The 66,705-nt window shown below is 38.7% G+C and overlaps 1 protein-coding gene across 5 annotated transcripts; it reads left to right on the forward strand.

The window, feature by feature from the left end:
* The first annotated feature begins 18,505 nt into the window (after positions 1-18,505).
* On the forward strand, positions 18,506-51,820 carry zmp:0000000846 (tenascin). Of its 5 annotated transcripts, none has more exons than XM_041970770.1 (23): positions 18,506-18,739; positions 25,518-26,073; positions 26,527-27,840; positions 28,186-28,449; positions 28,542-28,657; positions 30,406-30,559; positions 32,712-32,981; positions 34,437-34,622; positions 34,730-34,819; positions 35,037-35,300; positions 40,208-40,483; positions 45,093-45,365; positions 45,648-45,770; positions 46,877-47,020; positions 47,113-47,232; positions 47,314-47,457; positions 47,562-47,692; positions 48,067-48,199; positions 48,506-48,657; positions 48,773-48,869; positions 48,951-49,112; positions 50,670-50,833; positions 51,174-51,820. In XM_041970770.1, exons 2-23 carry the CDS (start codon positions 25,599-25,601, stop codon positions 51,279-51,281), a joined length of 5,160 nt encoding a protein of 1,719 aa, XP_041826704.1. In that variant the 5' UTR covers positions 18,506-18,739; positions 25,518-25,598; the 3' UTR covers positions 51,282-51,820. The 5 variants fall into 5 exon arrangements, with proteins under 5 accessions (XP_041826704.1, XP_041826703.1, XP_041826705.1 ...); XM_041970769.1 differs by lacking the exon at positions 18,506-18,739 and adding an exon at positions 19,719-19,799; XM_041970771.1 differs by lacking the exons at positions 18,506-18,739; positions 40,208-40,483 and adding an exon at positions 19,719-19,799.
* The last annotated feature ends 14,885 nt before the right edge of the window (positions 51,821-66,705 follow it).

Below are 66,705 nucleotides of genomic sequence, written 5' to 3' on the forward strand. Positions count from 1 at the left end.
AAACTTAAAACCAGAGGTGACCAAGTTTTTTCATTGCTGGCACCCAAACTGTGGAACAAGCTGCCCCCCACACTGGAAACTTTTAAACCACATCTTAAAACACATTTTTACTTTTAACACAGCATGAGAGTTGTGTGTCTCTGTTGATCTTTTAAGGTATTTTAGCCTTTTAAATGTTTTAGTTATGTCTTAGTCTTTTAAAGGGATTTTAGCCCTGTAATTATGTTTTAAAATGTACAGCACATTGGTAACCCTGTGTTTTTTAAAATGTATTACATAAAGTGGATTAGATTGGATAAAACTGTGGCATAGCAGCGTATGCTGTGTGTGTGTTTGTGTGTCTATATGAGGAGTAGTATTTTTTTTTTTTTTTCTGTCACAATAGGGGAAAAACTAAGTTATCTTGTATCATATTTAACTGCATAAAACACAGAAAAAGGACCTACATCATGTAGCACAAACCTTACTATAATGTGGTTGTGACTGCTGTGCATTTAAAAAGTTTATGTTCTCTGATATGTGTGAGGCATTTATTTGTCACAGATATTGGTGTCTGATCTTTTGATAGCATTTTTGAAACAGAACATTTCTGGGCAGTTTGGATGCATGCTCCTCCAAGATACATGAAATTAAATGTGGTATGCCTCAGGTTTTAGTTTTAGGCCCTGTTCTTTTCAATTTGTATATGCTATCTCTTGGTGGCATCATCGGGAGACATGGATTTAACTTCCACAGTTATGCTGATGACACAACTTTAAATCTCCATGTCTCTTGATGATACCAGACCAATGGATGTCCTTTTTAACTGCACTTCAGATATCGAACCCTGGATGGCAGAACTTTTTCCTGCTTAACCAGGACAAAGCTGAAGCCTTAGTCATCAGCCCTAAGGCCCTGAGAAAGAAAAATGTTTCTAAACTAGAGGTATTTTCCCTAAATCCATCTTTGCAAGTGAAAAACCTGGCTGTCATTTTTAGTTTTATCCCACATATTAAGAATACAACAAAAATAGTTTTGAATCATCTCAAAGTTTGCCCTACTGTCTGTTGTAGAAAAAAATTACCAAGAGTCTGGAATGAGTAAAAGTATAAAAAAAAAAAGTTTATTACAGGAGAATTATTGAATACAGACGTAGTTGTAAACAATGAGAGTGGTCATCCTGACTCGCGTGAAGTTGAGAGAGACTCTGGGGAGGCAAGAGGAAAAACAATAGATATACATTTCTGTAGAAAGAATCCTCCTTCCTGAAGACCTTGGGTGCACAAACAATTTCAAGAGCTGGCGTCAAAACAACCTTGCATAGTTGTGTCTCCACCAGAACCAGTCTGACTAGGGGTCTGGGGCAGGACCAGATAAAGGTCATCTTACCCTCGTAGTGAACTTTTAACAGAGCATGTATTTGAAGAGAATAAACCTTAAAAGTGAATAAAAGCATGATGAGTAAAAATGTACAATGTAAAAAGTGTAAATGAATATAGTAAAAGAAGTAATTATATGTGTGATTATAATATTATACATAGAGCATAATAAGTAAAATTTCTTCCACATCTCTTTCAGGGCAACACGGAGACAATAATGGATGCTTTTATCACTAGGTCTTTCATAAAGTGTATTTTGGCTCTTCAATTACTACAAAATTCAGCAACACGTGTGCTGATAAAGACCAGAAGGCGGGGCCACATTACACCTGTGTAAAAGTCACTGCCATTTATAAATGCCTTAATGGTTCTGGGCCTTTTTATCTTTCAGACCTGCTTTTACCTTATAAACCCTTATGGACCCTGAGATCCTCTGCCACTGGTTTTCTAATCCTTTCTAAAGTCAGGACACATATCCATTATCATACCTTTTATCATATCTTACCAAAGTGGTAAAACATTTCCTCTGTGCATGGCGAAATGTATGAAAGGAGGTTGGGATTACAGCTCTCAGCTGCTATTGAATCACGGAGTAAATGATCTTGGTCAAGTCATGGAGACACTAGATTTTACACCATGACCAATAAGTGTAAAAATGTTCAGCTCTAAAACTTACATCCAAGTCCAGACCGCTTTACCCAGACGAGCATGTCGGCTCTAATCCCCCGCTGTCTGGAAGCACTGACCTCCTTTGTTCAGTTGATGGCTTATTACCAGTATTGATTTTGGCTTCTTTATATTACAGACTTCCTGCAGGGAGCCAGATGACCCATGCACATATCAGCTACTGTAGGCCACAGAGAACACCAACAAATATAATCAATTCAACCTGCGCAAAATGAACTCAGTTATTCATTTACATTCTCTTTAAAAATGGAAGGACGAGCACTTAATTGAAGGCAGAGCTGGATTAAACGTCCTTTCATTGTGATGCTCATGGATCTTTTGGCTTTTTGGCTTTTTTCATCGTTGAGCTGAAGGAAGTTTCTTCAAAAGGACTTCATTTCATCTGTGGTGGTTGGATTTGAGCTTTTTGTGGCTGAAAAATCATGTAAGTCTTCAGTTTTAAGTGTTTATAAATTTATAAATACATGGTCTTTTAAAAAAAATAAAAAAATCTGAGATAAAACTGCACAAATACCAGTTTTCAACCCCTTCTGGTGCATCTTTGGTATTTAAGAAAAGTTGATTGTAGATACACTTGGCTGTGCACATTTCTTGAGTTTATTTGAAATATTTTATGTCTGAACTTGGAGCATTTATGTACAGTGTTATTATTGCAGAACACAACCATTTTGTAAACGTATCTGACATGGTGTTCTGTGTCATTAATCATTGAAAGAAACTCACAGCTGTACTGCAGCTTTAGCTGTTTTTGTGTAGCTGAAATAGCAGCTGGCTTATTTGTCAGCACATCTGCTTCAGACGATCAAACTATACAGTCAAGGCTTCTTGCATCCAACCCCCCCACCCCGAACTGAGATGTTTGTGTTTTCCTCACCATGGTTTTAGTGACAGTTGCATTCTCCTGGAGATGGATGTCCGTTTGAGGTAAACAGAAACTGATATTAAATACAATCCTTAAAGAGTGTCAGAGGGTCACGTCCAAAAAGTCTCCTGGGAACCAGCGGCAGGAATCTTATCAAAGTAGAAAGTAGCTTGTTATGACAAACGGGATGATGACTCATACGGGGAACATGTGGAGTTCTGACCTTGTTTAAAATCAGTAACCATATTCTACCAGTTAAATGGTTTCTACAGTAGTTATTTTTTCTACAAATATCTAATCCATCAAGCAGCTGTTGTAATGTCTGCAGCATTTCTCAAAGTTGTCTTGTGTGTACATCATCTGTAAGGTTTACAGAAATATTTCACCTCTGACAGTTGGCATGTTTTAGCTTTGAACATAATTTACAGGTGAAAAAATTTTGTTTAAATCGGGCAAATAAATAAATAAATAAAAATAATACAGTGGCAGTCATTGAGGCCTTTACATGTCAAAGCACAAGTATAATTTATGACATATTTGTTTTTTGTTTTTTTACTGATTTTCTTTTAATTATAATGTATTTAAAAGGGCAGAATGACTTGCTGGTGGTTTAAAGATAAGCTCTCTGCAGCTTAGAATATATCGGGGATGTTAGGGACAAGTTGTAGAACAAAATATGTTTGCTCAGTTTCATGTTATTCAAGACATAAATTACAAATGAATTCCTCAAAAATGCTTCCATTGATTAAATGCAGACTTCTAACATGTCAAATTAAAACCTAGATTGTCTTTTTTATGTTAACGGTTTTCTGGGCATATCCCACTGGGAGGAGGCCCCGGTAAGACCCAGGACTCACTGGAGGGACTCCATCTGTTGTCCTGGGACTGCCTCTGGATTCTCCTGGGGGAGACTACAAGTATTTATACAGACATACATCTTGTTTATTAAACTATAACAGAGCCATCTTACATAATTCAACAATATTTGTGACACTGAGGTGGAGTGGAATTGCTTATTTTGCTGCTTAAAAAACATACTGAGTGAGCAAAGCTCAGAGAAAATGCTTTTAAATGTAAAACTAGCATTAGCATACAAGCTGAGTATTCTGTGTTTGATCCTGATGGGTTTGAAGCCTCCTGCATGTAGATGTAAGTGACTCATCAGCCTATGACGGTGTTTTTATAACAGACAAGTCTGAGATATAAATTTCCTCCACAAGGATTTCAAACGTCTGAATGTGACTTCATACTTGAATGAGCTTCATTTGTGTCCCGCAGGAAGACGGGGTGTCCTCTAGCCACAGTCTCTTGTGTGTCTGGTGTGTGTGTGTGTGTGTGTGTGTGTGTGTGTGTGTGGTGGACTGTTTCCTTCATTGCAGCAGTACCAAGCTTGAATGGTACTGTCAAATGTATAAACTAGAACATCCGAGTTTTGATTCACGCAATTTTTCTCAGTACAGGATTTACCAGAACTACAACCAAACGAGTTCAAAACCAAACAAAAAAAAATAATAAAAAAAGTAAAAAAATCATGAACTCTGTTGCATTTCATCTTGCGGAAGAATAAACACCCTGCCAGCCCACACTGTGTTAAATCTGAGTAGATTGTTAATGGATTTCTGTGCAGACTTTTTCCTGAGTTAACCAGATGTCACCTGTATGTTTCGGGGGGGGGGGGGGGGGGGGGGGTTATAACCAAAGTCATCATGTTTCATCTCTCGGGGATCTTATTTTGGAGCAAATTCCATTATATCATCATGGGGGATTGAAATGAGAGCAGAGGATAGATCACTAAATTCTTCATGACCTATCCTCAATTCTCATTTTATCTAGTCATTGTTATTTTAGTTAAGCACCAACAATTCCTGTAGCTTTTTATATCTAGAGTGAATGTGTGATAAACTTCAACTCTGAAAGCTTCATGTTAACTTCAATTACAGCTCTGGCGTCCAGGCGGAATTTTATTTGTTTTGTTTATTTTTGGGATTTGATGCAGGCTTATTTGTAGTTATGCAGAAACAGCAGTCCATCAATTTGTCCAAAAGTTTGAATGAACTGGAGATGACATGCTCATACTTCTCACTTGTCTATGCCGGCGAGGTAACGGGCGAGTCTGCAGATTTGTTATCTGTGCTACAAAAAATGAAGGAAAGTAAAAAAAACATGAGCGTGCTAGCTTAAAGTAATTTATACAAAGTAAAAGTTCATATTAGGACTGTGCTGGATAAGGCAAGCTAAAACTGAGTCTCACACAGAGAAGAAAGTTTGAATTCAGATGCATCAGTGCAGTTTTCAGCCTATTTGGGTTAAAAAAAAAAACAAAAAAAAAAACATGCTTGAATATTCAAATTCTCAATTTTCAGCTTCAGTTTCATCTTAACATGATTTTATAAAAAGAAAATGCTAGTCCTTTTTATGTTTTGTTCTAACAGATTGTGACTGTGATAAATGACGTACTTTATGCTCCTTGTGTTCCTTCTAAAGCATGTCCGACAAACACAACTGCAGGTTTACATGTTCGTGTAAACTGAGATCAGGTCCTGAGATCCGGTTTGAAGAATGTTAAGTACATTTACAAATACTTTAAATATACAATGTATATGGATTTAGATGCATATTATTGACAGTCAAATTTAGTTTTAATCTTTAACACTTAACACCGAACCAGGAACAGGACAGAACTCCTAACGAACACCCTGACAGATCTGAAACATCTAAATGGCAGCAAAGTGATTTAATCTGTTTTTCTGATTACATTCCATTTACTTTCCAGTAATTAATCCTACTGATGGACACTTGGTACAGTGAAGTTTATCTTAACACAGACTGTTTACCCAGTAGCTTGAGCTGAACCAGTTGTTCAAGTAGCCCTTTAAACACGACATCTTCAGCTCTTCTCCGCTGTGTACACAGCAGCTGTTTCTTTACAAGTTTCTTGGATGTTTTATTTAAGCTGACTTGTAGTTATCCCTCTGAAACCAGCTATCTTTCTCTCAAATTAATCAAATGTCTTCTTCAAAAAGACCTTCGCTGCAAAACCGACATTATGAAGCTGAAACAGTAACACTAAAGTAGTTAAGTGTCCCATTTGGTGTGAATATGAATGATAAAAGTACTGTTTTATAAATCCCAGCTGAATGTTTTAGGGTGACGTTCCATCGTTCCTTTCTGATGACGTCAACCACGTTCCTCCTGGTGTCTGCTATGAAGGTAAACATTTGAAAATATGACATGTGAAGCTGTATGCACGAGGCTGTGCTGCTGACTCACTCTTACAATGGAAAGGACTTGTTTGGTTAAGGTTTCCAATTATATCACTAGAAAAAATGCTCAAATGCTTGGTGTGACTGCTATGCTGACGTTTGGGGAGAGTGAGTGTAAAAGATCCTGCATAAAAAGCTAATCGAGCACCTTATTCCAAGAAATACTGAATCATTGCATTTTATTGTTGCCTGCATGGCAATGGAAACTAAAAGCTGAGGAAATGCTGATCCTAATCTGGTCTTGTGGGATGTTACAGTAAAAATGTAAATGAGTACACTGTAAACTGACAGTAGAGGCTTTACTAGAGTAGAATAACTTTAGTGGGTTTTTCTGTGGAAGACAGCTGTGCTGATAACAAATTAGATGGTGATGATATTGCATGATAAAGGATTTGGGGCAGTGCACTTCATTCATGTGTTAGAAATTAGTTTCATGTTGTTCATACATGAGCTACTACAATGATAAAGAAATTATGCTAAACGTTAAAGTGATGAGATCCGTTTACTTGCTCAGTTGCCATACACGCAAACATTTTTATCCAGAAGGATGTCTGCCTGACTGAGTCACTTAATTTGACTCAAGAATGTGGACTTAATGGGATTGTGGGGATGGGTGACATGCTTTTAATGTGTATTTCCAGGACTGGCAACTTATGAAACTGAACTTCTGATACCCTGACACCTGGAAATGATGGGGATAATTATGCAGCTGTTTTATTAAGTGAATTTATCATCTAATAGGCGGTGATCTTCTTATGCTTGACAAAAGACTAGATCAATGGTGGGGAACCCTGGTCCTCAAGGGCTGCATTCCTTCACGTTTCCAATGTGTCCTTCTCTAACACACCCGAATCAAATCAAGTGGATCCAACAGCCAATCAAGTTCTTCAGGGTGACTCATTAATTTGAATCATGTGTGTTGGAGCAGGGACACATACATGCAGGATGAGGGTCAAGGCTTCTCACCACTGGATTAGATGGACCTAGAATTTACTTGTTCCCCTTCCTCGCTGCTTGATGACACCATTTGGCCCAGCTTTGCAAGTATCCACAACAGATAACCCATTGAGACTCAGTATGCATGCTTTATTTGTTTTTATAATTTCTCAGATGGTTCACTAAAAATAAATATGGAATTTGTATGCAAAGGCTTCAATTTCTTGCTCCAAATGATGGGGTGGCCAATTTGAGTAGACTGCAGTTTGATTAGTGCGTGTCAGAGAAGACAAGAAGCAACTTAATGGATGACATAGATGTGAGTGTGAAGGATTAGTCTTTCCAGGGCATGAAGTAAGTCCTGTTATTGCTCTATACCTGCATTTGCACATTATAGCAATACTGTTAGTGATACTAGTGCAGATAAGTTCACTTTAGGTACAGAGGTTGCAACAAATTATCAGCATAAAATGTTTCTGACTGTTTACAGCCTTGCGTTTTAGTCTTAAAACATATGATTCAAATTGGTATTCTAAAGTATTTAATGCACCCCATCCCTGACAATGATTTATTAGATATAAAAGAATATTAGAAGGGAATGATAGGTTACAACCATGTATGTTTTACCTTGGTAAAATAGGATGGGTTGTCTTCTCTGTATGGGTTCTATGCTGGTTGAAACCAAACTGGCTGCAAACTTTGTACACTTTGTTTAACAGAGCTGGAGATGACGGCTCTTCTGTAAATCAGTCAGTGACAGACTGAATGTGGTGGGGGTTGTGCTGAAATTTGTGCTTCAACAAGGTTTTAAATTAGAAATAAATGTTTAGAAGATTTAGTTATTGCTTATAAATTTGTGCAAGAATATTTGGTGCGGTTAATCTTTTTGTTCTTTCTAGGTGTTGCTCTGAATTTTACAAATAATCCTCACTTGAAGTTTAATCTCACACTTACGTTATAGTGTAAGTAAATATAAAGTAAATTAAAGGTAAATGTTGGAACTTTAGCATAGAGACTTGAGACTATTTCCTATACATCTTTAAAAAAAACTCAAGCCCTTGCTGCTGAAGATGTTGCTGAAATGAGAACAATCAACTTCATGCTCCCACGCATTTTTCCATATGTCCCCCTCCAAGGGGAGACTGCAGAGATCCTGCAGCTGTGCGAATAAAGTCACTGAGTAACTGCGAACAAAGGCCAGACTGAGTAACCTCTGTGAAGACTGGCCATTTCCCACAGTGGGAAGATGTCAGCTGGATGGAATGAGGCAAACCTGGAAACCAGGGAGGCCCTGCTGGAAGCACAGCTCGGCAGAGAGCTGCTGATATAACTTATCCCAGACTGTTTCTGACTGAAAGCTTCGAATATGACAAACAACTTGTGCACAATATGAGTCGCTATGATGAGACTCAGAATGGGAATAACTGAAATGAGGATTTAAAGACCAGTGTACTTTTATTCATGCTTAAGATAATACTTTGTGTGGTTTTATGAGTCACTATTAGTATATGTGGTTTCTTTCAAGATCCTTTCAGGTTTGGAACAAGTTCCTAATTTTAAAGGCAAATACAGACGACAGAAACAAGTTTCAAAGATCATATTTTAGTTTTCCATCGTTAGTTTCCTGCATATTAGAACTAGCTCCTTTCGTCAATGCTATTTTTAAGGAAACACAATCCTCACATTTCTTCATGCCGACATTTTCAGGAAGTGAAACAAATTCAAGGATGTTGTTTTAATATTTTTGATTTGAAGAAAGATTTTAGTTACATAGTTTTAACCAAGATGTTAATTTACTATCCATCTAGCTATTGTCTTATTCTAATCCCATTGCTTCTAGGCAAGAGGCGAGGCACCATGGACAGGCCAGAAAGGGAAATCTTAGTCATATAAAGAGTGCTCAAGTCATTTTGACAGCATCATCGTAATTTTACTGTCTGCATTTGTGTAGAAGTTGTAATGATGTCACATGCAGTGTTGTTTGTGCAGCTGTTTGTTTTTGTCTAAGACAAATTCACCACCTTGCAGCTCAGACGTGATGGTTATTTATGCATCAGATGCTGCAGTGTTTGTAGAAATATTCTAAACGGAGCTCGGACTCGGCAGGACTGCAGCTGGCAATGAGCGAGAGAGAATTACAGTCTAATGCAGTGATTTAAACGCCATCAGAGACCTGGAACAAGTACTCAACACAAAATCTGAGCTGACACATTCACAGCTTTGGTCTGGGTGATTTTTGTCATTTGGGGGGTGTGCTGCTGGGCTTTGGGACAATGTGTGTTGCTGGTTGTGAAATCCTTTCAAATCTGTGTTGACAGGGGAAAAAAGGAAAGCTTCCACTGGCCTTTTGAGTTGGCAAGCTGCAGCTTTATTGTTGAAGTCTAATCCAGATTTGTCAGAAATGTCATAAAAGTTTAGGCTTTCTTTATTTTTTTCAATCATTGTTTGCAGCAAGACTGTTGAGGTTATTTATAAGTTCAGTAATCACTGTAGTCAGAGGTGAGGACTATTTTAAAATTCAGCTGATGAAAATATCTGAGTTTTCTTTTTGCAGAAAACTTTCTGTGCTTAGAGCCCCTGAAAATCTTGATCTGTACATCCCTGTGTGATTACTGAGGCATGCAACAGAGACAAAAGACAATCCCAGTGCGGCTGGTGCTTGTCTTGTATTTCTTTGTCTTGCTTTAATTGACAGTGATAATTCAGTAAAACCATTACCTCAGGAAGTAAACTTATCAGAAATGAGGATGAAGCGCCGCAGGGTAAATTGGATTGTGTCGTTTCAACACCAGACGAATGTGTACTTTCACTGGTTTTATTATTAATCACATTACTGCTGCTGGTCTATGGAGGACCAGGAAGGTCCTCGAAATTACAATACAGCATTTTGATGATTTATTTTTGCATGAATTGTTGAATTTGAAATTATATTTACCAATCTGTATTTTAATTCACAATTAATTACTCATCAAAATGCTGTATTGCTGATTCAGACCCTCCTGGTCCGCCATACATGTTAGTCCTGGTTCAGACTGAACCAAGGACTCAACTATAACAATGAAAGGATTGGGATTGACTTTGTTCTCAAATATTTGTAGATGTCAAGCTAATTTGATTTATTTCCATTGATTTTTTTCCTGCAAGTCAGAGAAGATCTGAGCAGGGTAGATCTGTTTCATGTAAAACGTTATATTTTAAACATTTACATGAATGAATTTGGGTTTAAAAATAAATTGAAGGTGCTGAAATGGAAAGATGGTGTTTAAGTACCCAAAAACTTTCAAACTACTCATTTTTGATAATGCACATTTTATTATTTCAGGCATGAAAAGGAAAATTAATTACCAAAACGGCTGATATTACAATCCATCTGTTTTTAAAGGGCTAACAACTTTTAACAAGGTTTATTTAACTTTTTTTGAATTCTGGATTTTGATGGTTTCTCTATATATTTGTTAAAATTTTTTGCCTTTGCTGATTTTATTGCGCCGTAAATGTGTAATCCAGCTATGTGACACATGTGGAGTCGTAGTTTAAGCCACCAGGATGCTTTGTGTTATGTTTCTACAATGACCAGAGTCTACACTGTGTAATGGGTAAAAGTCCACACAGACACACAGGCTAGATGAAGACTGTTGAAGCCATAGACCAGACCTGGTATGGATTTTTTACTTTTGTATGTGTCCAAAGGAGAATTTGGTGAGCTGCAGAGGATGAGGTTATGGCCGTATTTTATACAGATAAATACCAAAGATGCAAAGTTACATCTATGTCCGTTTTTATTGAACATATTGGTGAGTGGAAGTAATAGTCGGATTCCAAAAAGCAAAGTGGATCCAGAATCAGAATATAAGTTAAATGTGGCCATACTGAGTAGACAGAGCAGCTCAGGTTATAAACAAAATGGATCTGACTGCAGCTGGTTTACACTTATTGTACATTAACTTTGGAACATGCATGCATTACTATAAGTCGTCCAAAATTATCTGCAGCCGTATAACTCAAGTTATTAAAACAGAGGATTCATAAAGATCTAAACCAGTTTCCTTCAGGACTGCCACCATTAAAACAAGTCAAGAACCTAAACATGAATATCCATTCACTAAAGTCATAGAAAATCCTTCAGTAAGTCATCAAGAGTTCCTAGATAGTTTTTCCAAAGGATAGACTCAGGGTCAAGTTGAGAATGAGCAACTTTATGGGTATATTTGGGGGCTTCTTAAGGACCACTTACTCAGAGATCCAAATGATAAAATCTAAAGTGGAAAGATCACATTGAATCAGAAGAATTTTTAAGATTGTTTGCACACAACAAAAACTGCTGGTAAGACAAAATTGTGTCTTCAGATGTTAAAGTAATTTAAAAATCTCGCTTCCTTTTAGTTTAGGAACCAAATTAAAACACTTCTTCATCACCCTTGCATTAACTGTGGTGATGAATAATTGATCTTATAGAGGACATTGGGTCCTGTGCCAAACAGAGCTGTTTGCAGAAGGTCACATTCAGTACTGATCATTCACCAGAGTAATTCCAGTCTTTAAACTGCTGCCTCAACATGCACATTCCCTAATCTATAAAGAGCTCATGCTCATTAGGGCTGCCATGCTGTGACAACAAAGGGAAGGAGATCCTATGCAGTTTGTGGTTGTGGTGGAAGCTGCTCTCAGTTTCAATCAGAAACTCTCCACTGATGTGTTGGTAAGCGGCAGGAATTGAGATGCATTCAGAGCCTTATTAGTTCATGTTTGTGGTAGCTGTGACATCTCTGGTCTGGTTAGTGTCGGCAGATGGCCTGTGGCTGACTCAGACTGAAGATGTAAAGTGCCACATGACGATTCACGGCTCTTTCTTTGTGCCACAGCTGTTTAATGCTTCTTTTTTTAGGTTTCTGGGCACATCAGAGTCAATATTTTGTTATTTTAGAAAATTTGATTATTTCTATTGGAACTTCCTGTCATTATTTTATTTAGTGGGAAAACTTTTTATTCTGTTCTTTTCCAGCAGTGGACCAGCTGTAACCATTAAACAAACTAATGATAAGTGTCAGGACTTTGTAAGACTTATAGTGGGTCGTGAAAGCTAATGAGGTCATCTCAAAGTAAGCCTCTCTGTGTTACTGTTTACAGCTTACTGAGTGCTTGTTGATAACAAATCCAGTGGCCCCTCTGGAAAAACTTCAAATCAAATGTCTAGATAACTGGATAAGATTCCTTAGATTATTAAACTATGACTTAATTGTTATGTTAAGAAGTAAATACATTTTGAAGATGGCATTGATCTTAATTAAAGGGTCTCTGAGAAATATTTAAGCCTCTTGGGAGTAGTTTCTTTTACAACCCAAACTGGATTGTAAGGTGGTTGGATGTCTTTGTCCTCACAGACCCATAAAAATGAGCTCATCACGGCAGCACAGAGAAGATAAATAAAGAAGAAAACTTAACATAAAATAATCCCATCAAGTCCGGACAATAAATAAGCACCAGAATGGTCATCAACTGATCCCCCTGCGTGTCAGTATTCACGTTTTGCCAGATGCAGCTCGTTGTTGCATGCAGATTGTTTTCCGTGTTACACAGTGTCAAGGGACTGATATGAAAATCCACGAGACTAGAGACGAATCTTCTCTTATCACTGTGGTTGCCCCAAGAAACAGGAAAAATATGCCTTTACCATCAGTATTGTTTGGAGGTTGTATTTTCATATTTTTCTCCTTAACAAATTGGTTTTTGAACAAAAAGCAGGTGAAAACAAACATAAAACAAATACTTTTAATTTAATATTTAATTTTCAGCAACTTGGGTCAAATCCAGTAGCTGTAATTTTCCCATCTATTATAAAAAGAAGTTGATGTCTTAACTAAGTATTTGGACAAATCTAATTTTGATCTTCTCAGACAAGCTCATTTTTTTCCACTGAAGCGTGATGAATGAACAGGACGCCTGTGCAGAAGAGAGAACTGCAAACGATGCACATTAACAGTGCATCCAAGTCATGACATGAATCTTTGACCAGAAAAGTGAACACAGTACGTATAAGATACTTGTAAATAACACTAGTATTATTATGCAGTTAACTAAACATTAACTCTTAAATAACTATAAATAATGGCTAGAAGACCTTTCAGTCTTTATTTGTCCTTTAACAAAATGTTTTTTTAAAAAAAGAACAAATAAAATGAATTCCATGTGTGTCAAGATATTACTGTAAGAAATGTCAGAATTATTGTAGTGCAAAATGTATTCACCAGGGAGCAGAATATAAGTATCGGACTGCACAACTTGGTTTTTACAGATTTTACTATGTGGTAATGTGTGTATCAAAATTCATACATTAACCATCTGAAGGGTTAAACGGCTAGACATGTGTTTCCATATAGTCCGAGTCAAAACTCTTGTTTTACAGTTTCTAATAGTTAATTAAGATGAACTTAAATTAACTTGACCAGCAGGCTTCTGATTATTGTCCCATCCTAAAGTCAGACTGGAGAACTTGACTTTTCTTTATGATGCAAGTCACACATGACTTCATGTATTTAATGAATCAGCTGTGATTTATAGGAAGGAATGCTTCTGTACAAACTCCCAGTTTATTTTTAGAAAATTTCTTAACACTTTGGTACTTTTTGCTGCCTCTTGGCCAGGACTCACTTGCAAAACAGGTTTTTAATCTCTATGGGACTTTCCTGCTTAAATAAAGGTTAAATAAAAAATAAAATAAAAAACACAAAAAATTTAACTCCACAAAATAATCCCATGTAGTTTCTTTGTAAATGCAGTATCTCAAACATGGTTATTTAAATTTAATTAAATAGATGTAGAAATACTGTAAATAATGATATTTTTAAGTCAGTTTTGTCCAAACTCATCCAGAAACACAGTAATAATTACTTTTTGGTGACATTATATGAAGGAAAGTGGGTAGATTATAATGCTCTGTGTTTTGATGTCTTGACCTTTCCTTTAGAAAAGAATGATAACAATATGAAATGAGCTGCCATGTACTTTGGTACAGATGTTTATTCCTTTCAGGACAACCTGAGTTTGGCTATTCTTTGCTTTTCCTTTAAATATGTCCAAGACTGTTTTATGTCCTGAAATATACCTGCAAAAACATTTTCCTCCATCATAACCTAATATTTGTTTACAGTTGAGTAAAGCGTCTTATTTTAAGATGTTTAACAATGAAAACATCAGCCTGCACAATGTCAGGATACCTATGAGCAAGTTATGGCTGCAGTTCGAGTCTTAAGCCTGAAACATTTAAGTGTTATTTGCTCCATTAGTCACAGATATTCTTCACATGGTTGTTGGATTCGCAGTCGCCACTTTTTTTTATAGTGTCTGTGGCAACAGTTTGCAAACGTGGATTGATTTGTGTCTGAATCTTACAGGCTGTTTTGTAAATTGTAGAACATGTGAAACATGTGCATTTTTGAATAAAGCGTATCACGGTGTGACCCATTTACTTTGTTCCACACACGGTTTCTTCTTCCCTCTGGCTCCTCTTCAGACCACTTCCTGGAGTCTTGAGAGAAGATCCAGTTTGATGAATGCTGACAGATTTTACAACTCCTGGCAGAAATGATGAAATCGCCGCTATTGGTTCACCACAGTTAAAACAATATCACAAATATGCCACAGAACTAATTCACCATCTCAGCTCTTTGATCTTTCTAAAATGTGTTTAAAAAATTCTATTAATGAATTAATTAAAGTTTCTAATAAATAAATGATTTAAAAAAAACAATCATTATTCATAGTTTTGTTTCACCTGCTCTGGCTTTTCTGACAGCATGGACTTCACTAATTATAAAAACAACATTTTTCATCTCTCAAGTTCCAGCTTTCTTGTACAGCAGTTAAACAGATGTGTTACAGGATGAACCCTTGTTATGGACGCTTTTTTTCAAATTTCCGCCATTAATATGAACTCAGACCCAGACTGTTTGCTGGTCATGCCATTAAGCTGATGTTTTTCTTTAAGAGAAGTTTAAATGACCATAAGTCTTGTGGCAAGGTGCGTTAACATCTTGAAAAATTACTTCAGCATCACCATATTTACTTTTAATCAATGGAACAAGAAGTGTGAAATATTTTAATCTACCTCAACATTTGTAGAGCAGGGATCTCAAACTCTGGACCCATACCGGGTTTTCAGGTTTAGACTTTAAAATCTTAGTTACTTGCTCCAAAGCAAGCCTTGGAGTACCACTGTCTTCCAGATTTTAGGTGCTTCCCTTCTTCACTGGATACCATTAAATGGATCCAGCAGCTTGTTAAGTTTTGCACAATGACCCATTAGTTTGAGTCATGTGTTTGAAGCAGGAAAGTATCTCAAACCTGCAGGATTCTAGCTCTCAAGGACCAGAGCAAGATTCCTGCTGTAGAGACAATGACTGCCACCTCCTCTACTCTATTACGATCAGGGATTGTGGATTTTTTCTTTAGGCAGTCATGCAAGAATACAAAATATTCATGTTTTATTATATTAGTATTCTATTCTACAATTCTACAGTCATTAAGCAGATGCTTTAATCCAAAGCGACTTACATTTGAAAGTAAGAACAACACAAGCAAGAATTCAAACAAGATGGGACATCATCATTAAGTTGCAGTCAGACTGCTGAGAGTCCAGTTGGACCCAGGTGCTGTCATGTAGTTTTTTTTTCAAGTTATTTGTAGTTTTTGTAAGTTATTTTGTTTAAATACAAACATTACGATTTCATCAATATCAACTTGGGTATAAGTGCACGATTTCATCACACAATATCGTCTTGGGTATAAGTGCACGCAGCTTATTCAGTACTTGGTTGAACCAAAGAGCTAAACAAATCTTTCTAACTCATTCTGTTGAGTAGAAGAGTTAAGCTAAGTGTGGAAATGCTCCTTAAACAATTGAGGTTTTAGCTTGCTCTTAAAAGTGGATAAGGACTCTATGGATTGGACAGAGTTTGGTAGATTGTTCCACCACCGAGGTACAACAGAGGAGAAGAGTCTAGCTACTAATTTTGCAGCACGTTGTGGTGGGAGCACTAGGCGTCTTTCGCTGGCAGAGCGTAACTGTGGAGAGGGAGTGTAGCTCTGGAATAAGGAGTGAAAGTAGACAGGAGCTGTTTGGGTTATTGTTTTGTAAGCCAGGAGCAGAGCTTTGAATTTGAGGCGTGCTGCAACAGGAAGCCAGTGAAGAGCAATTAGCAGCGGAGTGACATGAGCTCTTTTGGGCTGGTTGAAGACCAGACATGCTGCGTTCTGGATCATCTGCAGAGGTTTAACTGAGCATGCAGGCAGGCCAGCCAGTAAGGAGTTGCAGTAGTCAATGCATGAAATGACCAGAGCCTGAACCAGGAGCTGGGCCGTGTATTCAGTCAGGTAGGGTCTGATCCTCCTGATTGCTGTAGAGAGCAAATTGGCAAGATCGAGCAACCGAGGCAACATGGTCCTTAAAGGTCAGCTGGTTGTCTTATCATGACACCAAGATTCCTGGTAGAAGATGGTACAAGTGTGATCTACTGTGGCGGTAAGGAAGGATTGGCTGGAAAGACAATAAGCTTTTTTTTCATTAAGTCATTTTCTGTACCACTTAATCCTTTTAAGGGTTGCAGGGATACACGGGGATAATATGCAAACTCCACATAGAAAGGTCACGTTCAAACCCTCCCCCCCCTGACCGACTGACCCACCGACTGACCGACCGACAGATTATTGGTTGAAAACCTCTGAATATCGATCATTGATATACATTCCTTATTTGTAAAAGTTTAAGACTTAAAAGAAAAATCAACTTGACTCAGAAGCAATTTAAATAATGGAGTTGAGTTTTGATATGTTCTTTTGTGGATGTGGAATTTCCTAATTAAATATAGAGATTGACATTATTGCATATTTTTTTGCCTTGAATTCAAAAGAAGTAATAATGTTCTTCCTTTTATGTTTATTTTATAAGTTGTTTGCACTTTGTTCTATACATATCTAAGTAGAAACACAGTGTATGACCAGAAAGTAAAGTCAACCTCAGCATTGCATTCTGGGTTAATTTTAACTTCTTGAAGGAGTTTTATCATCGTTTCCACTGTTGTCTCATGTTTCCTGTCAGATGCAACAGCTCGTTAACGTCAGCAAGTATCCTTTTAACTGCAGATTCATTTGCATTTTAAATGTGTGCAGATCTTTGTTTTGAAAATGTGAATTACATGGAGGTTTGATCATTATTTCTTCATCATTGAATAATTTTGTTTTACTTGATCTGGTGGGAAAAATGCTGAAAACTACGGCAATAATTGGCTGTAGAAGTTTGTCCTTTGTCTTCAGCAGGATCTTCTTCAGATAACAGTTAAACTCTGCTTTAAACGTGCACATACTGCAATTGCCTTGTATGTTGTAGTTTTAGTTTCAGTGAACAGGCTCCAACTTTCTGCAATGAATTAGATTAATAGATATATTAATCAGTCAGTCCATTGGTCTTGTGTGTTATGATTTTGTTTTAAAATATTACTTTGGGTTCAAATGATATTTAACCATGTAATCCTACTCTGAGACCTCTTTGGATTCAGGAACTCTAAACATAACACAAGTTACTGTACACTATTAAACTGTATTTCTGAACCACGGACTCACTTAAAAGATTTAACTGATGCTTGCCTCATCCTCTTCTAATCACATTAAGATTAAACTGTAGAGGCTGTCCATATGCTGCATGTTACCCTGACTAGTTTTGCAGCGTCGCATCACAATTTGGGAATGAAAGACTGCAGCTGATATCATGACCCCTGCGTTAATTTCAAGGTTAAAGATGGTTAAGAGGAGACAAATGAAGACTGTGTCCGTGTCAGCTTGTCAAATCTGTTAAAAGAAAATTATACTATATTTTAATGACCCAGAAACTGACTTAAGGAATTTTAAATGTGCTGCATATTAGGACATCTTTAATTTGAGCTGCTATGAAATACTTGGAGGAGGATTTTTAAGGAAGGTTTAGTGCCAGCAGGAGGTAAGTGGAGATGTAAACTGTCCTTACATATGACATGATAATTTAGAAAAAATCTGCTTCATTTTTGCAGCTTTAATTATGCAGGAGAAAATAATAAATCATGATGTTGAAGTTAGTCTGGTTGGAGGCAAATGTCTGCCTGCTGTCTAAGGTCTTACTTCACTTTCCTCTCATTGCCTGGCTTTTCCCTGTAATTTTTCTGCACAACCACAAGCACTGCGCTTTCTGTCATGACTCCCAGCAACAGTGGCATCTCATTTAAAGGCAGCAGCCTAGCTCTGCATCCATTAGTTACAGTAGAGGGAGGGCAGAAAGGGAGGGAGAATGACGGGCTTTTTAAGGGCTGGAGTTTAAAGCAATGGGTGTCTGACCTAAACTCTCCTCACGCTTTAAAAGACATTTCCTCCCACACACTCTCTCCCTCTGTCTCTGCTTTTTGATTCACTGAAAAGGAGCTGAGCTTCAGCCTGAGCTGTGAATGCTGAAGGAAGATAAGGAGCTGGCTGAGGAAGGGCTGACAGAGCTGCCACCTTGCTGGAGACGCTGCAAGTCGGAGCAGTGACGAAAGACAGCAAAGCATCCTTTAGTTGTGAGGAGTTGGAGGAGCACCACGTCCTACCTGCAGAAAGAAATCTGATTACTAGAGGTAAGAAGACAAATTCATGCCTAAGAGATTTTTCTGCTGATTGGAAGCAAAAGGGTCAATTTCTTTACTTTTATGGTTTTTTTTTTGTTTGTTTTGTTTTGTTTTTTTATTTATTCTCTTCAAAATTTGCATGAATGGCTTGTTTACTAGTTTATTAGAAGTACATTCTTGGTGTATAGTGCAACTTCTTCCTCATGCACACACAGCAGCCAATTCAGTGGTAATGACTCAGTGCTGAGGGACTGAACATGTGGAAGCGTTATCCCCAGCTTTGATCACCTCAGTGGAACGGCCAGCACGCCTCATGCCAAAAAGAAATCCTTTCAAACTTTATCAGGCTGTAGATCAATGCTGGAAACATGAAGATAAAAGCTGTCTATCCATGTGTCCATCCATGCACGGGGCCAAAAACATACACAAGGCGTTTGCTTGTTTTAGGATTTTGCAGCTTGATGATTCACCACATTACCTTAGGTGGTGCAATTCAGTTTTCACTGCGCATCAGTTTTCCATCATAAAGTCTAAATGAAGGGAAAAGAGAAGAAAATACTTCATCCATTCAGTCCATTAGCTGTGTTTAATTGGAGTCTAGCTGCAGTGGTTTCATCTTGTTTTATCCTTTGTGTGGAGAGTTTGAGTCATCAGCTGCACTCCCCGTTCAGCAGAATATCTCACCTGCAGAAGATTTTAAAAATACTCTACCTCTCGTGTACAGTTTCCTCCCTTCGTCCACACATTTCTCCAGCTCATATGGATCATGCCAGATGTTAAGGCCGGGACGTTTACAGCCGCTCTGCTGCAGTTAGTTCTGGATGTTCTGGGAAGCATGAGAGGTGTCTCTGTGAACACACCCCCATCAGACGGACATCTGGTTTGAGCTCCCTGAGGTGCTCGTCCTCCACAGTTTCCCCCAGCATGACCTGGTCACAAAGAGCCAGGGGTAGATCATAACTCAGTATCACACCCCTCGTTTTGTTCTGTCAGAGGTGTTGGATTATTTCTAGACTTCCAGCTAGAAGTGTCAGCTGAGTGACGGAGGTGCAGCCTGAAAGCGATGCAGGTTAGTGAGGGCTCTGCACCGTGTTGCTTCTGTAGATAAATCAAGCCATAATTCCTCTCTGTGTATTATGTAATTGCAGGTTTTTTTGTCACCATGTGACAGTTTTAGCTCCAAGTCTGTCTGAAATGTCTAATATCAGGTGTGGTAGTGATAAGTGGGACTGAGCACAGATGGCAGCTTGTTGGTGATGATTTACAAGTGGAGGAATGTCTTTATGTTCTTCACAATGATAATATAGACACGCTTAAATCAATTTATTAAGATGATTATTTAGTTAAAAGATTAGTGTATTGAAATTAAGGAAAAGTAGTGCCTTGCTGACATGTACAATGAATAAAATCAGCAAATATTAACATTTACGAGTACAGAGAGACTAAATAGCTGAAACTGAGGTTTGCCCACAGTTACAGCTCAACCAGGGAGGCATTTAAACTTTAAAGCACTCTTGAGGATGTCTACCATGCAGCAGTGGGATAATTTGCAATCTTTTGATGAGGTGCTGCAATTTCTGTCTACAGTAACTGCCTCAACTAACTTTCCTGAGATGATTTCCAGCTGTGCCAGATGCGAGGAGAATCAAGCTTCAGAATTTATGGAAACTAAAAATGCTTTCACAAAAAACAAACAGATGCACTAGTTTAGCGTTGACCACTGAGCAGATTCCCGACATGCTGCCATCGGCCGCAAATGTTTCCTAGAGGAGAATCCAGGCGTGCTGTGTCCGCTCTCTTCTCGTGTCATCACTAGAAGCAGCTCCTCAGTGGGCTGATCGCACAGATTGATCAGATCTCACGTGAAGGTGAAGCCTTCATAGTATCTGGACACAGAAGTCTCCTTTTTTTTTTTTTTTTTCTTTGACTAGGCAAAACAGATGTCATGAGTCCAGGGCCAACATTCTCAGTTTCTCTTTTCCACGTGGGAAAGTTCCCTTCTCGCTGCCAGCATGCGGGAAAAAATACTTAAGCTCCAGCAAATGGATTTTAACTTAGTGAACAGGTTATATTTGTTTCAGTTTCCTTTCCAAAGTGTCTTCCCATGTCCAACAGACAAATTAGATGTCCTTGGTTAACCCCAGTTCTCCTCTGAATCATGCATTTTTTACTTTTTTCTGAGAGAACTTTTGTATGTGTATATGATGTAGAAGCACTAAATTACCTTTGTATATACAGGATGTCTGCTTGTCTCTGAAAAGTGGTGGTTGCTTAAAAATAGTTCAAAGAAGCTCATAAAGGTTCCCTTTTCTTTTTCTATCTTACCCAATTTACTTGAAGCTGGAATATGTTCACCTGTAAATTAAGAAAAAAAAGAAAAAGAAATTACAACAGTGGAGATTTAGCTGTTTATTCCTTCTCAACCCACCACCACATTTCTACGTCGTGTCTGGAGGCAGCCAGATTGGGTCGTAAGCTTTGGGAGCTGCAGTAACTTGGCCAGCAGTGAAATAACACTTCATATACTACGCTCGTTATTTGTATGTTGCCTCATAAAAAATGTTTTAGTGTTTTATACACTTGAGAATCAAAATGCATCCCTCTGCCTTTGTTGCTTGTATAATTTTATTTTGCTGTCATAAAATACAAAAAAAACAGGCAGTATCTCAGGACAGAGGTAATTTATTTTACTACACTGTCAATCCATTTCATTTATTTTTTCTTACCCAGCCTTTCTTATCTTCTTGCTGATATTCTTTTCATTCTTCATTAGTAGATACACAAATTTAGCTGATGAACCATTCGGTTGTCATTTCTAAGTGTTATGAATACAATAAGGTTAGGAAAAATGGCATATTAGACTATGTCCATTATTTACTGGCAAAAACTAAGAATGACAGCTTAGTTTTTACCAACGACAACTAATGCAGAAGCAATGTGTGAAAAACTGAGTTCATTCTACTTGGAAGAAGTAACTTGAAGTTATGGCTTTCTGTATGATTCACATCATCATGGAGGAATTTTAGCCCACTCTTCTTTACACCGTTTCTTCAGTTCATTGAGGTTTGCTGCATTTGTTTGTGTACAGGTCTTTAAGGTTCCATCAAAGCATTTCAGCCTTCTTTCCTTTTTCATTCTGTTGGATATCTGCTGCTGTACTTTAGGATTATTGTCCTGTTGCATGAGTTAGTTTCATTCAAGCTTTAGCTGTCAGACAGATGGCGTCACATCTGACTCTAGAATACGTTTGTATACAGAGGAGTTTGCGGTCCACTCAATAACTGCACAGTGTCCAGATCCTGTGGCTGCAGAACAGGCTCAAATCATCAACCCAGCTGTCCTGAATGTTTTCCACTTGTGAATAATTTTTGTCCTCTAGAGTGATGGACTCCAAATAGTTAGAATTGTCCTCATAATCCTTTCCAGATTGATGGGAACTAGCTGTTGCTTCTCTAAGATCATTGCTGATGTCTGTCGTGATTGGCATTGTGTTAACACACCTGAACTTCTGCTTGTACAGCGCACACAGCGCAATGTCGTCTGCTTTTGCTCATCTGATATAATAGTTGATTTTAAGACCTAATAAGAATCAGATAGATTTAAATTAACTAGTTTGTCTTTACGTCACTCATTTAAAAATCCAACAGATGATAAAGGTGTGTGTAAAATGAAATGACTGACTCCTTAGTCTGTTGTCATTGTTTGCCAAAGTTTGTTCAATAATTATCAAGATTAATGAAGTGCTTCAAGAGGTTTTTTTTTAAATAATTTATGTTCTTAATAAATAAGAAAGATAAACTAATGCTTCTTATATCACCTCCATCCCTAAGAAAACTAGGAGTTATGATTCCACTGATCTTTATCATTAGATGAGTGTACAAAATAATTTAATAATATTCTTTGACCAGTCTCATTGTTGGGGAAAAAAGTTTTAAGCTAGTTTTTTTGTATTAAAAAGTCTAACAAATACTAAAACCTCAGTAAACCACATGTTTTGTTACCAGAAGCTGAGAAGTTTATGAGATTCATTCTTTACCCTGAGGACCACAAATTATCTGTGTTTCGTGACGTTTTCTTGAAGGAGATCAAAAACATATCGTAAGACCTCATTTTAAGATTTACAACTCCTGTCGTTACCTGCCTTTATTCGACCCCGCGCACCAGATGTGTGAGAACTTGTGAAACTTAAGCTTAGTTTTATTTCTGTACTTAACCAGGTAGGATGATGAGGCTCAGGATGAAAGGGAGGTCAGGTCAAAGGTGGGGGCAGTAAAAGAGGGAGAGGAGGACTGATGAGAGGCATCTGCCTCCTTACCTGTAGCTCAGTTTAAAGGCACCATGGTGACCATCAGAGAAAAGTTTTGTCATAGCCATCAGTTTGATTTAGGGATCACGCCATGCTTCCTGCCATCCAAACAATGCAATAAAAAAAGAAAAGAAATGGGGACAACATACAGTCATTGCAGTGTGCCTGGCTGCACTCGCTGGATGTAAAGACTCCTGGTATGAAACCCAGCTGTTCTTCTGCTTTATTAGTTTTCCCCAAATATAAATCTGGAATTCCACACAGGAATCTATTCAGGAAATTCTGCACAGTTTTTTTTTTACCTTTTGGACAATATATACTAATGTTTAACTATATTTTTAAAAGCAGTCCAGAAAATATCCAAAGTAACATCTACAAAATAAAATAAAAGGGTGAATTTTCTTTTATAACATAATGAGTGAAAGAATGTAGATTTATTTTGGACTGTGTCTACACCTGTTAGAAATACTTTGACTGTGAGGGTTTTAAATTGGCCTGAACCTGCTTAAATGTTGAACTTTACAGCATATGTTCTTCATTTTATGGGTTTTGTGCTAGTTTCTTTTTCAGGAAGATGAAATGGGCATAGGGAAGGCTGGAGGTTTTTATTTATATGCAGGTGCTTTTTTATTTTCGTATCTGGAGTATGACGTCCTCATAAATTCATGAAGAGCAACAGAAGAGCACAGTCAAGGTTACAAAGAGATGCAACAAACACTGAACCTTTTCAACATCTGATCAGCTATAAATGAGCATTGTCTCAATAGTTTCCAGAAGCCTTCATGAGAGCAAACCCAGGCGCACAACATGTCTTTTATTCCGAAAACTGCATGTAGTGGAAGTCATTTTTCAGGAGTTTGCATGTACAGGAGGCGACCGAGAAGAAGAAAAAAACTGACAAAATCCTTGTGCACCTTTTTACAGACCTGTATTTTGCCTCCAAGTCAAGGCAGCAGACAAGCATGCAGACCTGTGTGGATGGCATTTACAGGATGTTTGAGGATTAAAAGTTTACCCCAACATACTGAAGTTCAAAGTAAATTTAAAGTTACCTAAAGCAGGCAAACCCTTTCAATTGACACCTATATCATGGCTTTGATGTATCCTGAGACTCTGAGTGAAGAAGATTCCTGTAGGGACCAGTAAAATATTCTGTGTGCCTCAAGTGGTTTTCAGTCTCCTTACCTGGATCATTTTGGAAACTCATCACAAACTAATCCTAAAAAGGCTTCACACACTAAGGAAGAAGCTTGTTGCTTAAGTCCCTTAAATTTTAGTATTTTTAGTGTCCAGCTGATGAAGCCATGCAAATCATTTGTCAAAGAGTTCACACTGTTTTACACCACTATATGCATATGGTTCTGGAGAATCAAAACTGAAAGTTTTTTTGTGTGTCTACACGAGTTCTTTAAAAGAAGCTGATGAGCCAGAACAGCTGCAGATTCTTTATTGAGGTTTTTTTCTTGTGCAGCATTACATTCACAGGAAGGCATGACAGAAATCTGATAAAGTGATAAATCTCTGGCATGCTTTGCAAAACTTATGCTGCAAGCTAGCTATTCACTTCAATTCAGTGTTGTTTACACTGTGTAAAGCACCAAAACCATGATTTACTACAGGTCAGTTTAGGATAAGTTCATGAGCTTAAACTACATCAGGAACATCCCTTTGAGTAAGCTGCTGTGGATTTGAACCAGACTGCAGAACTGGTGTTTTTAATATCTGAAAATTATTATATTATTGGTGAAAATCACAAATTAGAGGAAAAAAAGAAAAGTAACAAACTTTAAAATGAAAGCAAGTAGATCCCAAAAATGTTAAAAATATTACAGAAAATAGAACAATTAACTTTACCATTATGTAGCTGAGAAAGTCTTCTGTTTCCTCACCGGCTTGTAGTAATCACCATGATCTTTATTTCTAACACGGCTCATGTGGTTCACTTTCTGGCTGAGACAAAGAAGTTCTTGCATGGCTTTAAATGAGCCACAAAAGTTTCCTTTGGTGCTCCCCTGTGTGGTCCTCCCATCAAACTCAAAATTAGATATTTTTAATGAAATCATAAATTGTTTCACTTTAAAATTTAATATGTTTCTACATTTAATAAAGCAATAGTTTAGTAGATTTCCAAATTATTTTATTCTGTTTGTAATTTACATTTTAAACTTTATTTTTTTTTTGTCAATCTCAGTATCAGTTTCTGAAAATTAGTGACCTTGGCCTTCATAAGAAAGCAGTCAAGCTCTTATCATTTCAGTTGCACACACAGACACTTAGACTAGTTGGCAGTTTCACACATGGGCTGCTTCATTTGCCAGACAATTCCCTGCCAGATCCTTGTAACACCACAACCGCTGGCTGGAAACTGGCTGAAAGCAGCTATTTTAAGTGGCTGCATCTGTACAATTTTATAGAATTAGGTTTTAGATCAGTTTGACATTAAATCTGTGGGATTTTTATGATGTCGTTCTGTCTTTTCAGAGCTTTCACTGTAACCAGAATTGGTCTTTAGACAAAGATCAAGACGGATTTATTTCACCAGTTCCACGTCCTACATCGAGCATGGGCACACAAGGCCTTCTGGGCTGCCTTCTTCTGATTGCGCTACTCAGCTTATCTAACGCTGGGTTAGTCAAGAAAATCCTGCGGCATCGACGGCAGGCTCTGTCACCCCTTAAAGATCACAATCTCACCCTGCCAGGTGCAGGCCATCCTGTGGTTTTCAGCCACGTCTATAACATCAATGTTCCTGCCAGTTCGCTGTGCTCAGTAGACCTGGACGCACCAGAGAGCACACAGCTCCTTCCCAAGGCCACCTCCTCCTCAGGCCACCACGTCACTGAACATACACTCGATGGGGAGAACCAGATCGTCTTCACACATCGCATCAACATACCTCGGCAGGCCTGTGGCTGCAGCGACGACCTGCCAGGCCTGAAGGAACTCATGAGCCGGCTGGAGATGCTTGAAGGCGAAGTTTCAACTTTGAGGGATCAGTGCAGCAGCGAAGGGGCCTGCTGCAGTGCTCAGGTCACAGGTTGGTGTCTGATGCAGTCAGTAAAGTAAACAAAAAAAAAAAAAAAAACAGTATTTATTTTTCTGCTTTTTAAAAAGTGCCTTACAAGTAATACTACGTGACACCATGAGTCTGCTTCAGTATGAGTCACATCTGCTCCAGTCATCAGGTTGGATTTCCTTTTGAATTTAGTGTAGGAGTGTAAATTTCTCTGTAGAATGGGTGCCAACAAGTCATCATTTAACTTTAAATGGGGTATTAATATCAATGAGATTATGAAGTCATGTTGCAGCTGAAATAAACATTAGACCATTTGATAATAAAGACGTTTTTCACTGTGGAAAATAAGCCGATAGTATTTTAAAAGCCAACATTTGACATTGTTGTGTAGGTGATGAGAAATTCTTCCAAACAAACATTTCTCTGGTAATTTTCTTCTTTATTTCTTCCTTTTTTTTTCTTTTTACTTTAAAGGTGATTTGGGAACGAAGCCTTTCTGCAACAGTCATGGAAACTACAGTACTGAAACCTGTGGTTGCATTTGTGAGCCTGGCTGGACTGGACCCAACTGCACTGAGCCAGAGTGTCCGGGCGGCTGCCAGGACCGTGGACGCTGCGTGGATGGAAAATGTGAGTGTTTCAAAGGCTTTGCCGGAGAAGACTGTACACTCGAGGTCTGCCCTGTGGACTGTGGAGCACAAGGCCACTGTGTGGGCAGTGTTTGCGTCTGTTCGGATGGGTTCTTTGGAGACGACTGCTCTCAGAGCCGGTGCCTGAATAACTGCCTGGGCCGAGGCCGCTGCGATGATGGATACTGTGTGTGTGATGAACCTTGGACTGGCTTTGACTGCTCTGAACTCATCTGCCCCAAAGACTGCTACGACCGCGGACGTTGTGTGAACGGCACCTGCTACTGTGATGAGGGCTTTAGTGGGGAGGACTGTGGAGAACAGACCTGTCCCAACAACTGCCGTGGCAATGGTTTCTGTGTTGATGGTAAATGCATCTGCACTGCTGGGTACAGTGGAGAAGACTGCTCTCAGCTTACCTGCCTGAATGACTGCAACGGCAGAGGCACCTGTTTCAATGGGATGTGCATCTGTGACTCAGGATATCAAGGGGAGGACTGCAGCCAGCTGGCATGTCTGAACAACTGCAACAACAGAGGCCAGTGCATAAATGGACAATGTTCTTGCGATGTTGGTTTCCAGGGAGATGACTGCTCTGAGCTGTCTTGTCCCAACAACTGCTTGCAGAGGGGACGCTGTGTTAACGGGCAGTGTGTGTGTGATGAAGGCTTCGCTGGTGAGGACTGCAGCATCCGAACCTGCCCATCAAACTGCTACGGCCGTGGCGAGTGCATTGGTGGTCGTTGTGTGTGCCACGCAGGCTTCGCGGGTGAGGACTGCAGTGAGCTGAGCTGCCCCAATAACTGCAGAAACCGTGGCCAGTGCATCGATGGGCAGTGTGTTTGCGAGGAAGGGTTCAGTGGAGAGGACTGCAGTCAGAAAGCTTGTCCTAATGACTGCCTGGGCCGGGGTTACTGTCTTGATGGCAAGTGCATCTGTCCGGAAGGCTACACGGGAGAAGACTGCTCTGTGCTCGCCTGTCCGGATAACTGCAACAACAGGGGACGCTGCATCAATGGGAGGTGCACATGTGAGGGTGGATATGAGGGAGAGAGCTGTGCAGAGCTGAGCTGCATCAACAACTGCCAGGACAAAGGCAGATGTGTAAACGGACAGTGTGTCTGTGATGAGGGATACATCGGAGAGGACTGCTCTGAAGGTAAGAAGCTCTCAGTGCAGACTGAAAAGGTTTGGCACTTTACAGTTCCATGTGTTAACTTGAAAAACTATAAAAGCAAATCCAGAATGATGTAGTTTCCTTCCATTATCAAAATTCACTCACCACTCATCTTGAGAAAAACTATTTTGGTGGATATAAAAGACGCCTTCGGCCTGTGTGCTGTCGGTTTTTGCTTTTTTGCCAGCTCTTCCCACCACAGTCAGATGTGGCTCTGGAGTTTGCATTAGTGCTACATGGTGGATATTCAGTGACTTAGTGAAACCATGTGAGAAAAACACCCTCAGCATCTTTTTTTTTTTTTTCTTCCTCCCCAAATTTTTCCAGTGTCTCCTCCAAAAGACCTAACAGTCGGCGAGGTCACTACCGACACTGTAGACCTGTCCTGGAACAATGAGATGCTGGTCACAGAGTACCTCGTCACATATGTGCCGACCAGTCCTGGGGGTCTTCTCCTGGAGTTCACTGTGCCTGGTGACAAAACTGCAGCCACTGTTAAAGAGCTGGAGCCTGGCATTGAGTACCTGATCAGTGTCTACGCTGTCCTGAGCAACAAGAAGAGCATCCCTGTCAGTGCAAGGGTGGCCACAGGTACATTACATGCGTTTTTGTGTTGGTTTATGCAGAGTAGCTTCAGAAAAAAAGTAGGAACTGATTATTTTTTTTTGTTTCCATTCCTGCAGATCTCCCACAGCCAGAGGGTTTAAGATTCAAATCAATAAGAGAAACCTCAGTAGAGGTCATGTGGGACCAACTGGACATCTCCTTTGATGGCTGGGAGATCTATTTCCGCAACACGGTCAGTCTGCCCTTCTCTGCTGAAGGCTTTCCCTCAATTTTACAATCAAGGAACCAGTGATCGGCTGTGAGCTGTGCCAGCTTATTGGAAGCTTTAGTAAAACATGGATTTATTTCTAGTGCTAAGCATTAAATTTGCTGTGACATATGGAAAACATGAGTGAGGGCAAGTCTGGATGTCACAGTGCTGCGACTAAATCGGCTGCTCGGAAAACGAAGCAGAATTGCTTTAAAAAAGAAAGGACTGTGCCAGCTGATAAGCTGGAGCCTTTTTATATGTTCTGGCCTCTGCTGGGGTTTTATTCAGCTTTCAATATGCTGTCATTTTCTAACTTCAAGTTTGTTTTGGTAGCTACACAGATGTTTGATCAGTTGATTACTTGAAATGTTTGACTAAAGTGTTAAGAGTCTGTCAAATAATTCCTGTAACAAATTTAAGCCAAGATGGGAAAACGATGTTCAGCCTACAAAATGGTTGCAGTTTTAAAAAGCTGTGGGGATGCAATCTTACTCCTGGTACAGGAGCCTGTGATTATAACAGAGGAGTGATTAAATCAGAAGATCACAAAGTCATGTTGGAGCTAAAAATAAATTTGACATGAAGGTGAAAATAAAAAAACCTTTTTTTTATTTGCCAATAAGTCCTGAGACAGGATCAAACCCACTGAGAGAAGCTATCATTGTTCCCTGAAGGTTCTGCAGTCAAATCACAAAGCAATGCTTAATAACTGTGCCTGTCTTTTTATTGCAATTACCTCTGACATTCAACTGAGACTTGATGATCCCCAAAACTGGCTAATTGACAGTAATTCTGCTCAAGACTGTATAATGTGCTGTAATTTCAGAAATGTTCAGTTTTAGCTGAGCTGGCAGGAGGAAACCGCTAGTGTGCTCATGTCCAAAAGTAAAAAGACCAGTTTACATTCTTTATGCTAAGATAACCTAGCCATCTTCTAATATCTAGCTTTGTATTTAACAGATGCTTGGCTGAAAATATACTTGCTTTTAATTACGCATACAGGTGTTTATCATGGCTGCTTTGCATATTTTGCATTTTTTAAAGCATCATTTGTGCACAACTGAAATTAAAATTTAAGAATACACAGTAGTAACCCTTATTGTAGTAGCCTCACATACCTACAGTACTGCCACTGTTGTTTTTTTTTTCTGCTGTAAACTAAAATATAAACTCATGTCACCTTGTTTATTTTGTTTTCCACCCTACAAATGTGGAAACTCTTAACAAGTCTGAGCTTTCTAATGTGCCTCCTAGAAGAAAAAGCAGCTTATTGTATTTGTATTGGTAGGACAATACAACAAAGTTATGTTAGTAATGGTCAGTCAAGCAGCAGAGATACAGTAGATAAGAAGCATCAAGTAAAAATATAAAAAAATGTAAATAAATAAAGCATATGGTTGTATTTTTCTTAAAAAAGGAAAGTAGAATCCTTCAGTAACAACCATAGTAACAAAAAGCATTTTGACAGTTGGCACGTTGAACCTTGTTTCAATTCAGTTGAAATCACTGAATTTGTTTCCAATGGACATAAAAGGGGGGGTGGGCATAAAAGAGGTTAGAAAACAATGATAAAAGAAAAAAGATGATAAAGTAGAGAAAAAAACTAAATCAACACACACTACAATAGCATAGATGGATCATGTGTAAAATGTTCTTACTGCTGACTTTGCTGTCTTCACACAGCTTTCCATGAATTCCTTCATCATTTTATATTTCACATGTCTCTGCAGAAAGAAGAAAATGGAAAAGTCGTGAGCACCCTTCCACCCTCTCAAACAGAGTTTCTCCAGTCTGGGCTTGGACCTGGGCAGGAGTATGAGGTCTCTATCAACATCATCAAAAATGACACCAGAGGACCCCAAACATCCAGGAAAGTCACGACCAGTGAGTTCCAAGCACACAGTGATGCAGTAACGTCTGTGCTGAAGTTTGATCTGCATTTGGTGGATTAGAAGCTGCATTCAGATTATTTTCCTGCTTATCTAGCTCCTGTTAAAATTTTGGTACCAAAACCTGTTACTTAAGCACATATTTATAAAAACACATTAATATCACAAAGTAAAATTCCATAGTGACAGGAAGGGATACGACAGGAATTCCCTGTCGACTCTGCATACTTCATCTAATAGAGATTAAAAATGGATAATAATTCAAATTAATTGAATCTTAGTCTAGCATGACCAAGTTATATTTGTTTTTATTTTAAAGCTAAATTATATTCATAGATCTTATCCTCTGCATGAACGTTTTATTGCAGGATGACCCGATAGATTACCTCATGAAATGTTTCCAAGATTCTTACGCAACTTCAGCACACCAGGCCAAACTTCCTCAGTTGTGTGTGGAAAAGTCGTTAAGCTTGCAGATCTGTGCTGTGGACTCCCAGGGTATCCCTCCATTTAATCCTGATGTCATTTATTTGTGTTGGCCAAAACTTTACTCGGCTCCCACAAGGGAATGATGGAAGAAAGGTTGGTTTTCTTCTTTTACCCCCAAAGGTTCCTGTAGGATGGATCCAAAACATGATAGAAAGATGTCTCCTTCACATTAAAACACAGGAGGTCTGTCAGGTAGTAAACACTGCGTCAGAGCTGAAGGGGAAAGCATCATATTTCATGATGGAATTTCCTGCAAAGTTACTCCTTTGTGTCTTCATAGAGCCAAGTTGAGTTTTACATGGATTGTTTGTGTGGACTTTCCTGGACATTTCTCATGTGCTGTTGTGTTTGGTTTAATTTTATAATATGGTGACCTCCAGTAGCAGTGCAGCTGCTTCTCAGCTACTATGTAGTGATAAAACCAGAGCTAAAAGCAATGTTGGGAAGACTGGATTCTTGCCAAGTTCAGAGGACACAGGAAGAGGTGTGCTCATAAACAGAAGAGAGGTTATTGGGCAGAATTGCTAACTAGACTAACAAGCAACCTCCTCTTCCAACACACTTTAGAGCAAACATCCAATCATTAGATAATAAGATGGACCTAATGTGTCTCCAACTGAGCAGTTTCAAAGAAATTCAGGATAAAATAGTAAATGGTCTGTATTTATATAGTGCTTCTACACAAAGAGCTTTATAATATACATCAAATTCACCCATTTACACACACATTCACACACTTAAAAAAAAAAAAAAACTCCACAGCAAGCGGTCAAACTTGGCAACCAAACACATTTTCTTGGAGACAGAAAAACAAAGAGATGTGCTCTGAAATGAAGCGGTGAAATGCTGATTTCCTTGCGGTTTGGAAAATATTCCAAAGGTCACAATGGATGGCGTTTCTACTGCATGTTCTTCAGGCCTGTACACACTTTACCAGATCATAAAACAAGAAACAACTTCTGCATCGCTGGTGGAGGTTTGAGTGTGTTCAGGGACATGGGTGGCCTCTGGGTGGTTCGGATTTTCATACTTCTTCACTGCCTCGGCCAGCTGTTCCTTAAAATGATCCCTTCAACCTTGTTGAACATATCACATCAGTGGAAAGCAGAAGGGACAAAATGTGACCAATTACACAAAAACTGTTCAGTAAAAGTTCTGCATAGATGAAGTGTCAAGAACAAGCTACCAGATGATGTCACTCTTGTCCTGCAGCCCTGAGATGGAACAAATTTCTCCATCCTTACAGAGGATGTTCTGGCCTTTACTGTCATAGCTGCATGCTGCCCATATGAGGAAATCCAAAAACTTTTAAATTCAAAACACATTGTATGGATTCATCATATAAAATCTATCCGTGTAATGCCCTACTATTAGTATCTTTATTGGGCATATGATTAATTGTACTCTTTTGTGTTGTAAACTTTAGTCTTTCAAGTCCTTTTACTTCCAGCTTTTGTTGGTCACTAATGAAGGATTGTAAAAGGCTTTTAAATTATTACAAATGAACTCTAACAGGCCTTTTTAAATGTATTTTTCTGCACTTCAAAATGTCATGTTTTTCTATTGTGACTCAGTCGTAGGCCTGCTGTCAGTTTTGACATGGTGTGTTTGACATATTGTTTGAAGCATCTTTTCAATCCTTTGATATCCCACTCCAGAGATTGATGCCCCCCAGCAGCTGGAGGTGAAGGATGTGACGGAGTCCTCAGCTCTGATCAGCTGGTCTCTGCCGGTGGCTCCCGTGGACAGGGTCACCATGTTTTACATGCCTAGTTCTGACCCCTCAGACGAAACCACGGTGGACGTTTCACCTCCTGACAAGCAGTACAGCATCGACAGTCTGAGACCGGACACTGAGTACACAGTTTCACTCATTTCCAGAAGCAGAGACGCCACCAGTGACCCCATCACCACCATGTTTACTACAGGTGGGATTTTAACAATAACTGCAAAGCTTCACTTTATATTTTTTCCTTCTAAGTTTAATGTTTGTTTAAAGTGTGATGCACATGCACAGATACTCAATGAGGAGGGATTCATAACTGATTTTCATTCTACTTTTATTAATAAATGTAGAATATTAGAAAAAAGGGTTGGCAGGGTTTTATCAAAGAGGTGCAATCATCAGTCAAATTTACAGTCCCAAGCTATTAAGCTTCTAGCAGGATGGGACTTCTGCCTGGCTGGCATCAGTAGATTTAATCTTTTGTTTTGTCCCTTTCATGTACTAATTAAGGCAAAAACGTCCACACATTTAGGGCAAAATGAAGTGTTGCATAAAATGGAGGCAGTGTTGCTGTGGATTATTTGAAAAAGCACGAATTCTGGCATCTGTATCTTTGTGTACAATAAACACACTCCTCAAAAATTACATTAATCAAACGTGTTTAGTTTGTTTAGAATATGATGAAACCTGGATTTTCGAAATCCAAACATGCAGGTCTTGAGTTTTTAGCTTTCCTCATTCTTCAAAAGCACAAGCTTTGTCTGACGTTGAGTTGAGTGAAGGTGTCAGAACCACAGTTTCCTTGCAACATGCTTCACTTGTGTTTGCAACACACGAACTCCGGATGCAGTTTTGCTGTTTTAGCTTCTTTAGAAATTTGTGCAAGTTCTTCATACTGTTACCGTTGGGCTTAAAACGATTATTTAGCCTCCTTGTATCTGACAAGTAAATTTATCCCCACTTGCAGCATTGCTTTGGAAGTTTGGAAGTTATATAAACAAAATACGCCAGAAGAGGCAGTCAGGGTACAAGGTCTGATATGACCTTTATCACCTGTCTGCTGGTTTCTGAAAAAAGCACCAGTGTGAACAGCAGTGCGTCATGGCCAAAATAAAAATGTGAACACACTTAAAGTGGGGTTTATAATTTCCAGTTCAGAACTGACGTTTTTGAATCCCCCAGTTTTTCACACATAGAACCATGATTGCTATTGTTGTCAAAGATGTGCTTCTTCATTTAGAGTCAGTTGATTTGGTGGCTTAGAGACAACATCCTGTTACATGAGTAGGAAAATACAGAGTGTTCTCTGCCTTGTTCCAAGTTCAGAGACAAGTAATCTGCACAGAACCGGTTATATATGCTGGTTATATTTAATTGCTGCAAAACGTTTTGCTACAAAACTTGGAAAGTTTGACAGTAAGATGTCTTTCTCTGGGCTATTAGCAGCTAACCTGATGTTTTTCTTTATGTTTGACTAAAATATTACACTACTGAAATCACAACATGCAGCAGACTGTGGCATGGTGGGGACACATTTAATCATATTTGTTTTCACACTGCTGACTGAAGAGACCCTCACTCCACTGCTGAATTTAAATTAATTAGCATCAGGCTAATGTCATTATGCTATTAATGGTAAAAACTGTATGTACATCAGCACTGGATCCCCCCACGAGTCTGCACACTGTGTCACAGACGGACAACAGCATCACTGTAGAGTGGACCAACAGTGAGGCTGATGTAGGCAGCTATCGAGTGAAATACAGCCCCATCTCTGGGGCCACTCACGGTGAAGAAGTGTTCCCACGGGGCCCAGGAGACACCACACAAGCTACCATCACTAGTAAGGGTCAAAAAGATCATTTATTAAAAGCAGTCACACACTCAGCCCCCAGAATTATATTTGTCTCCCTATACTGTAACATCATTCCCTTTCTTTTTAAACTGTAGGACTGAACCCGGGGACAGAGTACGGGATTGGAGTGACAGCTGTGAAGAATGAGCGGGAGAGCCTCCCTGCTACTACAAATGGAGCAACTGGTGAGAAATGCTGCCGAGCAGCTGTCTAAACAGATTTCCTTCACACTGCTTCATAAATACACAGACAGCTAAGTTTTGTTGATGCAAACTGAGTGATGAAATAAAACCGATGGAGGGGGCTCTAATTTATGATTTTGTGTCAAGTACATCATGACTCTGCTGTCAAAAAATGTTGTGCTTTTTTGTTATTTTAACTGCTTCATGTGCCTTCTGTCAGATCTCGATCCTCCCAGAGGTTTTGAAAAGGTCAAGTCTACAGAGACGTCTCTCACCATGGGGTGGCAAAAACCTCAAGCTAAAGTTGGTGGGTACAGGCTGGTGTACATGTCCAGAGATGGCCAGGCTGAAGAGGTGGAGATTCCCGCCTCAGCGACTACATATGTCCTGTCCAACCTGACGCCTGGAATGAGCTACACCATTACGTTGACTGCAGAGAGGGGACACAGGAAGAGCAGACCCGTCTCCTTACCCGCATCTACAGGTGGGTGGGGAACAGTTCTGCCAAAGCCTGATATACATTCATTTCTACATTTTTAAATTTCCCAGGTGAAAAGGACACTTTCAGCTGTTTGATGATTAAAATTGTTTCTATTCTTGAGATTCCTCACTTATAATTTAGATCTGTTTACAACATTCAACAACATGAGTTTGACTGGTTTTAGAGTAAATAATTACACTGGATGCTCATCGGTAGTTGGCTGTAGTATGAAAGTACACTTGCTTTTGCCATGGTTACCACAGCTGTGTTTGTAAATCAACAAATCAATCTTAAGAATTATAACGATAAGCTTTGGGGTTCACAGTTGCTTAAGTAAAGATACAACATCTCAAAATCACAATGTTTCCAAAAAAGGCATCTCTGCATGAGATGTGGAGAAAAACAGAATGTGAAGCTCTGCAAATCATTTTCATTCTGGATTAAATAAAAAAAATATTAAACGTTAGATGTTAATCATCATTTTAATCACACGATGAACATGTTTTCAAAAGTTGGGACGCAGGCAGCAACCTTAAAAAGATGTTAAAGAAAAAAGCGGTTTCTAGGGGTTGCAAGAGCAACTGCATATAAATGGTGAAAATGGCATCTATGAACCCTTTAATGCCGTATGTATCATATTTGAGACCTTTTGCATAATTTTATGGTAAAAACTTGTACACAATCTGATACTTATCTTCTGCCCCCTGGTGGATGGATAATAATTCAGAATGCACTACAATAATTTTTACATATCAAACGGTTACAAACATTAAATATACAATAATTTTTTGCTAAAAAATTTTTTTTTATATTTGGTTAAAAGACCAAATAAACAATTCATATAAAAAAAATACTTTTCTCCCCATTTCTTCTTGGGTTGGGCTTTAGAGCATAAAAGTAACACTAGATCATTTTTTTATTACTTTAAAACTTCATCCTTATGACTCGTTTTACTGACTTTCTGGAGCCATCATTGCCCTGTAGGGTAGAGGCTGAGAAACAACACTTGACAACTTTTTTCTCAGCCCAGAGGCATCTAGTGTCTCCTGCATTTTGCTTTTCATCCCCCAGCAAAACATGAAAGCAACTGGATATCAACACACGCTGTTTTGCACACACACTATGGCTGATTCAGAAACAAGAAACAAGATTAAAAAAACACAAGAGGACATTGTAAGAGAAAGTGAGGAAAAGAAAGGGACAGAGTAAGATATAAGACAAGAGTCAACATCAGATGGAGTTTTACTAGCTGGAGAGAGCTCAGAGAGAGACAGGATGCAAGATGCTGAATTAGCCGTCGTTAGGGGGCGCCTCACTGACAAATTCTGCTCAAATTCAGTAGCATAGCTTTAAGATACAAATTGTGATGTAAAAATGAGGAATTTTAGCCATAGCCATCATTCTTTCTATTCCTAACTGATTTTCATTTCTAACTTGAACCAAGCGAAGTCATTGCTGTGACACAATTTAGTCATAACATCCTGTTTTTATATGTAACAAAAGCAGTGTGCAAATTTGCATGCGTGAGGATGATAGTTGTGAGAATATTTTAGTCTTAACCAAACTTTACCCCCATCCCTAACAGGAAGTGACAAAAGTAGTAAAATGTTACATAAAAAATAAATGAATAAACAGCTGCATTATGATGGCCTTGAACTCAAATAGTCGTCAATCTCACACCAAACCACACAACCTGATGTTTACTGCAGTCTGGAAACGTTCATACAATTTGTGTTCCCTCCTCCTGCCTATGAAGGGCAGAAGTTAAATGGGTTGTGTTAGTGTGAACAGTTGGAGGACTTACTTGTCACGCAGTGTCACACAGACTGTTACTAGTATATATAATCATCTGTGTGGAGTAACACGTGCTGCCATTCAGACATCTTTGGCATCATAATCCTCATGTAATTCTGATATCAAATTCTGTCATTTTTGCAGCAGCTTGCTAATTCAATTAAAATGTTTCAGCCATTAAATTGAAGATTTTCATAAAAAGTGAGATTCTCTCGAGTCAGACGCTGTATTGTTACTGTTTCGTTTAAATTCATCACATTCTGTTTTGATTCACATTTCAAGCAGATTTTTAGCTTTCTTTGGGAACAGGGTTTTCAACATGCAGCCAAACACTGAAAAAAATGACATTTCCTGCTTTCTTCATTTGTGCCTCTTTGTTTTTTCTTGTAGCCTCTTTCACTTTTTATTTAGCTGACTCAGACGACCGTGAGCTAAGCACTCCTTCAGGCTCGGAGGACAATGTCATTAGCTTTGCGTATTTAGAGCCGTCTGAGTCCCAGTTTTCCGGGACAGGGCCTGAGGACGAGCATGGAGTGCTGACCATCTCAGGCATCACGCCTGACGGATTTGACCTCTCTTGGACACTAAAGGCTCAGGATGTGTATGATAATTTAGCAGTCGAATATAAAGACACTCAGGCTGGGACAGAGATCCAACTTCCTGGAGATGCTCGTGACTCTAGAATAAGTGGTCTGAAGGCTTCAACAGAGTATCAGATAAAACTTTATGGGATGAGGAGTAGTCAGCGGTCTGTGCTACTTGAAGCTGTTGCTGCCACAGGTATAAGCTTCTCATTTAGACTGAATGGTGTCTCACAGCTTCTCTCTTCAGTGGAAATCTCTCTTTCAAGGAGCAGTTGCATAGATTGTGATAAGATGTGCATGCTGGAATTTTTCACTTTTTTAATTGCAACTCTCATCTGGATTTCATTTGGCATGTTTTTACGAAGAAACTTATCTCACTTAATTAGCTTAATTAGCTGAACAAGGCTTCAGGGCTGAGGCACGATGTTGCTTTCCAAAAATTCAAATACAGGAAGAAATTTGCGATGGAAACGATGTTTGGGTTTTACTCAAGTAGTCACTTCGATTTTCTTCCTGCATTTGATCTTTTTAAATGCAAGCATTTTGCTCTCTTTAAAGCCTTGTTCAGCTAGTTCCATCCACATGATTAATCATCTACACTCCCATTCAGAGTTTTTTCATTCTCTCTCAGTTAGACAAAATAAGACCATTATCACCCGCATGTCATGGAAGTGACTCCATGGTCTTTATTTAGAACAAGTGGATCCAAATGGCTGTGCATGGCTTCATCATCCATTTGAAGACAACTGTGTACTTCCACTGCGGTGGACTACCCAGAGCCTTCAAGTAGTTAATGACACTGACTCAGGTGTCATTAACGCCTCAGCTGCTGCTGCTTGGCGATTTAGTTGTCCTGGTAAAACAAATCCAGAGAGAAACCATGAAACTGTGCAGAAGAATGTAACTGTTTTTATTTTAACTCAGCGTTTTCCTTCACAGGATCTTTTTGCAGCTTTCAGCAGAGCCAGTAAGAAATTCACTGTTTTACCTGCTTTCATTCACTGTAGCACCTAAGCCTACCTCTCCAGTTGCACTGAGTATCAAAGATGCCCCACAGTCTGAATCTGTTCTGGAGAATGAAAGACCAAATCACCTCCATCCTCTACATACATCTTCTGAAACTGTTGAGATGATTTCTGGGGCTGAGCCTGAAAGCTCTGGTATGGATCTACCAGGTGACCTAACAGTCAGTGTTAGCGCCACCAGCGTTAGCTTGGCTTGGATGTCACCTGACGAGGCATTCGACAGCTTTCTGGTGGAGGTCAGTGCTCCGTCAGAAACACAACCTAAAGTGACAACACTACCAGGAAGAGTGAGGAAGGCTGAAATAAAGGGTCTGACCCCCTCCACATACTATGGTATTACATTGCAAGGGATGGCGGAAGGGAAGCCATCGTTACCTCTCAAAGTTTTTGCTACTACAGGTACATGGAGCAAATATCTGTCGTCTTTGGCTTCATCACCACCTGTCATCCTCATCATCATATTATTATTATTATTTCATTTCTGTCCTTTAAATAGTTCAAGGTGGCTGCAAAGTAACCTTTCCTCCACAGATGGTTTTAAAAGACAAATTTCCTTCATTACAATTTCTCTGCTTTAATTCTGACTCATTACAGCTGAGTATTGCACCCAAAAACAAAGTTGTAAACCTTTGAGATTAACATCATTTAAGATATTTTATTATTTCTAAATTGGATGTTTTTTCTAATTAATTTATAATATACGTCAGGTTTGGTCCATTTAGTTTTAAGAAATATTACAAATCAAAGACTGTATGATTAATAAAGGGTACATTTAAAAAAAACATTGCATTATATTTAATTGTATAGGTCAGGATATTTTGGGGAAAAAATGGTTGTAATATTTCATATGAAGAAAAAAAAACTATTATATTTAGTTGTACATCATATTACATCATTAGTGAAGTACAGATATTAGTTTAAATATTTAATCTTGTAGTTATTACTCTTTGCTACTGTTCTTTTTTCCCAGCATGGACCTTTGTTTTTCAGGCATTGTAACTCCCCCAAACAAATTGGAAACTAAATTTTTGGAGGAATATTGACAGAAAAGCTGACATGAGTGGGCATGTGCTTAACTCATTAAAACAACTGGAAAGATGCAGTTAAATGCATTTCTTTATTTTAACAAAAACTCAATGAAGCAGGACCAAAGCAGTTTTGGTGGAGATAAATTATGACTCAAATTACGACGTTTGTGAAACCGCTAGAAAGTCATAAATTGTTTGATCAGCTGACTCTGGAGTGAATTAAAAAATATTAAAAACATCAAAAGTTTGTAAGCTTTACTGTTACTGTAACAGCAAGTTTGATTTTTTATAATCAACTTTCAAAAGTTTTTTAACTTTTTGAAAACTTTTCAGACAAGATTCTCAAATATCTGAAAGATTTTTTTCTCCTGGCCCCAATACTCAGCTGCTCTCTTTTTCCATGAATAATGTACCTTGAGATAAACTGATGAACTCGTCTTTGCATCTAGCTGACCCAGTCTGATTTGTCTATCTACCAGCGGAGCTGAAGCCAGCGGTGGTGAACCTCACCATCTCTGACATTACATGGGACGGCTTCACTGCCTCCTGGAGTCCCACAGGTGGGGACTTTGACAGCTTTGTCATTGAAGTAACAAACATGGAGAATTTCATGGAGAGCCAGAACCTCACTCTGTCCGGAGACGCTATGAGCCTGGGCATCTCTGGGCTGAATCCCAACACCAGCTACATGGTTGGCCTGTATGGGATGTATCAGAGCTCCTTCACTGAACCCCTGTACAGTGAAGCTACCACAGGTACCTGCAACTTGAAGCGTTGCAGCAAGACTTTCTATTAATATTCTAAATATTCTATTTCAGTCAACACCTGTGAAGCAATTATATGCATATTTCTGCTGTCCTACTCCAGTGGAGCGTCTTCATATTGCTGCATGAAACAAAAACAACATAACCCGGTTTCTGTTCTGCCATCACCGTCCAACCCCAGGGCCTCAGTGCACTGAGCTGCTTCATCTTAACCAACATTATCATTCTCCACCCTCCAGCCACTGTTTCTGTCTCACTGAGAGAGAGCAGGGTAATGGGTGCTGCATCACCGAGCCAAACGTTCATCCCCACCCCCCTCATCCCAGTTACCAACGTGCATGAAGCCCCCCTCCCCCTACCATCCCTGCATCATGGTCAGGTCTGACGCTGATGTGCTGCAATGATTGCAAAAGCAAACCAATAACCCTCCCCCATCATACTGTGACAGCGTCACCATCTCATTTCATCTCATCAGTCTTCATTCAGTGTGTAATTGATTAACCTTGAGAGATCATTTGCCTGTGGGTGTCTAAAGAGCTCACGGCATGCGTGAGTGTCCATGTCTCTTTAGTTCTGTGAGTTTGTGTGAGTGACACTGAGATGGTAGTTTATTTTCGCCAATCATTAAAGTGAATGTCCTCATTTTCTTTTGAACTACTAGGTGGCAAATGATTAAATCTTCTTGTCATCAAGGTAAAAAGCTAATGATATAATCTGAGGTTAACAGTAACGTCACCTTATTTTATATCAGATGCATGTTTGCATGGAACTAATAAATCTTACAGCATGTAAAACAATAGCTTTATTTGTTAAACTTGTAATGCAATGCAAAGTCATTTTCTCAAAATTAACCAATCAGCATGACAAATGCATGAAACCTTCCTTTATACTCACAATTTCACATTTATTTGGATAATTTAAACACATTTTAATTTTCAGCTTTTTACATCAAAGCTTTGTCGTTTCTCTCATTGGCATTCAGTTTTGCTTATCATTAATATTAAAAGGAAAAAAAGGAATTGTTGCTTTTAAGTTCAAGCCACATTTTAACCTTTAGTGCAGGATGTTTAATTTGCATTTTAATGCAGAACTGCGTGCATGTATTTAATTCTTTATTAAGCTGTTCAGGCTGTCAGGAATTGCTGTTGGTGATGGTGAGTCTCCAATAATGGTACACATTTAATGATAAGTCAGTTTAACCAACCACCAATAATAATGAAAAAATTTAGATGTTATTTGGACATATTTGCTCTGAAGGATGGCTTTGATAAATTTCTAATCATGGTTTCTTTCTTCAGTGAATCATCCAGTGGTTGGCAAACTATATATCTCAAACTTGACGTCAGAGAGCTTTTCACTTCTCTGGAATGGCACTGAAGAACAATTTGATGGTTTTATACTGGAGATAATTGACTCTGATTGGCTGATGGAGCCAAAGGAATATAACATGTCCCATAATGTCAGGTCCCACGACGTCACAGGGCTCAGGCCCAGCACTGATTACATAGCCTACCTCTATGGGACGTACAAGGGCTCTCGAACAATTGCTGTCAGTACTGTTGCATCAACAGGTATTTTGAATTTAAAATTCAGTTATTAAAATTGGGTCATTTGTTTAAGCTTGGAAATATTTTTAGTAATTTAATCTGTAAAGTTGACTTTACATTGGAATTTTCAAATAAATAAAAGACAAATACTTGCTTCTTACTCCAAGTAATGAATATAAACTATATTTTTCTCTCCTCTTGTAGCTGAAGAGCCTGATTTGTCCAAGCTAGTTGTTTCTAACATTACCTCAGACAGATTCTCTCTGTCGTGGCGGACAGGAGAGAAGCAATTTGATAAGTTTATAGTAGAAGTCAGAGAGTCTGCTTTGCCCTCGCAGGCGATGGGGCGTGCTCTGCCTGGAGATGTGCGCTCCACAGTAATGGCCGGGCTCAAAGCGAGCACAAGCTACAACATAAAGCTTTATGCCAGTGATGGTGACGGCCAGAGCACACAGCCTCTGTTTGCTGTAGCAACAACAGGTATCACATTACGGGCTTTTCTTTCTTGAAGCTGCATGCTCCGGCTACATCGTCTACTCAAGTCAACGTAACTGAAAAGTCATCTTCTGTTTTTTTTATTCAGAGGATGTCCCACAGTTGGGGCCCATAACTGCTTCATCTCCGAGTCCACATAACCTCAGCTTGTCCTGGAGCACAGTGTCAGGCCACTTTGATGGCTTTGTTATCCGGATCAGTGACTCTGAGCAGCAGTCTGATGCACTGGAGTTCAGACTGCCTGGTGAAGCTTGTAACGTAACGATCCCGAACTTGATGGATGATACAGGCTATGACATTGAAATGTATGGTATTTCTCATGGGCGCCGCACTCCTTCTGTGGTAACCCATGCTGTCACAGGTACTATGTATTTAACTCGTATCATTTACATAAATAATTTGAAGTGAAAATGTCAATGGATGTACATTTTTAAAAGGATTAAGCCAACAAACATGTCTAGATCTGAAGTCCAAAATGCACCAGGAGCAAAGTTGACATGCATCATAAAGAGATTCTGTCAATAAAATGGCATTTTTGGTCATTCAAGCTTTTCATTTACTAATTCCAAAGATCCTTAAACATGATCTGTCTTATATTTGAGAGAAACCAGACAGAATCAACCTGAAATTTTGACTTAATTTATTGTATCTTATGAAAACTGGCTGCTAACTACTTATTTTTGTTTGATCCAAAGATTAGTTTAAAAAAAAAGACACCAGATGATAATTCATTTACTGAATTGTTTATTTGGTGAAATATTTAGCCTATGTTGTGGTGGTGGACTAAAACATGACTGAAATGAAGCCAGATTGTGCCATCTAATCAAAAAGCACTACAGGTTTTTATAAGTTAAAAAGAGCTACAAGTTATAAGCTAGAGGTGCAGTCTGTCTGAGAACCCAGCTATTTAGTCTGTTTTATTCTAAATAATTTCTTTCTGATTTCTTTCTGACTGGTAGTTTGTGGGTAGTGTGGATTGGTCCATTTGGGAAGCCGATGTAAATGGGCTAAAAGGACCACGTAGTCGGGTCAATAACGATACCTACAGTGGAAATGTCTGTATTCTCCATTGGAGCAATTGTTTTTTAATTCTTACTTCAGGTATCCAGGTGACAAATAATAATGATGCATGCCACTTTTGCCTTTAGTGTATTTTGAACTTTAAAGTGCAACACCTTGAGTATTTAATCTGATGATAGTTTCTTATTGCAAGTTACACACCAGAAGAGTTGGATCTTTATTTGCTTTTGCGACCATTGCACACATTATCTTCCTAATGGAATTTCATTCCTCCAATCAAACCCAACCCCCTTCCTCCCAGCTCCTTTGCCTAAAGTGGAAAACTTGACCATTTCCAACATAACCCCCTATGGTTTCCGAGTGTCATGGGAAGTGAGGCAGCAGGAGGAATTGGCCATCTCTAGTGGCGGCTTCAGCCACTTTCAAATAGTGGTGACAGACTCTGGCTGGCTGCTGGAGCCTCAGGAGTTCACTGTGCCAGGAAACCAAAGCCACCTGGACATCTGGGGCCTCATCACCGGCATAGGCTATGAGGTCAGGCTGACTGGGGTGTCACAGTCAGGGCTTCTCTCTCGGCCTCTGACTACAGTGGCTGTGACAGGTACCACTACCAGTGCACTGCAATGCCCCTTGTCTTACTAAATAGTCCAGTTTCTACTTTTTCCTGCAGCTGCTGTATCTGTTTATCTGTCATTGTTCAACTTTATGATCCAGTTATAAAGTGTCTCACTGTCGCCAACATGGCACAGCCCCTTCATATCCATGCTAATTTTGATTTTAAAAATGATGTATAATCAAAATTAGCTTTAGCATGGATACATTTAGGAGCATGCCATGTTTTGATTTTTCCTAATTAACCCTAACTCTAACTATAAAACAGCTTTTTTTTTTCAGAATGAGCCTATCTTTCTATAAAGTATTTTCTGGGTATGCAGCCGTGTCAACGAGAGAAAACGTGACGCTCCCGTCTGTTTCTTTCCTTCAAAATATGAGCAAGCATATTTGTTTGTTGTCATATTTTATTGTGTTTTCCTTCACATTTATTTAATTGGTCATATACAGATTTTTGTGGACATTGTCCTACATGTTGCTGTTGAGTATAGCCAATAAGTCCATTTGCCACATGCAGGAAAACACTGATAAACCAACAGATGCTCTGAGAATGACATCTGTTGATTTAACTAATATTATTTTTTCTATTACCTTTGAATGCACTGATTGCATTGAGGCTGGCCTTAAGGACGCATGGGGAACTCAACAGATCCCTTTACTGACATAAATAAAGAACTACAAAAGTCCTCTCGTCTTTTTATTCTTGTATGTTTCTGCTCTGTTTTTGACTTATTTACACTAATGGATGCCTGAGCATGGCAGACTGGAGGTGGTGGATAAAAAGGCTTTCAGGATGGAATACAATCCTGTCTGCCACCTGGAAACCTTCTTGCCTATTGGCTGGCCTTCCAAACTGATGCTCACTAATGAAAATTTCTGGGAAACCACCAAACCACTGCATCGTTAATGTTTCCTTGTCTAACCAGAGGCCGAGTCGGAGGTAGAGCATCTCTTCATCTCGGATATCACCGCTGACAGTTTCCGTCTGTCGTGGGCGGCTGACGAAGACCTGTTTGACAGATTTGTGATCAAAGTAAGAGACAGCAAAAGATTAACACACCCTCAGGAGTACAACGCCCACGGCCATGAGCGAACCAGGGTTGTAACTGGCCTCATGGGTGGCACTGAGTATGAAATCGAGCTTTATGGCGTCACTTTGGACCAACGCTCTCAACCTATAACAGGGGTTGCTCACACAGGTACATGGAAAACAGCAAAATGTCAAGTTCCATACTAACTATCATTTTCTGAGTTTCTAGTGTGATTTGCTGAGCCCAGAATCCCACTAATCATCATTCTTCCTTTGGTTTAGGTTTAACTCCATGTCTAATAGAAAATGGTCTTATGGGAAACGCATTCTCTTGGGTTTCATTTGGATTCTCTGAGCTGAAGGTTTTTCTTTTCCTTTTGTGCTAAAACTTCACCTTGATTAATCCCTTTCTTCTTTTCCTGTCCGTGTACATCCATTTGCACTTTGCTAGGTCTGAGCGCTCCAAGAGGAATTCATTTCTCTGATGTGACGGACTCTTCAGCCGTAGTTCACTGGACCATGCCACACTCTCCAGTGGATAACTATCGCATTACCTATGTGCCGTTTGAAGGTGGTAAGTGTTCAGGCTTGTTGCATTGCTGCAATTTATTACTAGTTTAAGCTGTATTTAGTGATGTGAGATTTCCTCTATTTTTTGTATAAATGTGACTCCAAACATTATCAGATTTTTATATACATACCAAAGAACTGCAGTCCTTGCACTGATAATAAAATCACATTTAAAAGATAGAATAAGGTTTTCAGGCTAGAATGCAACGATTTTCTTTTTCCAAACACAGCAAATCATATTTATTTCAAAAAGTTCTTATTTGGTTTAATTTGTCCTTGAAATAATTTTGTAACATCCCTCTGGATTGTTAAGATATTTAGGAGAAACTACAGACAAACGTTAAATTGTTTATTTAGTAAGGGATCCCTTTCTGGTGGATTCGTGAACATTAACAGCCATTAGCATGAGAAGACCCTTTTGGTAGCCTAAAAAGTTGCCCAGACTTTGTTTGCAATGTCACAGATACACACTTTGAGTGATCTTTGATGGTCGGCCACTTCTGGGGTGGGTAACAATGAGCACACCCTCTCACATCTGATCATCATTCCAAAACTAACACTTGACTCTCTTTTGTCATTTAAGAAATGTAATCCAGGATTATCATACTTTCTCATACTCAAGTTGACGGTTCTATCTTTTATTGAGCATCTTTATTCGCTACTTGGACTTTTTTAAAATTGATATTTCAGGTCATATTTGACTAGACAATTTTAAGGGTTTATTAAATGGCAAGCAGACCTGTTTATGTTAAGCTAACATTTAAATGTTTCACATATATTTCACATCTCACAATTGTTCTCTTTGCTCTGACTCAAGAAGTATTCAAATACATTACTCATTTCTTTATGGGTAGGCACTTTTTTAGGAGAGGCCTATTGTTGACTTTTTATTGTAATGCAAAAAGTATGCACCAGGAGGCAGAAGACAAGTATGAGATTGTGTTAGGGTTTTGATCAAAGTTTTCACAATAAAGTGATGGAAAAGGTCTCAGAAACCGTACGACTCAGATATGATAAAATACAATATTAAAGGACTGACTGTAGATAAAAATCTGTCATCATTGCTCCTACGTGTTTTGTACACTGCTTGTTTGTTTTGTCCCACCACAGGAAGCCCATTGATTGTGAGTGCAGATGGGAGTGTATCTGAGACTTTGCTGGTCAATATGATCCCTGGAAAGACCTACCAAGTAACTGTGAGTGCTATGAAGGGCCTGGAGGAAAGTGAGCCCAGCACAGACACCGTAACCACAGGTTGGATCTTCTCTGCTCTTATCAGATACTCACATCTGCAGGAGTCGGTTCGAAGAAAACAATTTTAAACCTTTCCTGTTTGTTTCCTCCAGCTTTGGACAGCCCGCAGGGTCTGACTGCAGTAAATGTCACTGATACGTCAGCTCTGTTGCTGTGGCAACCATCTGTTGCCACTGTTGATGGCTACGTCATCACCTACAGAGCTGATTCAGGTCTGTTCCTCATAGAACAGCTTCTTGATCCATTTAAATCTGACCTTGCTTTGATTGTGTGATCTGACTCCTGCCCCTCAGTGACACCTGTGGTAGAGCATGTTTCTGGAAACACGGTGGAGTTCGAAATGAACTCTCTAGTTCCAGGAACACACTACATAGTTGGAGTTCATGGTATGAAAGAAGCTCAGAAGAGTGCATCTGCTGTTACTGAGTTCACCACAGGTAGGTGCAGACAGGAAGTCCACAGGAAGCAATATGCAGACAGATTTTCCAACCACGGCAGCTTCTCTGAATGCTAAACATGAAGTGTGACACTATGTTTGCAGATGTGGATCCTCCTCATGACCTGATGGCTATTAATATTCAAACTGACAGTGCAACTCTGACCTGGAATCCTCCTCATGCAGCAGTCACCGGTTACATACTCACTTTCTCCTCTGCTGATGGTGTAATAAGGGTACGCACACTCCTACAGCAGTTCAGTCACTCACAGCAGAGGTGGTTCTGCTTCTTTAAACTCAAACACTCCAGATCAGGGTGGACTTTTTTTCCAAAGCAATAAGGATTTTGATTAATTTTCCAAACCTTTTGGAAGTCATTCCCACTCCAACAACACTTATGATTTATTTCCAGACATCAGAAATAGCATTTAGAAGCTAACATTTCTTTCAGGAACCTTCCAGCTGCTGTCCTCTGTATGCAAAAATCAAAGCTGATGTTTTTCTACAGAGATAGCTTTTTTATTAATCATACTCTCATGAAAAGCTTTGAAAACATATAGTTGCTGTTGTGTACCTATTATGAGTTTACACTTTGTGTGTGTGCATGTAGGAGGTGATGCTAAGCCCAACAGCATCCTCCTACAGCATGTCTCAGCTGACTGGTTCAACAGAGTACAGCGTCCGACTGCAGGCCATAGCTGGACCCCAGAGGAGTCGCTATGTAACCACCGTCTTCTCCACCGGTAAGGATGAAAGATCTTCCAATCATTTGTCTGTGTCACTGAGTGATGTGTCCGATGATTGATCACACGACCATCCAGATGTACCTCTGATGCAAATTCCTCTCATTTAATCTGAAATTCCAACCAGATCGCCTGAGTTTGTTTTTCATTCTGCTTGAAAAACCGTTTCTTTTCTAGTCGTTCTCTCATACGATACCAAATACTGTGTGCTGCTTTTTCTTCATGTATCTGCAAAGATAAAGCCGCTGTCTCTGATCTTTAAGATGTCATTTTAATCAGTGTGTTTTTTTGTTTGTTTTTTTTTAGCTGGACATTTGTTCAGGCGCCCCAGGGACTGTGCTCAGGTTTTACTGAATGGAGAGGCGACCTCTGGCCTGTACACCATCTATATCGGAGGGGAGGAGAGCCAGCCCATCCAGGTTTACTGCGACATGACCACAGATGGTGGAGGATGGCTGGTGAGTAGAGTTTCACACCTTAATCAGACTGATTAGGATGTGATCGTACCCATTACGCAGCGCCTGTTTTTCTCATGATAAAGGATTGACACTGATGAAAGTCGCTTCTCCTCAGGTTTTCCTCAAACGCCAGAACGGAAAACTAGAGTTCTTCAGAAACTGGAAGAACTACACAGCTGGCTTTGGTAACATGAACGATGAGTTCTGGCTGGGTAAGAACACCCGTCTTCTGGCATTATTCACTCTTTTCCTGCCTTAGACTGCTACTGACTCCCACTCAACCTTACTTCCAGGTCTCTCCAACGTCCATAAAATCACATCTTTGGGTCAGTATGAGCTGCGAGTGGACTTGAGAGACAAAGGAGATTCAGCCTTTGCTCAATATGACAAGTTCTCAATCGCAGAGCCAAGAACGCGTTTTAAACTTTACCTGGGAGCATTTAAGGGAACTGCAGGTGGGTGTTACTTTAAAGGATGGCTTGAATCAGAAAATGGATTCCACTCTTTTCTGTTTCCAGTAAATCTTTAAGGCTGGAAATCGGGGGAAAGCTGCTAATTGGAAAGCCTGAAGCTCATTTATGACAGCATGACATCTGTTTTGTTTAACCGGCATCAAATCCAGAGCCTAAAAAGTTGTGCATTTAAGTTGTGTTTTGTATCAGGATGTAGCTTCATCTCTGAGTGTTTTAATCATCTTGAGGTTGCTAGACAGCCATTGGAGCCTCCAGGATAGACTGCATCAACAAATTTATTGTAATGCGTGAACGGATGAGTCTTAGAGGCTAAAGGTAGATTTTGTTACCTTTGCGTAGTGGCAGGCTAAGCTGGAAAAAAAAGCTGAATCTCTCTTTCCAGCTCAGTCTTTCTGAAGACTTCTCTGATGCCGAGGGGACGGGCTGTCATGTAAGGTTCACCCTGCAGCCAGAACATTTTCATCAGTTTTACAAAGCAAACTTAAATACATGCAGATATAGAAGCCTGCATCTGGGAGTGCAAATGTATCACTAAATCATGGTGAGAATGTTTCATTATTCAGCAAAAGCAATGGCAGATAACTTATATTTCATACTTGGACAACAATTTAAACTGGTAGGTCAATTTCAGCTCTATCTTTCCTCATCATCCACTGAGTCGATTACAAAGACTCATCACTGTGGGAAAGAAATTCAGCTTTTTCTTGAAATTAATCATGATGGTCCTGGTAGTTTTCATGGAGGTTTTATAGTGAAGTAATCACCCTCCTATCATAGACTAATTTGGGCTTTACTTCTTTCTGGATTCTCATGGTGTTTCTAAGGTGAATTTAGGGCTGTCCCTCGATTCTCCTGACTGACCACTGACAGAGGTGTCCATCAGTAATGGCTTTCTGAGAAATTAACTGTTTAACAACTATTATTAAAACATCTTAAAACTGCTGAAGTTTACTCTTTTAGCTTCTACTTTTACACAGCTCCTCATCAGACATTACTTGACCTATTCTGAGATGAACTGAGCTGCTACTTTCTGGTCTTCATTAAAAGTAGTGTGGTTTTCTTTTATGAGGTTTACATTTTGTTCCAGGTGAATTTACTCTGACACAGTAAAACATAGCTTGATTCTGACACTTTTGTAGTAATCTCACATATCTTGGCTTTGTTTTGAGACCAAGATTATACTTATAGCCCTTGTAGTTGTGAAGATATACTTCCCATAGCTTCCCAGCAGAAAAAATAGGCATGTGTTAAGTGATATATGCTGATGCTGCACCTTCAGAGATTCCTTTCAAAAATGGGCAAAAAAAGTTTGGAGGTTTTAAAGTATTGATTTTGCATTGAAATATTTAAGTATAAATATTAAATTTGATTTGATGAGAAAGGTTCAGCTAAATGATGCTCATACAAAGTGTGTGAGCTTCTGATCTCTCAGCAAGAAAAGTGTTAATACTTTCCTAAACTCTTCCTTCAAGTTGCACCACAATAAAAATAAACAAATAAACTTTCCTGTGTAGTCAATTACCTCAATTTGCTCACCAGGTGATTCCCTGACGTACCACCAGGGTCGGCCCTTCTCCACCTACGACAACGACAACGATATAGCCGTGACCAACTGCGCCTTGTCCTACAAAGGTGCCTTTTGGTATAAAAACTGTCATCGTGTCAACCTCATGGGGAAATATGGTGACAACAGTCATAGTAAGGTATGCACTGTTTTCTTAAGATCCTGAACTTTTCCAGGGAAATGTAACATTTTCAGCTAAAACACGGCCTGCCTTTCTTCCATCCTCATCTCAGTCCCGTCAGTGGGTTTATTTGCAGCCCTTTTCTCGTGTTACATAAAATCTGATTTGTATTTTATGAGTATTTTAAAGGAGGCAACACATATTTGTTTAAAGAGAAAAATAAGTCACAAGTACTAACTCAGCGCTATGCAACCAGAAGAGCCAAATAATCCTCAGATCTGTAGGAAAAACTCACTGGTGTGTTATTTCACTACTTTCCCATGATTTTTTTGTTTTTTTGTTTGTTTTTTCTGTACAGGGAATCAACTGGTTCCACTGGAAGGGCCACGAACACTCAATCGAATTTGCAGAGATGAAGATCAGGCCAGCCAACAGAAATTTTGAGAGCCGAAAAAAGAGATCATAGACTTATGAGCCCCCTCCTGTCCTCTCCTCTTCTGCACCTCATCTCCACTCACCGCCATCCCCTAGTCTTTAAATCACTCTCTAAAACACAAACAAAAACAAGGCAGTTTCACTGAGTGGACTTCAGTTCTGGCTGTGAGAAACAAGTCTGGTAACGTCATACCAAAGAATCAAAACATTAGCCGTTGGTTTGTAGCTGTCCCGATGTGGCACTGTTGTGCGACTGTATTCCCAAACAAAGTAGCTGTTTTGTTGTTGTTGTTTTTGATTGTGTGAATGAGCATTTATGTGTTATGGGACCAAACGCCTGCATTAGTGTGTAAACTATGGGAAAGGATCCACTAAATCACTGATATGTCAGTGGCATTGTTTGTAAAATTGGATTTTAAATTGAATAATCGATGAGTAAAAAGTTGTTGTAAAAACCATAAATGTTTACTGTATGTACAAACATCCACCAACAGACTTGTTGTGCACATTTAAATTCTGATTTGCTTATTTTGATAGGTGAAAAAAAAAACAAAACAGAAAACAAAACAATCTGGTGCTCTGTAACCTTCATTACAAATAAAATGGTTTCATTAAAATGTGTGGGAGTTCATTTTATTACAACTCAGTTCATGCCCACACCAGCAGATGGCAGTGTTTACTCTCTGTACAGAAGCTGCCATTCATGTAGCATTTCTTATTCAGGGCATCTGTTTGATTAAAGTTTTAAGCCGGCAATAGGCAGGAGATCAGATGGTTAATATGGAAGAGAGCATTTTAGTTCAAATGTTTCCAGCTAGCACAGTCACATGAATTAGCTGTAGGAGGAGTTATATGTTGCACTAAGGATTCAAAAGGTCATAATTTAAATAATTGCATTTAGAAAACATTCCTTAGTGAATGAATCCTGTCCTGGCTGATTTAGCTGGTTTGAGGTGCATCAGGTTCCTTTTAGTGTTTCATAGTTTAAAGTGAGTTATCTCCTCTCTTTTGCACCTAGGGCCCTTTTAAGTCACAGGGTTTACACATTTATTCTGAGTTTTTAAAATCAATATCTTTTCTACAGATGTCAAAGAATCTGTCTTTTAGTAAACCAGGTAAAAATGCAGACTGGTGTTTGCCAACCTGTTGAAATCAGTCTTGAAGACACAATTTGGTTGAAAGTGATTGATCTGTGTCCTGCTTCCTCTTGCAATCGGAGGTGGTGTTGATCTTTTGAAATCAGTCAGGTGACAGTATGTTCAGACCCCCTACCACCTCATGATCAACAGGGCTGTTTGTTTTGCAGCCTTTTTAATGGGTACATTTTGATTTGCATCCGATCCTCAGTCTAAGCAGCCACTTCCGAGTATTGGTGTTGGTTGTCGGCTTTCATGTGTTCAAAAGGAGCTCGACACACTCAGCTGTCGAAGCCTTTGCTTGTTGGAACATTGTGTTTGAATATGACAAAGAGGAATGGTGAGAAGCTAGATGTCTGCCAGTACTAAGCTGGGAATTTTCCATATAGAGTTCAAGGTGTAGAAATAAAGTCTGACCTGGATTTCTACCAGCGCATACCACTAAGATTAAGTTTCATTCTGAGATGTTTCTAAAAAGGGACTCAGCGTGTCAAGTGTCCTAGAGCAGCTCCAGAGAGTGGCAGCTAAGTGAAGTCTTTACATCTTACCCCTCTGTTCAGGAACTTGGCACGCTGTCAATATTAGGACCTTATTTCCCATCATCTCAATGTTTTCTGCTAGAAGAAGCACAGAAAACTGCATTTGTATGAAGGCTTTCATTTTAAGGAGGATAACTTTGTAAATTAGATGTATTTAGATTTTATTGGTGACAAATGTTTTGCACAATATTTAGGAAACCAACAAATTTGTATTAAAATGAGCAATATATATATATATATATATATATATATATATATTTTTTGACTGTTGTGACACTCATGGCCTCAGAAAAATGATCCTTTGATTTTACATGTAAACAACTGCTAAACTAACTATTGTAAGGCTTGTCTCAAAATGTGCACAAATGTGTTACAATAGAGTTTAATTTTACATTACTCAGGAAAAATATGTCTGTGAGGCCTTGAGTAACTGCTGAGTAGCTCTGACAGGTGAAAAACCATAAACAAGAGAAGTGTTATAAATGTTTAAAACCATGATTAATACTATAAAACTTTAAATAAATGTTGATGCCACAAGCTGAAATCATCTTGGACTTCTCTCATGCTTGAGTTTTGGTTTAGAACAGTTACATCCTTAACTACAGTGTTTTGTCTCCAACACAGTTTTGTTAGCCTATGAGTATGTTGGATACAGAAGTCATCATGTATCCACATATTCGCATCATAGTACATAGTATGTACTTGCCAGGTTCAGATAGTGAAACTATAGGTGTGTTCACACCAGAATATTCCGCTGGACTCGGTATGATTCTTACAGACTGAGTTTGCGTTCCTGCTGCACTATTCAAACAAATTTTAAGTAATGTGTTCTACTCCATGCCAGAGGTGGCGCTGCACCAAGAATTACTGAAGGGGAAGACAGGAGCAGCAACAAAGAAGAAAACTGGCTCTTGGTTAGTGCAGGACAACTTCTGTTTCGAGCACATCAGAGCATAACATGGAGCTGCATCAGAACCTAGCCATCTTGGATTGATCATATTTTTATCAGAACTTTTACTGCATTTTTTTATGTCTCTCTGCAAGCTTTTTGTCCTGGTCAGACCCACATATCGTCCCACGGTGTATGTGTTGTGATTGTGTTTACCCACAATCCCCTTTGCTTTGTAGTCCGGTTCTTGTATTTGGTTCACTTCAAGCGGACAGAGACCTGAATTTGTAGGTGGACTGAGTCCGCTTCTTTGATCTGAATCCAAGTTTGTTTGCGCATTCTCACCTCCTCAAATGCAGTGGACTTCCCAAGCAAATGTACTAGGATTTGATTAAAAAGAGCTGGTGTGAATGCACTCTATCTTTATACATGATTATCTGATGTGCCAGGCCAGTTCATCCATCCATGCATCATGAGTCAGGAACTGCAAACAGTGAGTATGAAACAGTCCATGAGAATGCAGAATTTCCTCAATTTAACCATGTCTTTATAACTCTTAACCCTAGCCATTAATGTAGGGGTGTACAGCTCTGGTCCTTGAGGGCTGCAATCCTGTAGGTTTTAGACGTCTTCCTGATTTAACACACCTGATTCAAATTAAATGGCTCTCCAACAGTTTATTGTCAAGTTCTGCCAAAGCATGTTGACCAGTCCATCAGATTCAGGTACTGCAACAGAACACATCGAAAACCTGCAGGACGTTGGCCCTCGAGGACCAGCTTTGGACATTCCTGCATTAATGGGAGGGGAACTTAGTAGAAGAGTAAACAATGGCGCAAACAGACAGAATGGGACTCAGAATGGTAAATGTATTATAAACGGACCACTCAAAGCACTTTTACACTGCATGTCACATTCACACAATCATACAGAACTTCTATTGTTACATACTAAGTGCTTTGTACTATTACACACATTCATTGCCCAATGTCCCAGTGTGATGTCAGCATATAATCAGGGAAGCCTGGAATTGATCTACTGACTTTCCGGTTGGCAGACGACTGCTCTTCCTCCTGAGCTACAGCCGCACAGTAATCCAGTAATCTGTCATTTAAAGGTCGGAGCTAAATACTGTCCACCGCACCAAACCTGCCACCAAAGTTTCTTGTGCTTGTTACAAGTGAAACTATCCACATTGTCACATCCTTAACAGGAATGTGTTAGGTGGAGGAGCTATAGCTTCTTTAGCTAGAAATCTGAAAAAATGACCCTACTATTTACTTAACTACCTGTAAATTTTGTTTTTAGTCAATTATGGTCCCATTTATAGTAAAACAGAAACTATCCTCTTTTGGACGGGGCTATCCTATGATTGAAAAGTTGCTACCATATGGCCAAGTTTAGTTCTCAGTCAGATCCAACCCTTGCTCTATAATGTCTGGTTTAAAAAAACCCCACATGGACTACATCTGAAATGCAAAACTAGTGGCTATAAAACAGTTCCCCTTACTTCACGCCCACATTCTTTTGGGCTGTGGATCACAGAATCCTTATTTAATCCAGTCCTAACAGTCACTGACTAATTATTTTTGTTCCCGGCTCTTTAAGGGCACCTCCCTAAAAGCCCAGCTTTTACTGATTGGCCAGTTTCCAGAAGCCTGTTGAGGGGCAGCACCTGGTGTTTAAGATCTACACTGCTTGTGCTTCCTGGGTGTTCTGCACCCTTAGCAGAAACTTTTTTAACATTTAATGTCAACTTCTGATGCTGACATTGGCTGTACTAAGATTTGTGTAACATACGACAAAGCATCATTGGTGAATCTGAGTATTTAAGCTAAAATTAGCTTGAGTTTCCAACATTGCTGTAACCTCCTGGCTGCATACCTGTAAGACTTCAAGTTAGCAGGCTGTTGCATCTATAAAAGTAAACCAAAATTAGCAAACAGCTCTCTGAACTGTCATCGAGTTTCTTCACATTGTGATACCATCGGTGTTTGAACAGTTATATCACTGTTTACTTAAAGCGCTGCCTCAAATTTACAAAGTCAACTCTCTCCTGCTGATACAATGACTTAAAGACGAGCCTGGTTTCTATTCAGATAGCATGTTATTGGGTCCTGTTTAAAGGAATTTAATGGCAGCAAGATAGAATTTCGTTTTCTCTCCTGAGAATATTAGTTCGTGTAAAATGTTTTCTGAGAGCAACATAAAAAATCAAGCATTTATTTCATGAGGTCAAATAGAAGCCAAAGTTATAATGTGATTTCTCCATCTGCCAATTGAGCAAAGGTTACTGTGTTGCCTAAGAAAACCTGTTTGCATTAGTCACGCCACACAGCCTTACTGAAACACACTGGACAGCCATTAATCATGTTTTTCAAGGAAACTTTTTCCCGAGAGTCTGTGCTATATTTGAATTGGCTCTACTCCTGGTGCAGGCTCGCTGGCACTCTGCGAATATGTACCTAAATCATCTACCATGGTCTTGTCAGTGCGCCCCACAATATTTTCCACTCCTCCATCTGACATATTCAGCTAAAAACATAGGTGATTTCATGCTCTAATCTTTATATATGCTAAGTAAACTCATCATGCATGTGTTTTGATGGTGGCATAAAAATATAAATTAATTTTGGATTTTACCCTGCAGATATTAGTGATTGAAGTTTTCTTTTTGATCATTCGGACTTCATTTGGACTCTTCTTTTATATTTGATTTTTGGAAATATTAAACATTTGATGTTATGCAGACTGTAGCACAAAGCAACATCAAGTACATAGTCCACACCGTTCTATGAGCAACAGAAAGCATCACTGGACATTGATTAATGCTGCATGTAATTCAATGTGCAGCATAATGCAGCAACACTGCAAAGAAAAAAGCCACTAGACTGGAATAATGATCACATTATTGTCTTGATGTCTTGATGGCATTAGTATGTCAGATGATTACTAATAAAACCTGGTTATGAAATCAAGTTTTTATCAAGGTTTTATTATTTCATTTTCATTATCTTATGGCTTACATCTTTTAGTTAAACTGTCATTACATACCTATTTTTGTACAGTTTAATTTAGTGACCTGCATTTGAATATTTCAGATTATCATTAATAAAACTTAAACATATATATATATATATATATATATAATGTATTTTCCATCTAGAAATATAAACATTTAACATAGTTAACTAAAACTGTCAGAGCCAATCATATATCAGGGGTGTGGCTCAAAAACACCACTTGGTTCACACTGTTAAATGCATGCTTCACTTACTCCTTTGGATTTTTTAGATCACTGAAACTAAAACTTTCAAATAAAGGTTTCTCGTTTTCTTTTTGCTCTGTAGCTCATCCTACGCTTGTGGGATGAAACATTAAAATTCTTGCCTGAGACCTGCACATGCACGCCCATGCATATGCATTTGGTGTCATGCTGAAAAGAATGACAAAGACACCAAAGATATCAAACGACAATGTAGGGTAATGTTACAGGATCTAGAATAAGACTGCATAACTTTATATTCTATGATATATGATACACAAATATGAAACGATAAGGTGTGGCAGCAATACACGTGCAACATAGGTTGTACCGTGCATCCTACAGGCCCATGTATTGCAAACCTGCAGAGATCCTGTTGAGCGCCTGAAGGGTTGCAAGAATCTGACATGAAATTTGCAAAAACTCAAGCATTTTTACACAAGAATTTATTAATGAGTCTGAAAGAGGACAGATTATCTATGAGGCAGTAGCAATAAATGTAAAGTTATGTCTTATGTTTCAACATCTGATAAAAAACACAACACAGTTTAACTGTTAATGTGTCACCTCCTGTTTGTCATGATTCAAAGCACTGAAATAAATCTAATTACATTAGTGTTATTATTGGAATCACCTTTCATAGAGTAATGTTTGGACGTAGGAGGAGTCTGACCAAAAGCAGGGCTAACTGAGAACAAGGGAACAGGACATGAAACAAAAATCCAATACTAATTTAGCCAAGCCAACATAATAAAAAAAAACCTTCAGAAACCTCAAGTTCAAAAATAACAGAATAAAACTCATTACAGAGACCCACAGACCATAACATTATCTTGTTTGCTCAGTTCCTCTAATATTGTTGTCTTGATTCTTTTTGGCGTTTCCAAAACCTTTGTTATAATGGTGACTGTGTCTTTTTTGTTTTACTACAGCAAATGCATGTTGTTATGAAGCATTTGTAAGTGGTACTTTAAAACAAAGCAGCATGATGCCGGGCTTAAAACCAAAGTTGCAATGGTATCCCAGCCCTCAGGTTCCCAAAGCCAGTTTCAAGCTTGGGAATGTACGTATGTTCTATAAAACAGTTCAGATGCACATAGTTTTAAGGTTCACACACTTCTCCATCTTATTTGTGCTTCATCTTGCAAGTCTTTGTGTGCAGGACACTGATTGCAAAAAATTTCAAGAATAATCAATCATTTTTATAATCTCCTGATGTCAGAGGGCTTAACAATGGAGGCAGAAACCCACCGTCTCATCAAGCTGAAAGCTTGTAAATTGTCAGTCTGACTTGCTGACTGTCCATGACCTCCTCCCACAAGTATGTGATCCTGCTGGGAGCTTTATAACCTACCATACAGTGAGTGATCCACTCTAATGGATCTCTATTTCCCAGATTAACAACAGAGTTTATTTAGTTAATCACTAATGATTTGATCAAAGTTGGAGATCTGATTCTATTGTCCACTGGCGAAATTCCAAAAGCAAGCAAGCTCTGTGGCCAGATGACTGACCCTTGATTAAAAGTCAAGAAAGCCGACAGCTTTATTAAACTGAACTATTTCATCAGAGGTCGTACAAGTGCCAATCTCTTTTGTTCTGCACGCAGTGGTTGTTTCTACTCTTGGTCCAATTGAAGGGATCTTGTAATCCTAACATTTATAATGTGTGGTCATCTCTCCTTCACTTTACACGTAGAGTATTATAAAGGCCAAACACATTTCATTAGATCACTGCAGATGTACATCAAGTTGGACCTGAGCCTAAGAGGATTGTGTTCAGAGTTCGCATGTTGAACCTCACAAATGACCTGCAAGCTGCTTCACTGCAGTCCCACATACTACAAGATCACAACCCTGACTTCTTGACCTCATCAAGCTGCCATCTGGACTTTAAGGCATTTGGGGTTTAAAGGGCATTAAAGCAAATTCTCAAAAATTCTATCAACGTATACAACGATTAATGTATAATACTAGTCATGTTGGTGAACAGAATTTAAATAGCTGCAGTAATCCTGATTTAAAAAGCTATTTGCTAGGACATGCTCCTCTTACAATATACCATATATTGGCAACCATGTTTAGCTTTTCCAGAAAAAAAATAAATGTCCCAAAAAAATGCAAAAAAGCTAGTTCATGCTTTTGTTACCTTAAGAACGAACTACAGCTGCAGCATCTCCGATCAGCGGACTAAATGCAGTCCGCTGATCCAAGATGATGCACTTGCAGTTAAATATATTTCTCAAATTTAACACTTTTTTCAATGACTTAAGTCATTAAAATAAATTTCCATAGATGACCTTAATGTCCAAACTCCAATGTATTTTTAACACTTCATACTTCTGTATTTCCCAAAACAGCACTTATGTCTCAGAGAGTAGGCTTGCTTCTGTGCGGTATCGCTGGGAAGTCACATGTTGGGCTTGCTATAATAATAATGCAACAAAAGTATATATCTACAGTTTAGTCAAGAGGTTTTAGGGCATGGCACACTGTACATTAAGCTTTATAAGTGCTGCAAAGTCAAATTTGTTCCTCTTGAACAGTCAAGTAAGCTGTTTCTATGCTAAGCTAAGCTAAGCGAGAGATAAGTCTCTTAAAATAATATCTTGAATATGTATATAGTAACTATTGCTGCTAATGTTCTTTTTGCTTATCTTATCTTATCTTATCTTATCTTATCTTATCTTATCTTATCTTATCTTATCTTATCTTATCTTATCTTAACTAAGCTAAGCACCTTTTGAGCATACATTTGATATTTCCTGACACTCTAATGCCTTTTTCTCAAGCATCACAGGTCATAAATGATGACAAAGCAAAAACAAGAGACATGTTTCAGCTACAGTGTCTTTATGAATATAATTTAAAAAGAAATTCATTTTCATTTCCTGCTTCCTTGTTCTTGACACGCTCTGAATTTGTAGCACTCAAAATCTTTTCCTGATACTGGATCAGATGACTGCTGTTTGATCTAATCCAAGAAGTCAGGTGTTATAAAAAAAATGCAAGAAGATGATGTACTTCAATTAGTTTTTGTTTTTATAAATAATTCCAAGTTTAGTTCTCCATTTTGAAACATAAGTTTGATATTTACTTATCTTGTAAAAACACGTTTTCATCCATTTCTTCATTTTAGATGGACAGAATAAATATTTACTAAACTAACTAATGAATCTTAAAAAGTGACAAAGTTTAACAAAGACTTTTTCTTAGAAGTAATCTGAACCAGAGCTGATAAAGGTGAACAAACAATTGTATTCATCCTTTGTTTGTACTGTACACTCACTCTGGTTTTAGTGTGTTTGCCTACAAGGACTTTGTACCTATTGTTTACTAAAGCTAAATCTTTTTGTTCTGCTTATAGGCTTGCAGAAACAATTCAAATCAGTTCTGAAAATCCCTTTATTAGAATCACTGCTCATCTGCTTATATTCTCCTTCTCCCTGATGTGATGATGGTTTAAACTCTGCAGTTTTGACCACAGTGACATAACACCCTGGCTCGAAATGGGAGCACACAAGCTTGGTGATAGGGATTATGGCTCATTCTTCAGAGCGCTGGGTTTATTTTAAGGTCTGACGGGATAAAACAGGATTAGCATCACAATGAATCTGCGAGCATTCAAACCCAGAGGTCAGCTCCTCCGTGACCTTTACCATTTGAAATGTTTGTTAATCCCCATATGTGTTGTGATGGCTAAACATGGATCTGATGAGCTGTCATTCCAGTGAGGTGCCCATTTTTGTTAAGTGTTAGGCTATTTTAGAGGGCCACTGCAGTGGAGACAGGTTTCATCTATCAGTGCATTTCTCTAGTCCTGCAGCTTCTTGAGCAGAATTTGTGCTGGGTTCTGATTAACTTTGTTCCTGATTTGTTCCTGATTTGTTCCTGAAGTGAACAGAAAACAAAACTAGGCGTCTTAAACCACACTGATAGTATTTGCACAGGCCCGTTTAAGCAATACCACTTCCTTGTTTAGGGTAATTGAACACTAGTACTTAAGGAAGTTGAGGTTAATCAGTAGTGGGTGTTGCTAATTTCTGTGAAGGCATACAGTTTCCCAACTTTGCTCCATGCAGCACACCCGGTTTGAGTTCTGTTTAATGATCTGTTTTGTGCCTGGATATTTAGTTTGGAAGCACGTATCACCAGTTTCCCAAAAGCTTCCCTCAGTGGCTTTAAAGTAAGCTTTTTAGCATGCTAACATTTGGTTTTGTATCTTGTAATTAACCAAAATATTGGACACCAACATAAATAGTTCATCCTTAGGGTGCAATGAATATCTAAAGCCATTTTTCAGCAACCTTGCTAAATCCTTTTAATGTGCTAGGCTGGCTATGTCTTATTTAACAAATATGTGAAACTTATGAAAAGCTGATAGTCATTTCTGTTATTAAGGTTTTTAAGAGGTTTTGTTTAGATTTTGGTGATGTTTTGTTTGATAATCTCTTGGGGATTTTATTAAGAAATAAAGTTACAAAGTTAACTTAATACACAAATGATCACCATGACTATGGAAGAGGTAAGTAGATTAATAATGGTTGACGCATAGATTAGGAGGAGAAAACACATAATCTTAGTTCCAAGGTTTAATGTATTGGTCATTAAAAAAATAATATGGTCCTTGACATGTATTAAATTCACTTAGATACAATCTTTCTTTAACAATGATGCTTAAGTGTATGAACTTTGCAGGGCTTTTTTTTTTTCCAAGGTCTTTACTCAGCATCTCAGGTAGGTTTAGGTCCTGTAGCATCACACATTAGCATCTAAGCTTTAGCTGTCAAGTAGAAGACCTTATACCCAGACTTAAATTTACTTTGGTATACATAGGAGTTCATGGCCGACTCAATGACTGCTAGCCTTCCAGGTCCTGTGGCTGCAAAACAAGTCTAAATCATCAGCCCTTCACCACTGTGCTTGACAGTTTGTATGAAGAGGCTTTTTCATTCAACCTTTCCAAACAAGCCATACTTGTTCAATCTTCAATCAAATTGTCCTGTCAAGAAATTGAACTTTTAGCATGCTAAAGCCTGCAGAGCCTGAGATATAGCTCTTGGGCTTTTCACAGTTTATCTGTGCATTGCACAGATACACAGATAAATGGCAGGATTATGCAGGCCTGACCTTGGGCTGAATTTGCTGGAGCATCCACTCCTGAGGAGATTGACAACTTTCTTTAATGTTAACCTTGTTGAAAATATTTGGAGATATTTAAGCCAAATCCATACATGGCAACCTCATCCCGCTTTTTCTTCTCTTTTAAAAGTATGATAGTGAGAAAGAACATAAGTTTCCACTACAGGCTGTAATAACTGATGTGAATTAATACCCTGGTCATATAAAGGAAGTTTACAAAAAAAATGCCATTTGCATGACTAGAGTAATGAGCAGAAAACGAAAGTCTTATTTGTTCACAAGCTTTCTGTCTTTTAGTGTCATCCTTCATGTACACATATTTCTCTATGAAGTAGGTCAAACCACAAATGCTGGCATTTGTCTTGCCAAGGTCACCATGATAAAGAAGACAATGGTTATTCTCTTTCCCAACCAGATAGTTTATCTGCTCAGTTAAGCAAGTTTACAGCACAATGAGAATTTCTATCACATCTGTGTACCAGCTCATGAGATAGATACTTAATTCTCTTCAGTTACTCTTGGTAAAAAGACTGTTGGATTGTGGGGCAGGTGGAAAACTGTTATCAGACACTGTGTGATGAAGCCCTGAGTCATTTATTATCTGTGTAAATATAGCAGTGTATAATCTCTCAGGTCAGTGGTGGAACCTATTATCGCATGATCATCTACTGCAGCTGATTTAACCTTATTTTATTTGTTCAGTGGTCTTTTGTATTATATTAAGCCCTAATAGTAGAAGCTTTGATCTGTTTAAGATATTATAATGACCTTTAGATCATCTGTCATGTACACTTATACACGCATCTGTGGTTCTCAAACGATAAATCTCACTCATTTTGGCAATCCCTGACATTCTTGAAAACATACTGATGCACAATGACATTTGGAAGAATTGAGGAAGTAATCATCACAGGATGCTCATGGTTCTTCCCAGAAGATGCATCATTTAAAACTTCTGCTAGTCACGCATGTTTCCAATAATTGGTGCTCTTACTACTAGAACATTCATAGTTCTCTGTTCAACATCTACATGCTACCACATGCTCAAATTATGAAAAACAACAAAATATGTTGCCATAAAGATGCTGATGACACACAAATTTATATATAACCATCTCACCAGGAGACTATAGTCCGATCCAATTTCTGATCAGCTGCATTAAAGAAAGCATCAAATTAAAGATGAGATGTGCCAGAACTTCCTTCAGTTAAATAAAGACAAATATAAAATAATAATAGTTTTTAGAGCCAAAGAAGAAAGATTAAAAGTCAGCATTTAGCTTCAAACAGCTAAGTTAAAAAACAACAACCAAGCCATAAATCTGGGAATAGTCATGGAGTCGATAGTATCGGCTGTAGTACGTGTGTGTATTTGTACTTGGTATTCATAAAGTGTTCCGATACTACAGAACCCAATAACAAGGTGGGGAAAAAGTAGGTCTATCAAAATTAACACTTGAATACAAAGAGATTAATCTGTGGAATTAACACATTAATTTTCCTTGAATTTTTAATGCATGAACAAATAAAGTTATTACCCATATTGAAAATCTGAATTTGGCATAATTTTGGTGAGAGAAGCTTATTTTGGGCATTTAGGTGCTTTGTCACAGCAGTGAACCAAATCCACTAAAAATACTTTATCTCCTTATTTATAAAGACTCTGATATTTTTCAAGATGTACATTTCTAATTTTCATCATTGGTTGTCCAGAAACAGTTATTACTGGTGCTATTTTAAAAATATGAATTTGGTCCTATTTTGTCCAGAGAAGATGATTTTTGGCATGTACCCCAAATGTTACAGTGGTGAACTTTATCTCCACTTTATTCTCCATAATTATGATGATTCTGGCTGTTGTCAAGTACTACATTTAGGGGATGACCCATTTGATATATCACACAATTAACACTCAGTCGTTGCATCTGACATTCTGGTCTAGACTCCTTACCAGTGACCTAGAATGGGATTTATTGGTGCTCATATTGGTACTCGGTATCTGCAAGTTTTCAAATGCAAGTATAAAATGTGGTTTTGGTGAATCCCTACATTTGGTACCTTATTGTTGTTGATGGTTCCCAAAGGACATGTTGTCATAAGTTTCATCTTATAAGAAATATATCTTTGGCTTGGAAAACTTCTTAATCCATTAGCATTTGTTACGTGGATTAGCACAAGTGTTCCCAAAGGATATATAATTATGATTTCTTCCTTTGAAGTGATATATCTTTAGCTCCTGTATATTTGACTGGAACAGTTTAACTTCCAGATGATTTACTATGACTCAATAAGCTTTCCTTTCTGTTCAAAATAAGGTTGATGTTCAAATAAAATGTATCAACAGCTGTTGAATGAATTACCCTGAAATTTAAATTTATCTTGTTCCCAGGAAAAATGACCTATGGCAAACTACTCATAAATCCTAGACTAATGATATTCCCTAAAGTCTCTGTTTTACTTTGTATATATAATTTATTGGCAAACGTTAGCATCTTCACAGGTGTGTTAAAATGCATAAGAACCTTGTAGAATTACTAGGTTGTTGTTTTAGTTTTTGTTACAGCTGGTGTCCAACAACGAGTTCAGGGATTTCCGCTTCAACAAGCACCGACGGCTTACGGCCACAGCTCCAGTTTGTCACCTCAACAATACAGACACGGAACATAGCCCATCTGGACTCAATGTCCCCCGCCTCACTAGGGACATGACTGAAGCTCTGCTGGAGATGGGAGTTGAAACTCTTTCTGACAGGGGACTCCGCCAGACATTCCCAGCAGATATATATATATATATATATATATATACATATATATATATATATATATATATATATATATAATTTTATTTATTTTTTTATTTTTTTTCCATTGAAATTTGCTTTTGTTACTCGGCACCTTTTAGTGGTTAAAACCTCACCGTTACAACTGAATGCATTTTCCCAGAAAACTAAATTATTCAGTTCAGAGATGATAAAATACTTTGATAAACTGAATAACTGCTGCTACACGTAGCTAGGTGTAAGATCTCCTAAAGTTCAGGAACCTTTGGTTACCTTTGACTATCAGTTTTAGTGATTGCAATCATGACAGGTTGAATGGCTTCATATCTGCCAGACACCATTAACTGCTCTGGAAAGAGTGGTTTCGTCAGGCAGATGGCCTTGATTATAGATTAACAACTTGAGTATTTACAGTGCCCATGCTTGTGCAGGGGATTCACAGGGTGTGATGCCTCAGTGGCATGTGACTGGACACCAAAGTCATCTTTTTTAATTTAAACATATTGTAAATCTGGAAATTCTAGTTGTTTAGTGTAGATAATAGGGTCAGAAAGTCACACAACTGCACACCTACATGGTGATTCCCAGTCTGTTTGCTGTTGGGCCAGTATATTATTATCAGTGTGTGCTGTATACATTGTGTATGTACCCTGGGGATAGATGTGGAACTGAGAAGCTGTCTGGCATTCCTAGATTGTTCTGACTGTAACTGTCTTCAGTCAAAGCTAAAGTCTTTTTGTAAAGGTTACCTGCGTCGTTCTGGGAAATGTTTAGTCATAGTTATCTCTTCTGTAAAACGAAGAAACTCTTGGTACATCAGTCCATGTTCCAGATTATTGGCATTTTTCATGTGCCTTTTCATCAAAATTAAGATGCCTCTGCAATGACACTTCCTGGAACACACAAGTCTGAGCAACTGTGGATTCACACGCTTGTGATTGTATCGTATCTGTAAAGACTTGACAGAGATCTTTTTGTTTTCAGTTTGGCATGAAATGTGACTAAACTATCAGGGGACAGTAACAGGAAGAAAGAGGTAATTATTTAGATTTTTTTAGATGTAAATTATGCTAAGTGCTGAAAAGTCCCCCTTTTCATAAAACTGGCTGAATAAGGAATGATTTGGCAAACTGAGTCAAGTGTGAAATGCATGTCACTGATGATGATGAACTTGTTAATCTTTTGTAAAGGAGGGGGGGGGGGGGGTCGATTGATGGACTTTGGTCTGTAATTACTTCCCTCTTTCCAAGAGTTGCCCATCAAGGCTTCAGATATAAGTGTTAATATTTAACAGAGTGCAGTGCAAGGCAGCAGCCTCTGCTCCCTCTATCAGGGCTTTAAAGATAAACCGTCTGAACCCATTGCCTTATCTTCAAAGCTCATCCTTTATAGCTCTGTAACTGGTTTGGCTGCATTACAGTCGGTGCATCTGACCTAAAAGAAGAAGAACTCCTTTTCTTAGGAAGAGCCACAAAAAAATCTCAGCTATTTGTAGTGTGATTGCAATCATGACTTGCTGTAGTGCATACTTATAAAACCAAGAGTCAGCCTGTATTTTGTCATATAATTGTCATTACTTCAAGTAAGATGGTTTTTACAAGCCAAAGGACTGTATCATTTCCACATATAAACCCTTCGTACTTGTCCTCATGTAAACTCTGAGATTTTGCAGATCACTGTCATTTAATATTTTCTGCAGATTATGA

The sequence above is a fragment of the Melanotaenia boesemani genome, chromosome 19 (genome assembly GCF_017639745.1).
Source record: "Melanotaenia boesemani isolate fMelBoe1 chromosome 19, fMelBoe1.pri, whole genome shotgun sequence".
In the NCBI taxonomy this organism is placed as follows: domain Eukaryota; kingdom Metazoa; phylum Chordata; class Actinopteri; order Atheriniformes; family Melanotaeniidae; genus Melanotaenia; species Melanotaenia boesemani.

Excerpts from the sequence above, each read along its gene's own strand:
- zmp:0000000846 (XM_041970769.1), top strand. Across the intron at positions 34,623-34,729 it reads CACACAAGCTACCATCACTA|GACTGAACCCGGGGACAGAG; the intron begins GTAAGGGTCAAA and ends TTTAAACTGTAG. Across the intron at positions 45,771-46,876 it reads CTATGTGCCGTTTGAAGGTG|GAAGCCCATTGATTGTGAGT; the intron begins GTAAGTGTTCAG and ends GTCCCACCACAG.